The 72,089-nt window shown below is 37.2% G+C and overlaps 1 pseudogene; it reads right to left on the bottom strand.

The window, feature by feature from the left end:
• Positions 1–21,142: 21,142 nt before the first annotated feature.
• Positions 21,143–50,669, bottom strand: LOC101443602 (olfactory receptor 4K15-like; annotated as a pseudogene).
• Between the last annotated feature and the right edge of the window lie 21,420 nt (positions 50,670–72,089).

The raw sequence follows: 72,089 nt of genomic DNA, 5'->3' as shown, positions 1-72,089 counted from the left end.
AGATTCAAATCCCCTAAATATATCTTAAACCCCAACATTAACTGCACCTCCAGCACATTAGCATGAAAGTCTTATGAAGGAAGATCCCATCTGAGTCCAGATTCATCACACATAAACACCATTTCCAAAGAGGGGCCATCTGACCTTGTAGTTAACCCCATCGGCCATGACCATAACTCCCATGGGGCCCTCTCTTTTTGTCATTACATTCCCACTGACGCTAAGAGTGGTCAACCATCCCTAAGCTATCAAAGAACTTTCCTTTTATTCATACAACCTCTATCCATTGTCTGGTCCCAAAGGATTCTAGATCTGGCCCTGCCAGATTTAAATATCGATGCCTTCAATTATATATAATTAAAATTTGTACTTATCAATTTAGTATTTTCTATTTTTTTGTATGCAATTATTAAGGATGATTTTATAGCTCTTCTTATTGATGTACTGGTTTTCAATATGTATGGAGAAATTCAGATTTATGTAAACACTAAAATCTATAATTTCATGTTGGTTAAGCAGAATCATGACCCCAAAATGGATCCATGTTCTGCAAATATAATACCTATGAAGCTTAGGAACTTTGCAGATGTGATGAAGTTAAAAATTGTGAGATGAGGTTTTCTTGATTTATTCATGTAGGCTCAATGTAATAATAATGGTCCATCATGAAGGAAGCTGAGGAATCAGAGACAGTAAAGATAGATGTGAAAATGTAGGTAAAAATTTGGAGAGATGTGAGAAAGTTTCCATGAGGCAAGAAATACAGATATCCTCCAAAAGCTAAAAATGACAAGGAGTACATTCTCTGCTGAATCCTCAGAAAGAACCAATACATTGATTTTAGATTTCTGCAATCCAGATGTGCAAGTGAATAAAGTAATTTTGTATTTAAGTCATTAGCTTTGTGTTTATTTGTATTCAGTAGGAAAGCAATCCACCAGGACATCCAAGATCATTTAAAAACTTTTAATCATTAAGTTAATTGAAGGCCTGAAAAAGGTAGGATTTCTGCTCAAAAAGGACTTGCAATTACTTCTTAAACAACCCAAGATTTTTTTACAAGTCTAGGACTACTTCTGAAATCTTTGTAAACCCTGAGTTAATCTTAGAGTAGTGGGATGCCATTGCTAAATTAGTTTCCTTCAGGCTGAAAATTTTAATTTAATGCCAAAAATTACATTTGACTTCTAGTATCCCCCATTTCCTCTCTTCAGGACATTTATTTTAATTTCTTTTATTACTGCACACTTTGATTTTATATATATATATATATAAATAAATTTTATATATATATATATATATAAATTTTCATGTGTTTGTATGGTTTTAGTTGTTTTTTTTTTTTTTTTTGAGAGGGGTCTTTTAAAGCCATTTTTGTAATTTCCTGTAAGTCTGATGGGAGGGTGGTGCCTAATCATTTGAGACACCACCGCTCCTGTTTTGTTGTGTTTCTCATTATGTGTTCCCTATGTATTTTATTTCATCTGGTTCCCTCATCTTGTTATATAAACTCACTGCACCTGCCCATCAGCTTGCTATATTCCTCATCTGCATTAGGAGATACCAGAAACTGAATCTGGCACCTCCATGTGGTAGATGGGAGCTCAATTGCCTGAGCCACATCTGCTTCCTGCTTGATGGAAATGGCCTGATGGGAAAAATAGGGCCCAGAGTCTGTTTGTGAAAGGCCCAAACTTTAGAAATCACTTTTCTAGCTTTAAGCCATGTAAATAAAACAAATTAGAGCAAAACAGCAAAACTGTAAAAATGTATAGTAGACAGACAATAATAGAGGCTAAGTATTAACAACTTGACATTTAGAAAAATTTTGCGAATATCTATTTTATGTGAACAGGCACCCAGAGTGTTACGTACATAAGTATACAGATGGCCTCAAGAACAATGCATGTCATATAACATGTGCCCAGCAAAATATTATTGTGAAAGACTATGTGTGTAACAGTTGAGACTGAGAAGAGTAACTTTACTCAAAAGTTGTTATTTCTTAAAAATCAAACAGATAAATATTGATAGCACATACAATTTATAATGCTGCATGTTCCTCACTTGTAGGGGAAAAAACATATTGGAAAAGGCTAATAAAATTTGTTTGCATGACCTCAATGGATCTTCTCCTGCCTATATTCTGTCCACCAAGGAGTGTTAGAGTTATACTGAAATAGGTTCCTGCTTTCTCAGATTCACACTACAGATAGTGGACTCAGAAGAAGCATAATGAAAACCTCTGGTTGCCAGACTGCCTGGGCTAACTTTGGTGCTCTGTCATCAAGGCTGTGTGACTTTGGAAAAGTTGTTTCATCTCTTTGTGCTCCAGTCTCCTCCCTGTAAAAATAGTTGTGGTAATTTTACCACTCCTTACAGTTGTTCAGAGTATTAAATATATGTAAAGGATATACAATAGTTCTCTGAAAAATAAGTATGTACTCTTGTGCTTTTTGCCATAATCAAAATACATCCCACAGCAAAGTAAACATTTCTGAGGCTAACTTATACCCACGATAATCACAATTCTAAAAATTCTTCCTCTTTTTCTGTGTTTTCTTAATTTTCTTAATACCTGAACTTTACTATGTTTGGTTTCTGACTTTTTTAGTTTCTTTACCATATGAATGTACAATAATACTTTATATCAGTCGCCTGTCCTACTGCCATATAACTTGAAAGCATCTTGAAGAGATTCTTGAGTCCAAATCCTAAATTAATTGCTGATGAAGGGTCTAAGACTTTTCCATATTATTATTAGGAGAAACTGTAGAGGGTAAGCAGAGAATCCGTTTTCTGCAAAGATCAAAACCTACTCTACACTAGGCAGCAGTTCATTTTAAAAGTGTTTCCTTCTGGGACTACAAGATACCAAAAATCCAGTCAAAACAAAAACCTAGAAAAGAAGATATTCTGCTATTTTCTAACTTCATAAAATGTCTGAGTTCTGTTATCATTTTTTATCTTTCTTAACCTTATTCATATATGGTATAAAAAGAGCAGAATAAATATCTCGTAGAGGAAACTTTAAAAGTAAAGACAACACAAAAATCCTTACTACATTGCTTTTAGTGCAGTGTTAAATAAATTGTAATTAGCTAGTAATTGTGTGTATACTCCCAATTGTTTATTCATTCATTAGTTGATGGACACCTCTGTTGTTTACAATTTTTGGCAATCATGAATAATTCTGCTATGAACATTGGTGTGCAGATGTCTATTCATGTCATTGCTCTCAGTATTTGTAGATATATCCCTAACAATAGTAATACTGGGCCCCATGGCAAGTATATATTTAACTTCCTTAGGAATTGCTAGTCTCCACAGTTGCTGTACCATTCTATGTTCCCACCAAGAGTAAATAAGCATTTTTATCTATCCACATTCTCCAACATTTAATTTTCCAACTTTTTAATAGCACCCAGTGTAATAAGTGTGAAATGATATTTCATTGTAGTTTTGATTTGCGTTTCCCTAATCGCTAGAGAATTGGAACATTTTTTCATGTGCTGCTTCACCAATTACATTTCTTCTTTAAACAATTGTCTTTTCAAGTGTTTTGCCCATTTTTTATTGGAAAATTTATCTGTTTATTGTTGAATTGTATGATTTCTGAATATATCATAGATACTAAACCCTTATCAGATATGTGATTGCCAAATATTTTTCCCATTGAATTGTTTATCTTTTCTCACTTTTGACCAGTCGTTTAAGGTGCAAAAGTGTTTAATTTTGAGGAGGACACATTTATCTACTTTTTCTTTTGTTGCTTGTGCTTTGGGTGTATGGTTTAAGAAACTACTGCCTACCACAAACCCTTTATGATGTTTTCCTACATTTTTTGAGGAGTTTTATGGTTGTCATTTTTATACTTAGGTCCTTGATCCATTTTAAGTTAGATTTAATATAAGGTGTGAGAAAGGGGTCTTTTTTCTTTCTTTTGGATATGGCTATCCAATTCTCCCAGCATCATTTGTTGAATAGACTGTTCTTGCCTAGCTGGGTCAGCTTAATTACTTTGTCAAAAATCACTTGACTGCAGCTATAGAGGGACAATTTCTGAGTTCTTGATATGGTTCCACTGGTGAATCTGTCTGTCCTTATGCCAGTACCAGCCTCTTTTTATGACTGTACATAAGGAATTTTCTTTAAAATCAGGAAGTGAGAGTCCTCCAACTTCTATCATTTTTTTTTTTACTTTTTTTTTTATTGGCAATTTGGGGCACCTTACCCTTCCAAATAAATTTGATTATTGGCTTTTCAATTATTTCAAAAGACACTTTTGAGATATTTTGGGGGATTGTGTTGAATTTGTAAATCAGATTGGACAGAACTGACATCTTAATGACATTCAGTATTCCAATATATAAACACAGAATTTTCTTTCGTTAATTTAAGTCTTCTTCAGTTACTTTTAGTAATGCATCATAGTTTTCTGAACACATCTCTTATGACCTTGGTTAAATTTACTCCTAAGTATTTCATTGTATTAGTCACTATTATAAATGGAATTTTTTCCTGATTTCCTCACCGTTTTACACATCAGTAATGTATAGAAATGCTATTGATTTTTGTATATTAATCTTGTATCCCACCACTTTGCTGAATGATCTATTAGTTCTAGTAGCATTGTTGTGAATTTTTAAAGGAGATTCTAGATATAGGATCATGTCATCAATGAATAGTGAAAGCTTTCCTTTTCCTTTTCCGTTTCTGGAGCCTTTTATTTCTTTATCTAGCCTAAATGCCCTAGCAAGAACCTCTAGCACAAAATCGAATAACAACAGTTACAATCAGCATCCTTGTCTTATTCCTGAGCTCAGAGTGAAAGGTTTCAGACTTTAACCATTGAGTACAATTCTATCTCTAGGGTTTTCATATATGTACTTCCCCATATTGAAAAGATTTCCTTCAGTTTCTATGTTTTGGGGTATTTTTTACCAAGAAATGATGCTGTATGTTGTCAAATACCTTTTCTGCATCAAACAAGAGGGTCATATGATTTTTGTTCTTCAATTTATCATGAATGTTTAGTACATTAATTGATTTTCTTGTGTTGAGCCTCCCTTGCATACATACCACTTGGTCATGGTGTTTATTTCTTTTATTGTGCTTTTAGATTCAGTTTGCAAGTATTTTGTTGAGAATTTATGCATTTATATTCATTAGCACTATTGTACTTTAATTTTCTTCTTTTTTTTTTTTTTCTTTGTAGTATCTTTATCTGGTTTTGGTATTTGGGTGATGTTGGCTTCAAAAAGAGTTTGGTAGCATTCTCTCCAGTTCAAGTTTTTGGAAGAGCTTGAGCAAGATAGGTATTTATTGTATTTGAATGACTGGTAAAATTCACTTGTAAAGCCGTCTGGTCTTGGGCTTTTCATCTTTGGGAGGTTTTTGATGACTGTTTCAATCTCTTTACTTGCAATTGATTTGTTGAGGTCTTCTATTGCTTCTAAAGTCAGTGTAGATGGTTTGTATGTTTCTAGGTATTTGTCCATTTCCTGAAATTGTCTAGTTTTTTACATACAGCTGTTCATAGTATCCTCTTAAGATCTCTTTTACTTCAGCAAAGTCAGTGATAATGTCTCCCACCACATTTCTGATTTTATTTAATTGTGTCTCTCTTTTTTTCATTGTCAGTCTAGCTAAGGGTCTGTCAATTTCTTTGATCTTCTCAAAGAACCAACTTTTTGTTGATTCTTGCTGTTTTGTTGTTGTTATTGTTCTCCATTTCATTTATTTCAGCTCTATCCTTACTATTTCTTTCCTTCAGATTGGTTTGGGATTAGTTTGCTGTTCTTTTTCTAATTCCTCCTTGTGTGCAGTTAGGTCTTCAATTTTAGTTCTTTCTTCTTTTTTAATGTAAGCATGAGAGCTATAAAATTTCCTCTCAACTCTGCCTTTGTACTGTCCCATAGGTTTTGATTTGTTGTGTTCACATTTTCATTCATTTTAAGGTATTTGCCAAATTATCTTGCATTTTTTTCTTTGACCCACTGAATATTTAAGTGTGAGTTGCTTACTCTGAATATATTTATAAATTCCTTCTTTTTCTGACCATTATTGATTTCTAGCTTCATTTTATTTTGATCAGAGAAAGTGTTTTGTACAATTTCAATCTTTTAAAATTTATTGAAGCTTGTCTTTTGACCCAGCATATTGTTTATCTTGGACAAGGTTTCATGAGCACTTGAAAAGAATGTAAATCCTGCTGTTTGGGGGTACAGTGTTCTATAGATGCCTGTTAGGTCTGTTTCATTTATCTTATTATTCAAGTTCACTTTTACTCTATTTATACTCTTCATGATCTATGTAATTCTGATTGTGGTGCACTGAAGTCTCCAACTATTATTGTAGAGACATCTATTTCTTCCTTCAGCTTTGCCAGTGTCTGCCTCATATATCTTGAGGAACTGAGATTAAGTGCTTAAATATTTAGTATAATTATTTCATCTTGCTGAATTGGCCTTTGTATTAAAGTAATGAACTTTTTTATCCCTTATAAAAGTTTTGCATTTCAAATCTATTTTGTATGATGTTAGTATCACTACTCCAGCTCTTTTTTAGTTGCTAATTGTGTGGAATATCTTTTCCCAACCTTTAATTTTAACCTGGTTTTGTCCTTACATGAGATGACCTTCTTGTAGACAACATATGGATAACTCATTTTTTTAATTCATTTTATCAATCTATGTATTTTGTGTGTGCTGTTTTGTTTGTTTTATTTGTTTATTTATTTAAAGATACTTAGATTATACAAATGTCACATAAAAAATATAAGGGATTACCATCTAACCCGCTTCCACACAAATCTATGTCTTTTGACTCAGGAAAAAGGTGGAATACCCATGACTGAGAAAAGAGACCCCACAAAAACCAAGCCCTATGCCTGGTTGCCTCCAGCAGTTTCTGAGGTATGGTAGTCTCTGGAGGGGAATCAAAGACCTTGGCAGAGACTGATAGTCATCTTTGCCACAAAGCAGGAACCCAGAATCAACAATAACTAACTTTGGTGAGAAATCATCTCAGATAGTGCTTGATTTGGACATTTCATGACTTCAGAACTGGAACATTTTACCTGAAATAAATCCCCGTTATAAAGGCTAACACATTTCTGGTACTTTGCGTCAGCAACTTTTGGGTAACTAAGACACTATATAATAAACCATTTTTAACATTTCAGTTTTTATTTTTAAAGAAGCTTTAGATTACATAAATATTACATAAAAAAATGTAGGGGACCAAGGGAGAAGCCAAGATGGTGGCAGAGTAAGGTGCTCCTGGAGTCAGTTCATGCTACAAGGCAATTAGAAATCACCCAGAGCTATCTAAAGCACTTATTTGGGGGCCTCAGAAGACCAGAAGAATATCCTGCAACGTTCTTGAGAGTATGGAATGAAGAGACTGCCTATCTGCAGAGAAGATTCTTGAGTAGAGTACTCCATTCCATGGAGGTCAGTGCGAGTTCAAGCCATCTGGGGAGCTATTCTGTGGCTGGAGTTGGAAGCTCCATTTCCCAAAAACCAGGTGAGGAAGACATGGTGTGGCACTGATTTCAGTTAATGATTAGTAAATTCGGTGGTCTAAAGTATAATCCTAAGAATAGATTAACTTTGAGTCTATCCAGGTGAGAAAGAAGCTGGTAACCACTATTTTGAATCCTCCCCCATCATGAGGGGAAATGGGTTGATTGAAGCTCACAGATCTGGTAGTGACTGCTTTTGTCCACTGAGATTGGATTGCAGGTCTAGCCCAAATCACGCCCCCACTTCTCGCTGGGAGGACCTGCACTACCTTTCTGGGATACTGCAAGCCACGCAGCAGAGGCCGGTGCCCATCCTACTCTAGTGGTGCATAGTGGCTCAGGAGCTATTTTGTGTCTGGAGTTAGAAACTCCATTTCCCCTAAATGGTGGAGAAAGAATGTCCACCAACCTCATCTACTGATTATTGGACTCAGTTGGCTAAAATATAATCCTAGAAACAGCTAGAATTTGAGCCTGTCCAAGTTGGAAAGAGTCTGGTAATCACCATTTTGACTCCACCCTCAGCATGAGAGGAAACCTGGATGACTGAAAATCCAGTGAAGTTAGGGACTTGCATATTTCCACCAAGATCAAACTGTAGCCCTAGCCTACGTTTCAGCCCCACCTCCAGCAGAGAGGAAGTTGGCAAGACCTACACCAGGCTCTCCAGGCTACTGCAGGTGCTCCCTGAGAGTATAAACTGAATAATCAGTCAACTGGGACTCCATGTCTGCACCCCAATAAAATAGGAGAGGTGCTGGGTATCCTTAGCTTTTCTAGGCAATGGCAGGAGCTTTCAGCCAAGAGAAACTGGTTTGTTGACTGCATTCAATTCCATCTCCTCTTCTGCTCCCCCATAGGATAGAAGGGGGGCAGTGTTCCCTCAGCCCCTCAGGGCAACCTCAGGGTCTTTTGGCCTACACAAACCCTACTGTTGGCAACCTGTAACTCTACCTCCATCCTGATAGGATGAGATGGAGAGTGTTTGTCTTGCTTCTCTGGGTAACTGCAGGTGCTTTTGTGCCATGCAGCCTGGACTAGTGGGTACTTGTGGCTCCACCTCAACGCTCAATAGCATAAGAGGGGTCTCATGTCTCCACTGTCTCTCTGGACAATGGCAGGTAATTTTGGCCTACAGAGACTGAACTGCTGTGTGCCTGTGGATCCAATTCTATCCCTTAATAGAATAGGAAGGGGCAGGTGTGTCTTCAGCCTCTCCAGATAATGGCAGGTATTCTTGGTATAAAGGGACTGAACTGTTGGGTGCCCATAGAACCACCTCCATCACCCAATAACATAGGAGAAGCTGGTGCTTCCTCAACCTCTCCAGGCAATAGTGGGCACTTTAAGCCTATAGGGACTGAACTGTTGGGTGTTAATGGATCCATTCCTACCCCCTAAAGGACAGAAGAGACAGTATTCCCTCAAGCTCTCAGGGCTTATCTGGCCCACAGATAACTGTAGGCTTATCTGGCCCACATGGATTAGATCATTGGACACTCTAAGGGTCCATTATAACAACTTGGCAGGGAGGAGGTCTGGTGCTATGTCAGTTTACCTGGGCAACTGTTATCATTTCAGACCCACATGGCATAGATTGCTGCCCACAACTATAGCTTCTTTCCTGCCCAAGGTAGGGGAAGAAAGAGTGTGAAGCTTCATCAGTCTCTCCAGGGAACTACAGATAGTATTGCCTTGACCAACTTGGATTATTATACATGGCTGCAACTTTGTCCTTACACCTGACAAAGGAGAAATATGAGAGAAGCTTCATCAACTACTAAGGCAACATAAGCAGCTTCAGCATCCATAGCTTACAGCACCAACTACATCCTCAACTTCTACTACAGAACAAGCAAGGGAGAAAAGACAAGAAAGCTGTAAACTAAATGGAAAAAAAATGCAACCAGAATAAATATACCTAGCAAGCCAGATGTGAAAACACCAACAAAAACTTAGAGTCCACACTAAGAAACAGGAAGATATGGCCCAGTTAAAGGAACAAGAAAAGCCTGCAGATGTCATAAAGGAGGTGAAACAACTAATCACAGATATTCAAATACATGTCCTTAATTAATTCAATGAGATGGCTAGAGATTAGGGATATTAAGAAGCATCTGGGGGAACACAAAGAAGAATTTTAAAGAATGCATAGAAAAATTGTAGATCTTATGGAAATGAAAGGTGTCATAAATGAAATTAAACTGGACTGGAGACATATAACAGCAGATTTGAGGCAACAGAAGAAAGAATCAGTGACCTCAAAGACACAACCTCTTAAAGTGAACGTACAAAAGAACAGAAGAAGAAAAGAATGGAAAACATTGAAATTGAACAGAGTCTCAGGGAACTAAATGACAGCAAGAGATATGTAAATGTATGTGTCATGGGTATCCCAGAAGAAGAGAAGGAAAAAGGGGCAGAAGGAATATTTGAAGAAATATTGGTGAAAAATTTCTCGAATCAATTGAAGGACATAGATATCCATATCCAAGAAGTGCAACATACTCCCAGCCAAATAAATCTGAATAGACAAATTCTGAGACATACACTAATCAGAATGTCAAATTCCAAAGACAGAAAGAATTCTGAGATCAGCAAGAGAAAAGCAATGCATGATATATAAGGGATATTCAATAAGATTAAATGCTGATTTCTCCTCAGAATCCATGGAGATAAGAAGGGTGTGGTGTGATATGTTTAAGATACTGAAAGAGATAAACTACCAGTCAAGAATTTTTTATCCAGCAAGATTATCTTTCAAAATTGAGGGCAAGATTAGAATATTCACAGATAAATAGAAACTGAGAGAGTTTATAACAAAAAGATTGGCTTTACAGGAAATACTAAAAGGTTAGTGCTACAGACTGAAAAGTAAAGACAGAAGATAAATGCTTGGAAAATAGTCTAGAAATGATTACTGTATCAGTAACAGTAACTAAAAATGTCAAAAATAAAAGGGCAATAAAATGTAAAAATCAAAATAATTGAAATAGATGTCTTTACAGTAACAACATTGAATGTTAATGGATTATACTCCCAATCAAAAGACACAGACTGGCAGAATGGATAAGAAAATATGAGCCATTTATTTGTTCTCTGTCAGACACTCACCTTAGACCAAAGGATACCAATAGATTAAATGTAAATGGTTGGAAAAAGATTTTCTATGCATGCAGTAACAACAACAACAAAAAGCTGGGGTAGCTATACTTATAACAGATGATATCAAATTTAAAAGCAAAATTGTGGGAAGCAGTTGTGGCTCAACTGATAGAGCCTTCACCTACCATTTGAGGGACCAGGGTTTGATACTCAGGGCCTCCTAACCCATGTGGTGAGCTGGCCCATGCACAGTGCTGCTGCACACAAGGAGTGCCTTGCCACGCAGGGGTGTTCCCCATGTAGGGGTGCCCTGTGTGCAAGGAATATGCCCTTCAAGGAGAGCTGCCCATGTGAAAAAAGCACAGCCCACCCAGGAGTGGTGCCACACACACAGAGAGCTGGCACAGCAAGATGGTGCAACAACAAAAATGTGACACAGTTTCCCAGTGTTGCATGACAAGAATGCAAACAGACACAAAAGAACACACAGTGAATGGACACAGAGAGCAGATAAAAGGGGAATAGGGAGAGAAATAAATAAACATAATAAAAAATAAATCTTGAAAAAAGGAAAGCAAATTTGTTATTAGTACCAATGAAGGATATTACATATTAATAAAAGGGATGATTCACCAAGAAGAAATAACAATCATAAATATATATGCACTTTAGAAAAATGTCTCAAGGTACATGAGGCAAACACTGGCAAAACTGAAGGGAGAAATAGACATCTCTACAATAATAGTTGGAGACGTCAATACACCAATCTCAGAATTAGATATTACATGTGGGCAGAGGATCAATAAAGAAACAGAGAATTTGAATAATATGATAAATGTACTAAACACAATAGACATATACCAAACATTGCACACCAAAACAACAAGATATAAATTCTTTTCAAATGCTCATGGATCTTTTTCTAGGATAGACCATATGTTGGGTCAAAAAGCAGATCTCAATAAGTTTTAAAAAAGTGAAATTATACAAAACACTTTCTCTGATCATAATGGAATAAAGTTTGAAATCAACAAGCAGCAGAGAAAAGAAATATTCACATAGGTATGGAGATTAAACAACACACACTTAAATAATCAGCGGGTCAAAAAAGACATTTCAAGAGAAATAAATAAATATCTGATATGAATGGCAATGAGAATACAACAGATCTGAAACTATGGGCTGCAGGGAAGGGAGTGTTGAGAGGAAAGTTTATAGCCTTTAATGCTTCTATGATAAAAGAAGAAAGAGCAAAAATCAAGATCTAACTATACAGCTGGAGGAATTAGAAAAAGAAAATAAACTAATTCCAAAATAAGTAGAAGGAATGAAATAACAAAGATCCAAGCAGAAATAAATGAAATTGGAAACATAAAAATAACAGAGAGAATTTACAAAACCAAAAATTGTACTTTGAAAAGATTAACAAAATCAGCAAACCCTTAGCTAGACTGACTAAGAAAAAAAGAGAAAAGATGCAAATAAATGAAATAAAAAATGAAAACAAGAACATTACTACTGACCCCTCAGAAATAAGAGAGATCATAAGAGAATAACATAAACAACTTTATGCCAAAATATTAGACAATGTAGATAAATTGGAATAATTTCTAGCAATGAACAAAAATCCTACACCGACCCCAGAAGAAATAGAAGATCTCAACAAACCAATCACAAGTAGAGATTGAAACAGTCGTCAAAACATCTCCCCAAAATGAAAAGCCCAGAACCAAATGGTTTCACAGGTGAACTCTACCAAGCGTTCAAAGAAGATTTAATACCAATCTTACACAACCTATTCCAAAAAAAATTATAGAAGTAATGAGAAACTTATGTTGAGTGAAGCAACCCAGGCATTGAAGGACAAATACTACATGACCTCAATGATATGAAATAAGTAAACCAAGCTGCCTCAGAGAACTAGAGACTGGATGATAGGCTTACAGGAAATTGGGGGGTAGAGGAAGGATGTAAGCTGACACTTACATGGGTGAAATCTATGATAAGCTGGAGGTAAGTATTTATACAAGGAAGGGATAAAATGGGGGCATAGTGTTACCTTTGGATGGGGCTTTACGGGCTTGAGGGGGGCTAGGGATGGGAAGATGGGTAATATTGCCCAAGAAATTGGGAGGGTGGGGCAACATAAGAACATAGGAGATGTCAGGTACTTGGTTGATAGTATAATGCTGAGAAAACCTTTTCAAAAATATAATAAGGAAAGTTACCTGTTTAAGATGCTTAAGGGGATAATCTGATGCTGGACAGGCTCCTAAGGACTATGTGAATGCTCATTTTGCCATAGTGGGTTATACCATTGGATAGAGACCCATATAATGAAAGTGAAGATATACCCACATCCTGGGGAGGACTGATGCCATCAAATAGAGGGAACTGTATCTCTCAAGAGAAATGGTGGCTCCCAATGCATTAGCACAGTTGAGCATGTCAAGCCCTCAACTCTGTTGCAAGTATCTCTGAACATGGCCCTTCAAGCAATGAAGATTGACTGTCACTGTGGGCCCTAAGGAGAGGGGGAAAGAGGTATTGAATAGATGGAATAAATGCAATTGTGTGGGCAATAGAAGTGTTTCATAAGAGTATGCAAGGATGGATATAAAACATGTAAAATTACACCAAAAATATATAGGAGCTGATAGGCTAAAATGTAAATCCTAATGTAAAACATAACTAAAAATTTAGAAAATTGTATAATCTAAAATATAAACCACAATGTAAACACAAATGTTACCTTGTTTGAAAGCTATTGTCTCAATATCTGTACATCAGTTCCAGTAAATATAGTATGAACATGTAAAAAGATAATTTCTGTGAAAGGAAACAGGTTTTATGTTGGATATGTGAAAGTACTATATGTTGTATATATGAATTACTGTGATCTAAAACTCTTGTGAAGATAAGCTTAATAATTAGAAAAAAGAAAAGAAAAAGACAGCACGTAGACACTGAGGAAAAGATGGAAGTAGTTGCCTTGCCAATTTGCATACAGGGCAACACTTATTGCAGTGATAGAAGGCAAAACATCAAAAACAAACTTTTGCATTTTTTAATTTTTTGATACCCCAATTTATTTTTACCATAATTTTTTCAAATTAATATGTGTTCTATAGCTAACCTTTAAAGTCATCACTATATTCCATTTTACTATTAAGAGAACCTGGCAATATATTGGGCTTCACATTTCAGGAAGTTTGGGGGATCACAGAGAGGTTCAACAATGGCAGCAGAGGAATACTGGTGTGGGATGGTATTGACAGGGGACACATGGTTGGCAGGGAGTTCTACAGGGCATATACCTAGGGTACATTAAAATGTTTGGATATTTTCATAGTGGATACAATTAAAAACAACAACTGAGGGAGTGCTGAGTTCCTAGCCAGGGTAGCTCTACCACAGTCCCTAAAGGAACAGCAACAATCCCCCAAGTGCAATGGCAATGACCAAAAAAAAAATGAAGATCTAACAATGAGCCCTTGACACTAATGACTATGCTTGTGAGCCTGTACACTTGAAATAAGAACAAGTCCTAGAGCTGCAGGGTGCCTAAGTGTTGCTTCCTGAGAGCCTCTGTGTTGCTCAAATGTGGCTAGTCTTGAAGCCAAACTCAGCATGTAAATGCGTTGCCTTCCCCCCAGCATGGGACATGACTCCCGGAGATGAGCCTCCCTGGCACCGAGGGATTACTACCAAGTACCAGCTGATGATGTAACTAGAAAATGATCTTGAATAAAAGGGTCAACTCGGACCAGCAGAATGTCTCAGTCTACATATAGTACCAGAAGTTAAAAATGCTTTTTGACCTGAATCAAGAGGGAAATGGAAAGGACAAATGAGTTTATATGGCTGTGAATCTCCAAAAAGAGCCAGGAGGTTATCAGAGGGGTTGCCCTATACACATCTCAGCAGAGTCCCAGAGACAGATAAAGTAGATACAACCCTAGGTATTGGTTCTTCTGAGGGCTACGGAGACCCACAGGTTCTATGATATCATGGCAGATGGAGTTCAGTGTCATGTAAGTTGGCCCTTCTTTGGAGTTTGTGTTTCTGTGTGATGGAGCTGGACTCAGATGTGATCTTTTTTCACAAGCCTCTCCAGTTACTTTTACCAGAATTGTAGTTGGTGCTGGGGTTTAATATATACCCAGGGAATGTGCATCTCTGGACCTACCATATGATAGCCAGGCTCTGAGCCTCAACAGACTTCAGCTCCTACACTCTGGTTTGTTGGACTTACCCCACTCAGCTAACATGGAGTTGAAGAAGGTCAACCACCACACCATGGAGCCAGGAGTGCCTACAACTGAAAGTGGGAGAATTGCATCCAGCATCCATGTGGAGTCTGGGCCCCTTTTGATGTGGATGTGGAGTGGACACAACCATTCCAAGGTCCACAGGATGGAGGAATAGAATATGGATTAGATTGGACTTACTGATATTCTATTCATGAACTATTGTGATTAGTAATTGAAGAAAATGTGGCATTGGTGTGGAGAAAGTGGCCATGATAGTTCTGGGTGTGGGGAATGGGAGGAAGAGATGAGATGTGGAGGCATTTTTGGGACTTGGAGTTGTCCTGGGTGATGCTGCAAGGACAGTTACCAGACATTGTATATCCTCCCATGGCCCACTGGATGGAACGTGGAGAGTGTGGGCTATGATGTGGACCATTGACCATGAGGTGCAGCAGTGCTCAGAGATGTAGTCACCAAATGCAATGAATGTCTCATGATGATGGAGGAAGTTGTTGCTATGGGGGGAGGAGGAGGTGAAGGGGGTGGGGAGTATATGGGGACCTAATATTTTTTAAATGTAATATTAAAAAAATAAATAAAGACAAAAAAGTAGAAGTAATGCTAGTAATCTCATTCTATGAAGACAATATCACCCAAAGCCAGATGAAGATATTACAAAAAAAGAAAATTACAGACACATTTCTCTAATGAATACAGATGAAAGAATCATAAATAAAATACTTCCTAATTGAATCCAATAACACATTGAAAACATTCATCATGATCACATGGGTTTATACCAGGCAGGCAAAGGTGGTTCAACACAAGAAAATCAATCAGCCTAATACACCACATTAATAAATCAAAGAAAAATCATCTTATCTTATTGATTGATGCAGAAAAGGCATTTGACAAAATACAGCATCCTTTCTTGATAAAAATGCTGCAAAATATAGGAACTGAAGGACACCTTCTCATCATAATAAAGGTCATATGTGAAAAACACACTGCTAATATTGTACTAAATGGTGAAAAAATGAGTGCTTTCCCAATGAGATCAGGGGCAAGACAAGGATGGCCATTGTTACCACTGTTGTTCGATATAAGGCTAGAGGTTCTACTTAAAGCAATCAGGCAAGAAAAAGAAATAAAAGAGATCTAACTCAGTAATGAAGAAGTAAAGCTATCACTATACATAAAGAATATGATCCTATATCTAGAAAGTCCCCAAAAATGTACAACAAAGCTACTGGAGCTAATAAATGATTTCAGTAGAGTGTCAGGATACGAAATCAATACACAAAAATCAGTGGTGTTTCTATATACTAGTAATGTGCAATCTGAGGAGGAAGTGAGGGAAAAAATTCCATTTACAATAGCAAATAAAAGAATCAAATATTTAAGAATAAACTTAACCAAGGATGTAAAGCACTTGTAGTCAGAAAACTATAATGCATTGCCTAAAGGAAAAAAAAAAAAAAAAAGACCTACAGGATTGGGAAAACATTCCATGCTCATGGATTGGAAGACTAAATATCATTAAGATGTCAATCCTCCCCAAATTGATATATAGATTCAAAACAATCCTAATAAAAATTCCACCTGCACTTTTTAAACAAATGGAAGGCATAACTATCAAATTTATCTCTAAGGGTAAGAGACCCTGAATAGCCAGAAATATCTTTAAAAGGAAAAGTGAAGTTGGAGAAGTCTCACTTCCAGTCTTAAATCATATTACCTACCTACAGTGGTAAAAACATCATGATATTGGCATAAAGATAGACACATAGACCAAAGGAACTGAACTGATAGTTCAGAAACAGACCCTCATCTCTAGGGCCTAGTTATTTTTGACAAGCCTGTCAAACCCACCAAGCTGGGACAAAACAGTCTGTTCAACAAATGGTGCTGGGACAACTGGACAACCAGAGCCAAAAGAAAGATGACCTCTATCTCACACCTTATACAAAAATTAACTCAAAATGGATCAAATACCTAAATATAAATGCAAGTACCATAATGCTCCTAGTGGAAAAGTTAGGGAAGCATTTTCAAGACCTTGTGGTAGATGATGGATTCCTAAACCTTACACCTAAAGCAAGAACAATGAAAGACAACATGGATAAATGTGACCTCCTCAAAATTAAACACTTCTGGGATTCAAAGGACTTCATCAGGAAGGTGAAAAGGCAGCCCACACAATGGAGAAAATATTTGGAAATCACATATCTGATAAGGGTTTGATTTCTATTCTATATAAAAAGACCATGCAACTCAACACTAAAAGATCAAGCAATTCAATTAAAAAATGGGTAGAAAATTTAAATAAACATTTCTCAAAAAGGGAATCCAAATGGGCAAAAAGCACAGGAATCAAATTTTCGTATCACTAGCTATTAGGGAAATGAAAAGCAAAATGACAGTGAGCTATCTACTCACATAGCATAGAATGGCCATTATTTAAAAAAAAAAACCAGAAAATGATAAGTGCTGGAGAGAATATGGAGAAGTAGCAACACTCCTTCATTCTTGGTGGGATTGTAACATGGTGCAGGTTCTGTGGAAGATAGTTTGGTGGTTAATCAGGAAGCTAAATATAGAACTGTCATATGCTCCAGCAAACCCTCTATTAGGAAGTTATCCAGAAGAACTGAAAATTGTGGCATGAACAGATATCTGTAAACTGATGTTCATAGCAGCATTATTCACAATTGCTAAAAATGGAAAGAACACAAATGTTTATCAACCAATGAATGGATAAACAAAATGTGTTATATACATACAATGGAATACTATGCTGCAGTAAGAAGAAATGAAATTGGGACATATGTGATAACATAGATGAATCTTGAAGACATAATACTAAGTGAAGCAAGCCAGACACAAAAGGACAAATATTGCATGATCTCACTAACATGAAATAAATATGAGGAGTAAACACACAGAGTTAAAACCTAGAGTATAGGTTATTAGAAAATAAAAAAAAGGTTGAGAAGAAATACTGATGCTTCAGGTATGTAGAAATTTTAATTAACTTGACTGTAAATGTGTGGAGATGGATAGAGTTGATGGTGACACATTATAATAAGTAAAAACTGGTTAATAAATGGGACTGTAGCAGAAAAGGGTAGTCTGGGGAAGTAAATGTCAATTGAAAGAAAGCTAAAGAACCAGCTAGAGATTGAATAACACAGTGAACCCAGAGATGGATGAGAATTGTGGTTGAGGGTACAAATGCAAGAGTGTCCTTCTGTGAGCTAGATCAGATGTACATCACTATTGCAAGGTAGTGGGAATGTGGAGAAGCATGGGAAAGCTACAACTGGTGTGACCTATAGACTGTGGTTAACACCAATTCTATATTATTCTTTCACCAATGCCAAAGATGTACTGTGTTGATAATGGAGGTTATGGGAAAAGTGTACCAAATGTATGCTATGGACCATGGTTGGTATTAATAGTCAGATGATATTATCTCAAAATCTGTAACAAATATTCCACAACAGTGTGGTATGTTTTGAATGGGTGTTGAATAGGTATTCTACACATGTGTATGATTGTTTTGCAAGTTCACAATTTCTGTAATAAAAAAATATTTTAAAAAATAGGGTGAGTTGGTGGAAGAATACACCGAATGTAAAGTATTATCATTAGAAGTAATATTTTGAGAATGCTCTTACATAGCTTGTAACAAATGTTTCACAACAATCCAAAGTATTGGTGGAGGTGTGATGTATGAGATCCTTGTATGTTGTTATGTATGTTTATTTTTTAAGTTCATAATCTTTACTATACACTTATTATTTGTGTATGTTCATGTATGAATGATATATTTCAGTAAAAATATATTTAAATATATATATATATATGGAACCTGGTAACATGTCTGCAATCCTTGTCTCATATCACATAGTGTTCTCTTGTTTTTTAGTAAACTCTTTACTCTCTTGCCTAAAAAAAAAAAAATATATATATATATATACACACACACACACATATATATATAAATCCAATCTAACCCACCCTTCCCCCTCCCATAGTTTTCCATGTTAACAATATCTGAAAAATCATTTTTTAAAATATAAACAAATATAGCAACAGTTGATTCCTAGGGGAATAGAGAATATTTATGCTAGGATTCAGACATCCATCCTCATGAAAGTGGAGTGATACAGAATTAAAATTCATCTTTAAATTACCCAGATTATTGTATTATTTTACAAAAGACAAAAACATAAATAAACACAACACACAGTATTAAATAAATGTATGCAGTAAGTTATTATCCATGAATAATCTTTATTAAGGAGTCACCTTAAACAGTGACTTCTGAAAGGTATTCATGAATGCAAATGACTTTTTAATGGATAGTCATTGCATTTTGCACTCCTATTGATATTATTGACATCAGTCATGCAATTATCTTCATAATCTCTCAGTCACAGAAGGCAGTTTTAAATGCACACAAATGAGGCATATCATACATTGAATATCATTTAATTCTATTCATATACTATATATATTTTTTCTCTATGGTACAGATATATATATATCTTTAAAATTTTAAAAATTTTAATATATTTCTTATGTATTTTTAAAAGATACATAGATAAAACAAAAATATTATTTTAAAAAATATAGGGGGTTCTCATATACCCCGCCCCATCACCCCATTTTTCTCACATCAACAATTTCTTTCATTAGTGTGGTATATCCCTTGCAATTGATGAATTTGGGAGCATAGGTACACAGCATGAAGTATAGTTTACATTATAGTTTACACTCTCTCCCAGTCCATTCGGTAGGTTATGGCAGGATATATAATGTCCTGCATCTGACCCTGCAATATCATTCAGGACAACTCCAAGTCCCAAAAATGCCCCCATATTACACCTCTTTTTCCCTCTCTCTGCTTTCAGCAACTCCCATGGCCACTGAATCCACATCAGTGATATAATTTCTTCCATTGCCAGAATCACAATAGTTCTAAAGTAGAATAAAAGTAAGTTCACTCTAGTCCATACTTTATTCCTCCATCCTGAGGACTTTGGCATGATGATGCCCAATTCACCTCTTATTGAGAGGAGGCTTTGATCCTACATGTTTGACAGACAGGACTCTCCTGCTTGCAGATGTAGACTCCCTAGATTCCTTGGCATGGTGGTTGTCCATCCTCACATCCTTGTTAGCTGACCTGCATGAGTCCAATTAAATGGAGAGTAGCTGTTACAACTCTGCTGAGGCTCAGGGCCCAGCTGGTGCATGGACAACCCAGAGATTCAAGTCTCCTGGACATACATCAACCCCAGCGCAAACCATAGATTCAATAAAAGAGACAGAAGAGATGTGTAGAGAAGTCACATCCGAGTCCAACTCGGTCATACTTAGGAGAACAATCTCCAAAGTAGGGCCAACTGGCAAGGTACCAAAATCTGTAACCATCTGCCATGACCATAGGACCTGGGTGTCCTGTAGCCAGTTGAGGTGTGAACCATCTTTATTTGAGTGTGAAAATGTTACCACAGTTCCTGAAGTGCATGGATTTGGGGTGTCCATATGACCAAAGGATTCACTCAGCACATGTGTCAAACATGAGCTTTATTTATTTGGGATTTATGGACAAGAGAAGGTGATAGGCAGTGGCAGCCTGAAGAATTAAAGCAGAGCTTGCAGGAAAATGAGGGGCAAGATATAGGGTTTCAAAATAACAACAACATTTCATAACAGATTTTCTGCTAGGGTCACATGAGGCACATAAATGGGATCTGGTGATATTACAGTAGGAAGGAGTTGTACACTCTGGAGAAAGTTATAGTCTTTGATATGGTCTGTACATTGTTCTCCTGTGAGGAGATTTCTTACACTTTAACTTGTGTCCTGAGTTATGCAGGCAGCTATAAACTGTGATTTAAGCTTTATTTAGGGAGAGGCAGCCAGGCCCCAATAACCACTGAACTCCTATAAAAGAGTTTAATTTTTTCCTATTTAAAAGTAAATGGTATTTATCATTGTCTTTAAAAAAAAATGCTTATATCTTAAAATGATTTTAAATAAAGATAAACTTAGAAAACAGAAAAAAAATATGGGGAGAAGAGAATATTGAAATTGCTAGTAAGCATTTTGTAGCTTTGATTGTCATCATTAATCATTCATTCATGAATCCCAATCAATCTATTCCAAAACGATTTGCTTTCATCACAGATATTCCATTTGTAACAGTCTACAGAAAACACTAAAGAGTTTATATTCCTGTAATTTATTTTGTTTTCAGAAAATGCATATTTCTTATGGCTGCAGAAGCTGGATAGGTTTCATATACCTGCTTTTCAGAGCTGCTTTCACCTCTTCGTTCCTTAGAGTATAGATTACTGGGTTTAAAATGGGAGTAAAGATGGTGTAGAACACAGCAAGGACGTTGTTAACTGTGTAACTCTTGAAGGGCCACACATAGATAAAAATGTATGGCCCCAAGTATAATGTGACCACAGTGATGTGGCAGTGAGTGTGGAGTGGGCCCTTTGCCATGCTGGCAGATAAGCATTTCCTCACTGTGTTAAGAATAACAGTGTAGGAGATGACCATGAGAAGGCAGGAAATCATAGAAGGAAAGCCACTGTTCACAATGATAAGCAGGCTGACAAGGTAAGTGTCTCTGCAGGCAAGCTTGGTCACTAGAGGGAGATCACAGAAAAAGCTGTCTACCTGATTAGGACCACAAAAAGGTAAGTTAATAGCAAATGACATCTGGGCTGTAGTATGGATGAGGCCAACACACCAGGAGATGAGGACCAGAATAACACACACGGTGGCTCATGATTGTCATGTAGTGGAGCGGTTTGCATATAGCCACATAATGGTCATAGGCCATGGATACAAGGAGCATTATTTCACCACTAACAAAAAGATGGAGGAAGAACATCTATGCCAAGCAGACTTCAAAAGAAATAGTCTTCTGCTGTACCAGAAAGTTGGCAATCAGTTTGGGGGTAGAGAAAGAAGCAGCACATATATCTGTAAAAGAGAGGTTTGCAAGCAGAATGTACATGGGGGTATGAAGGCGGGAATCTGAGGCCACAGTGAGTATGATGAGAATGTTGCCCAGCAGGATTCCTGTGTATAGTAGTGAAAATATGACAAAAAAGAAAGGTTGGAGATCCTGAATGCTAGAACTCTTTCTAATTATTTCATGTCAGTGAGCTCATATAGCATTTGTCCTTGTTGGCTGGCTTTTTTCACTCAACATGATTTATTAGGTTCATCCATGCTGTCACATGTATTAGAAATACACATGTTTTTCATGGCAGTATAATATTCCATTGTATGTATAAACCATATTTTATCCATTCATCAGTTGATGGACACTTAGGTTGCTTCCATCTTTTTACAATTGTGAATAATGCAACAATGAATTGTGGTGTGCAAAAGAACTGTTTGTGTCCCAGTTTTCAAATATTTTGGATACAAACCAGATATGTTATTGCTGGGACACATGGAATTCCAAACTAACCTACCAGAGGAACTACCAAAATGTCTTCCATATGAGCTACAAAACTTTACATTCACACAATGAATGAGTGTTCCTATTTTTCCTCATTGTCTCCGATACTTATTATACTCTGATTTTTGTTTTTTGTTTTTTGATAGTAGCCATTCTAGTGGGTGGGAAATGGCTTCACATTGTGGTTTTCCTTTGCATTTCCCCGGTAGCTAGCAATGGTATACATCTTTTCATGTGTTCTTTGGTCATTTATTTCTTTGGAGAAATATCTATTCAAGTCTTTTGTACATATTTTAAATTGATTCTTTGTCTTCTTATTATTGAGTTGAATGTTTTATTTATGTACTCTAGATATCAAACAGTTATTGGATAAGAAATGTTCAAATGTTATCTCCCATTGAGTCCATTGTTGTTTTACTTTCAGGATAAAGTCTATTTTTTTCTTTCTTTTTTCACTTGTGCTTTGAGTGTAAAATCTAGAAACCATTGACTAATGCAATTTCCTGAAGATGTTTCCCTATGTTTTCTATAGGAATTTTATAGTTAGTTCTTTGATCTATTTTGAGTTAGTTTTTGTTAATGTTGTGAGGTGTATGTGTTGACATTCTTTTGCACATAGACATCCAAGTTTTCCAGCACCATTCATTGAAAAGACTATTCTTCCTCCATTGATTGGATTTGGCAAACTTCTCAAAAATCAATTGGTCATGAATTTGAGGGTTGATTTCTCAGCTATAATATGTATTTGATTGGTTTATATATGTCCTTATGCTAGTACCTTGCTCTTTTGATAACTATGGCTTATTTAAGATCAGGTGTTTGGTGTGCTCCAATTTCATTCTTCTCATTCAAGATGGCTTTTATTTTTTAAGTCTCTTTATACTTCTGTATAAATTTATTGAATGGCTTTTCCATTTGTGAAAAAGTCAACTATGGCAGGGGAGGAACATTGGTGTGGGGTGTTATTGATGGGGGCCACATGGTTGGGAGGGAGTTCTACAAGGCATATAGGGTACATACAAATTTTTGGATATATGTTGTTACAGTTACAAATGACAACTGAGGGAGTGCTGAGTTCCTAGTCAGGGTAGTTCTATCACCTTCCCCAATGGAACAGCAACAATCCCCTAAGTGCAATGGTGAAGACCAACACTTAAGGATGGTCCAACAGTAAGCTCTTGATACTGATGAATATGCTTATGAGCGTGTGTGCTTGAAATATGAACTAGGCCTAGAGCTGCAGGGTGCCTAAGAGTTATTTCCTGAGAGCCTCCATGTTGCTCAAATGTGTCCACTCTCTAAGCCAAACTCAGCATGTAAATGCATTGCTTTCCCCCAGCATGGGACATGACTCCAGGGGAAGAGCACCCCTGGTGCCAAGGGATTACTACCAATCACTAGCTGGTGATGCAACTAGAAAGAGACCTTGAATAAAAGGGTCAACTCAGTCCAGCAGAATATCTCAGCCTACATGTCAGATCAAGTGTTAAAAAGTGCTTTTTAATCTTGAATAAAAGGGGAAAATGGCAAGGGCAAATGAGTTTATATGGCTAAGAGTCTTCCAAAAAGAGTCTGGAGGTCATCAGAGGGGTCACACTTATGCACACCTCAGCAGGACCCCAGAGAGAGCCAAAGTAGATACAACCCCAGGTACTGGTGCTCCTGAGGGCTACAGAAACCCACAGTTATATGGTCATGGCAAATGGCTCTGGAATTCAGTGCCATGTCAGTTGGTGCTACTTTGTAATATGTGTTCCTGAGTGTGATGGATTTGAACTTAGATGTGACCTTTCTACACATGCCTCTTATGTCACTTTTACTCAACCTATGGTTGTTGCTAGCATACTCAAGAGACTTGAATCCCTGGACTTTCCATGTGCCAGCTGGGCCCTGAGCCTTAGCAGACTTGCAAATCCTACCTTCTGGTTCATTGGACTTACCTAGGTCAGCTAACAGGGAGGTGAAGATGGTCAGCCACCACACCAGGGAACCAAGAGCATCTACAACTGCAGGCAGGAGAATTGCATCCATCATCCATGTGGAATCTAAGCCCCCTCTTGATATAGAGGTGGAGTGGACATCACCATCCCAATGTCCACAGGATGGATGAATAAAATATGGATTAGAGTGGACTTATTGATATTCTACTATGGAACTATTGTGACCAGTATTGGAAGATATTGTAGCATTGATGCGGAGAAAGTGGCCACAGTAGTTGCTGAGGGTAGGGAGAGGGAAGAAGAGATGTGATGTGGGGGCATTTTCAGGACTTGGAGTTGTCCTAAATTATATTGTAAGGACAGATGCTGGACATTATATATCCTGCCATAATCCACTGAATGTACTGGGGGAGAGTGTAAACTATAATGCAAACTATTATCCATGTTGTGCAGCAACGCTCCAAAATGTATTCACCAAATGCAATGAATGTGCCACAAAATAAAAAAAAATAAAATAAAATAAAGGTTATTGGAATTTTGATAGGGATTTCATTGAATCTGTAAATCATTTGGGGTAGAATTGACATCTTAATAATATTTAGTCTTTCAATCCATGAACATGGAATGTCTTTCCATTTATTTAGGTCTTCGATTTCTAATAACAATGTTTTGTTGTTTCTATATAAAAGTCCTTTACATATTTGTTGGATTTATTCCTAGATATTTGATTCTATTAGTTACTATTGTAAATGGAATTTTTTCCTTAATTTCTTCATCTGATTGTTCATTATTAGTATATAGAACACTACAGATTTTGCATGTTGATTTTTACCCCAAAAACTTTGCTGAATTCATTTTATTTATTCCAGTAGATTTGTTGTGGACTTTTCAGGATTTTTTGTACTTAAGATCAAGCCACTTGCAAATAGGAAGAGTTTTATTTCTTCCTTTCCATTTTTTTATTACTTTCTCTTGCCTAATTGCTTTGACTATAACTTTCAGTAAAATTTTGGATGATACTTGTAACAGTGTGCAACCTAACATTCTTACTTTTCTTAGAGGAAAAGCTGTCAGTCTTTCAGTAATGAGTCAGATGTTTCTTGGCTTTTTAAATTATGCCCTTTCACAAGTGGTAGAAATTTTATTCTACTCTTATTTTTCTAAATTTTTAATCATATAAGTGTAATGAAGTTTGTCAAATGCCTCTTCTGCATCAATTAATATGATCATGTTTTTCCCTTTGTTTTGTTATTATGGTGTTTTCACTCATAGATTTTCTTATGTTGAATCACTCTTGCATATATGAGACAAATCCCACTTTGCCATTATGTATGACTCTTTGATGTTCTGTTGGATTTGGTTTGCTAATACATTGTAAAATTTTTTTCAACTTTGCCATTATGTATGACTCTTTGATGTTCTGTTGGATTTGTTTTGATAATACATTGTTAAAATTTTTTCAACTATTAATATATTCATAAGGATTATTCACCTTTAGTTTTCTTTCCTCAAGGAATCTTTATCTAACTTTTGATTGAGGGTATTTTTGGCCTCATAGAATGAGTTACGGAGCATACCCTCCTTTTCAAACCTTTGGAAGATTTTGAGTAGAATAGGTGTTAATTACCTTGCAATGTTTTCTAAAATTCCCCTGTAAAATCATCTTGTTATGTGCTTTTCTGTTTTGGCATTGGTTTTATTACTTATTCTAATCATTTACTAGCTTTTGGTTTGCTGAGATCTTCTATTTCTTCTTAAGTCAATACTTTAGTCTGCTAGGCTGCTGAAAGCAATATACCAGAAATGGGTTGGATTTCAGGATAAGGATTTATCAGCTTTCAAGCTTACAGTTCTGAGGAAAGGGATAAGTCCAAATCAAGGCATCATTGGATGATGCTTTTTTCTCAAAGACTGGGTGCCAATGAATCTGGAATCCTCTGTCACATGGCAAGGCACATGGCAGTGTCCGCTGTTCTCTCCCTTTTCTTCCTGGTTTCCTTGCTTTCAAATTCTCACTTCTCTGGCTTTTTCCCTCTCATCTAAATTGCATTCTCTTATAAAGGATTCCAGTGAGAGGAATAAGATCTGCCTGGAGCCATGCCTTACTGATGCAACCTAATCACAAGGACCTTAATAGTGGTAACCTAATCAAAAGATCCTACTTACTATAGGTTTATACCCACAGGAACGGATTGACATTAAGAATGTGATTTTAGGTGTCCCCATAGCCTTAAACCATTACAGTCACTATTAGAAGCTTGTGTATTTCTAGGATTTTGTCTATTTCATCTGAGTATACAATTTGTTGCATATAATTATTTCCATGGGGTCAGTAGTAATATCTCCTTTTCATTCCTGATTTTAACTATTGTGTCCTCTCTCACTTTTTCTTTGTAACATCAGGCAAAGCATTATGGATTTCATTGATTTTTTTAAAGAATCATTTTCGTTTTGCTCATTTTCTTTGTGGTTGCTTTTATAAAAATTCTCTATCTAAATTATCTCTACTCTATTGGTTATTTACTTGTGCTCATTTTGGGTTTAGTTTGATCTTCTTTTTGCAGATCCTCTAGTTTTAAGGTTAGGTCTCAGATTTAAGATACTTCTTTATTTTAAATGTAAGCATTTCATGCTATAAATTTTCTGCTCACCACTGCCTTTTCTGCATGCCATACGTTTTATTATGCTGTGTTTTCATATTTATGTGCTTCAAGATATTTCCTAATTTCCATTGTAATTTCCTTTTTGTTCCAAAGGTGTTTTAGAATACATTGTTTAATTTCCACATATTTGTGGAATTTCATTTTCCCCGTTATTGACTTCTAGCTTCCTGCCATTAAGATTGTGCAAAATGCACTGTATTGTTTTTAATATTTTTGAATTTATTGAAACTTTTTTTGTGACCCATCTTATGGTTTACCTTGGAGAATGGTCCATGTGCCCTATAGCAGTATATGTATTATGCTGCCTTTGGATGAAATGTTCTATGTTTATCTTTTTGGCCTAGCTGGTTTATATTATCTTTGAAGTTTTCTATTTCCTTACTCATCTTTCTTCTAGAGTTCTAAATATTATTGAAAGTGTTGTATTGATATCTCTCACCATTAATGTAGAACCATCTATTTCTCCCTTCAAATCTGTCAATATTTGTCTCATATATTGGGGTTCTGCTTAGGTACATATATATGAAAATTGTTATATAATTTTGTTGAATTGAATTATTTGCAATATATAGTGACACTCTTTGTCTCTCATAAAAGTTTTGTGTAAAGATTATTTTATGTGATTTTATAATAGCTACCCCAGCTCCACATTGGTTACTACTTTCACAGTATGTTTTTTCCTATCTTTTCATTTTCAACCAATTTATGTTCCTGAATTTAAGGGGAGCCTCTTGTAAACAGCATATACTTGGGTCATGCAGTTTAATCTGTTCTGCCAAACTCTGCCTTTTCACTGGAGAGTTCAATTCATTTACACTAAAATCATAATTGATTGTTCAAGACTTTCTTTTGCAACTTGGCTATTCTAATAAGAGAGTTTTGCTATCTTCATAAGGGAAATATTCATTTGCAGAAAATATATTCTTTCCATAGCTCAGCATTAAAGGAAAGAAGATTTTGAATTTTATTTACATCCCAAGGATTGATATTTTATTAATGAAAAATATTCTTACCATTTAAATTATTTTCCTTTTGCTAAATAGCTATAGGTAATTATTGGATCAAAGTTTAGCTCTCACCATTACTCTAAAGAAAAAAATTGTTTGATGAATAAAACAACAGATAAGATTATTCCCTCTCTGTCACTGACTAAATTGGTGAAATTGGGCAATACTCTTAACAAGACCTCCACTGCTTAGGGTATAAGATGCAGAATTCGGGCAACAGAAACTCTAAATTACTTCCTAATATAAACTTAATTTTTCATTCACTCTGAAGAATTGGAACCCTACTTTATCCAGGCCACTGCGTTAGAAATTGATTATAGAGCAGTTAGCGTTATTACTTGTCACCTGGTGTTCTTTTACTACTGTAATAATCTTTTTTTCATTTATAGAAGAAAATATACTTATATTTCCCTTCATCTCCATCATATCTTTCCTGGATGAAGTAAGGATATTTTATCACTTAAAAATATGACTGGGTTTTAAGCTTATTAAAATCCCTGTATACTAGTGGAAACACAAAGCTATTGAAATAAGATTCTAGGATAAAATCACAGCTGTGTCATTAGGCAGCTTTATGGCATTGAATAGTTTTTTAGAATTTCAGGACTCCTTATTCTAAGTATAAAATGTTCAGAATAATAACACTCTCAAAGAGTCATCAAAATTATATATTAAAATATTTTATAGTTTAGAACTCTTTAATAAACTGTATTAACTACACATAAAACATTCTCAATGGTAATTTATTTAAGGAAAGTATTGTTTTAATAATTATACTGCTAAATCATGGGTCATCTGACTTATATGAGTTTCCCATTGCTGGATGTGCTAAAGTAAAATAACTTTTTCATTTCTTGTTATAATTTAGAGATTTGCTAGGTGACACTCAGGTCCCTCCTACAATAACATCACGTAAAATCATCTCGCATTACTTCTATCTCTTGAATATTTTAATTGGTGCACAATACTAATATAATGTGTAGAAGCCATCAAATACTACCACTTCAATGTAAAAGGCTTTAGAAACTTTCCTTCATTACCTACTCACTTAACCCTGTCTTTCCTCCTTCTTACCTGTAATCACCATAAAGAAGGGGACAGTGATGATGCATTCTGCTTAGAAACATATTGATGAACATCTTTCATTTGCCCAAGATTAAATGGAGAGAGTTGACATATTAATTTTTACACAAAGTCTTAGAAAGAGTTTGAAAGTTTGCTAGTTCTCATGGCTTAATATTTTACCTTGCTGTCGTGTAGGTTTGGTTATTGATTCAAGCCTTACTCCATCTCAATATGTGAAGTTTAATCCAATATCCATTTTGCATGTTCTAGTGGCATCCCACAAGATTTAACATGGCGTATTTTCTTTTATTGTTAAGTTGATGATGATTTCTTTTCCTATTGTGATTTCTTCCTTTACACACAAGGCTTTTGTTTTGTTTTGTTTTGTTTTTAACACTATGACATATATTTGCTAAATATTTGGATATATACTAAATACTTTTACTTTATTGAGCTCTGAATCAATTTTATTGTGATCTGGGAACATGCAATTTATGATTTCAATTATTTGTTAGGAATTTTTTTTTAATCACTGTAGTACCTGTATTGGTAAATGTCCCTATGCTTTACAAAAGGATGTGAATTCCTGAGTGATTGCCCAAGTTTCTTTAACATTTTGATACAATTAATAATGTACTTAATATCATTAAATTCTTACTGGTGTTCTATTGATTTGTTTCCCCTATTGCTCAGATATTTAAAGTCTGCCATGTTTGTACATGTGTCTATCCTGTCAACTTTTACTTTATTTACTTTGAAATTACTTGCATACACATAAGGGGTACTTAAATCTTGCTAAGTAACTGACAATTGCATTTTTAAGAAATATCTAAATAAGCTTTTGTACAGTAATTGCATTTGATTTCTTTTCCAACTTTGTATACTCAACATTGCTGTGTCTTTATGTTTTATATATATGTCTCTTTTTATGTTTTTCTTTAATCTTTATCAGAAAATATTTGCATTTTAATTGGGATATTCAGAAAATTTAAATTTAATGTTGTTACTGAAATAGATGATTTTAAATTACAGTTCTGTTATCTGCCTTTATTTTTCCATCTGTTCTTTATTCTTTTATTCCTCCATTCTGCTAGCTTTTACTTTACCAATTTTCCTTATTTAATTTTCCTTCTTTTAAATACTTATCTGTAACTCCTCTTATTATTCAAATGTTTAATAATATTAAGCAATAAATGTAAATATTATAAATGTTCACTTATAATATGATTTACTACTTTATAAGAAATGAGAATAAAGAATTATTTTAACTCCATTTGCCCACTCATCCTTAATTTAATGTTTTCCAAGAGTTTATTTTTACATTAATTATAAATCATATAACACATTTTATTCTTGTTTTGAACAGCAAAAATATTTTATAGTTATATCCAATATTTACAACTTCTGGTTCTCCTCCACTCTTACTGCAGTTTTTTTTTTTTAATTTTGTCTGGGGTCATTTCATTCATCCTAAAGAACTACCTATTTCATTATTTCTAGTGAAAGATATCTTCAGGCAGCTAATTCTCTCAAACACTTTTTTTCTGCAAACATTTTCATTGCCTTCATTTATGAAGTACATTTTTATGTATATAGCATTCTAAGTTGGCAAATTTTATTTCATCACAATATAGACACCATTTATTTAATGCTGTCTTCAATTACTCTTGTTGTAGAGTTTTCATCCTGTTTATTTCTCCTTTAAAAATAATATGATTTTTTCCCTATGGTTTCTTTAAAATGCTCTCTTTGTCTTTGATATCTTATTCTTTCCTGATTTTTTATCATTCTTAAAAAAAATTTATTGACGAATATCCCTCATGTGTGAACATACACAGGCAATAAGTGTGTAGTAAAGTTGTGCACTTACAAAACAAACATACATAACATCATGCAGGACTCTCATAACTCACCTTACCACCAATACCTTGCATGATTTTGAAACATTTTTAACAAATGTTTAAAGAACATCCTCAAGATATAATTAGTAACCAAAGCATTTTCTCCCAACCCACCCTATCGTTATTTTTATATCGTTTATACATGAACATACATAAGTATATAGTAAAAGTTTGGAATTTACAAGGCAAACATGCATAATGTCATCAAGGGCCCCATATATCAACCCTTCACCAACACTTTGTATTGTCGTGAGACATTTTACAAATTATTAAAGTATATTGTAAAAATCTTATTATTAGCTATAGTCCTTATATTTGCCATATTTTCCCCCAACCCACGTTATTAATATTTTAAAATATATTTTATGATAGAACCTGTAAACTTACAAAACAATAAGGCACATATGCAGAATTCCCAAACAACATCCTTCTATCAATACATCACACCATGTTGGAGCATTTGTTACTGACTATAAGTTAATATCATACAGTTATTTCCAGGTTCATAGTTTATATTTGGCATGCCTTTGCCGTACTCCCCCATTATCAACAGAGTACATCTTTGGAATAGATTTTAAGAATATTACATTACAACTGTTAACCACAGTCCATAAGTCACTCCAATTGTATTTTTCCCATGCTTCTCCATTTTCCCACTACTCTGCAATTGTGATACACATTTACTCTAGCTCACAAAGGACACTCTTGCATCTGTACCATCAAGCACAATTCTCATCCACCTCTGGGTTTACTGTGTTTTTTATTCCCTAGATTATTCTCTAGCTTTCTGTCAATTGGCATTTACATCCCTAGAGTATCATTTTCAGTCACACTCCCATTTATAAATCAACTAATACTCACCATAATTTTTTATCATCAACTCTGTACATTTCCATACTTTTACAGTAAAGCTAATTAAAACTTCTATGTACATTAATCATCAGTAGTCCTTCTCAGTCCTCCTCTTATCTTTTTTAAGGATCCTCCACATACCACTGGTGCTTAAAGATATTTTCCTACATTTTCTTCTAGAAGCTTTATGGTTCCTGTTTTTATATTTAGGTTTTTTATTCATTTTGAGTTAACTTCTGTATAAGGTGAGAGATAGACTCCTCTTTCCTTCTTTTGGTTATGGATATCCAGTTTCTCAGCACCATTTGTTGAATGGACTATTTGGCCTGAACTGAGTAGTTTTGAAATGCTAGTCAAAAATCAGTTGACCATGTATGTGAGGGTCTTTCCTGAACCATCAGTTTAGTTCCATTCACCTATATTTCTGTCTTTATGCCAGTACCATGCTGTTTTTACCACTGTAACTAGGTAATATCATTTTTAAGTCCAGAAATGAAAGTCCTCCAAACTTGCTTTTCGTTTTTAATATGTTTCTGGCTATTCAGGACCACTCTTCCTTCCAAATAAATTTAATAATCATGTTTTCCATTTATTTTTAAAATGCTGGTGGAATTTTTATCAAGATTGCTTTGACTCTACATATCATCTGAGTAGAATTGACACCTTAATGAAATTTAGTCTTCAATTATGTGAGCATGGAATGTGCTGTGAATTATTTAAGACTTTTTTTATTTCTTTTAACAGTGAGTTGTAGTTTTCTGAATAAAAGTGCCTTACATCATTGGTTAAGATTATTCCTAAATATTTGGGTTTGATCTGTCATATTTTATTTTATCCACACTTTTAACACTTTTAGTTATTTTTATGGATAAAATCTTTGTTTCTAGACTCTCTTCCAGGTCTCTCTGTCTTTAGTTTTCAGGTTATAGCACACCTTTTGATATTTCCTGTAAAGCTGGTCTCTTGGATGCAATCTCTCAGCTTCTGTTTATCTGTGAATTTACTAAACTCACCCTCATTTTTGAAAGACATTCTTGCTGGATAAAAGATTCTTGGCTAAAAGCTTTCCTTTTGCAGTATCTTAAATATATCACATACTGTCTCATTGCCCCAATGCTTTCTGGTAAGAAATCAGCACTTAATCTTATTGGGTATCCTTTATATGTTATGCATTGCCTTTCTCTTGCCGCTTTCAGAATTCTCTTTGTCTTTGGCATTTGGCATTCTGTTTAGTATATGCCTCAGAGTTGTTCTATTCAGATTTTTGCTGATGGGAATACTTTGTGGATGTGGATATCTGTGTCCTCAATATGGTTTGGAAATTTTCTGCCATTATTTCTTAAATATTCCTTTTCCCTTTTCCTTTCTCTTCTCCTTCTGGGACACCCATAACACATGTGTTTTAATGTCTCTTGCCTTCATTTAGTTCCCTGAGAATATATTCAATTTTTCCATTCTTTTCTGCATCTGTTCTTTTGTATGTTCATTTTCAGAGGCCATTTTTTCAAGCTCACCAATCTTTTCTTCTGCCTTCTCAAATCTGCTATTATATGATTTCAGTTTACTTTTAATTTCATTTATTGTGCCTTTCATTCCTATAAGACCTGCTCTTTTTCTATGTATGCTTTCAAATTCTTCTTTGTGCTTATCCAATATCTTCCTATTATCCTTAATCTCTTTAGCCATCCCATTGAAATTACTGATTTGCTTGTACATCTATGATTAATTGTCTCAACTCCTTTATATTATCTGGAGGCTTGTCTTATTCCTTTAACTGGACCATAATTTCCTATTTCTTGATGTGGGTTGTAATTTTTTGTTGGTTTCCTGACATCTGCTTACTAGAGTATTTATTTTGGGTGCAGTTTTTCTCTTTAGTTTAGGGCTTCCTTCCCTTTCTCCCTTGCAAGATGTGTAGTAGGAACCAAAGACGTAGTTGGTGTTGTAAGCTGTAGAGGTTCAATCTGCCCTCATTGCCCATAGGACCAATGAAGCTTCTCCCAGCTTTCTTCTTTTTCAGGGATAGGGACAGAGCCACAGCTGTGGTAAATAATTGGAAGTTCTGCAGGCTTAAAGTATAGTTACCCAGAGAGACTGATGAAGCTTCATGCACCTCTCTCCCCTGCCTGGGGCTGGGATGGAGCTGCAGGTGTGGGCAACAATCTATGTGATGCAGGTACAAGATGACTGCAGTTGCCCTGGTAGACTTCTCATTATTCAGTCTGTACCAGCCAAATGTACCTGCAGTTACCTGTATAGGTGCAGGGCTTGCCAGCTTCCTCCCTGCTATATGTGGGGCTAAAGCCAAGGCTAGGGCTGCAGGCCAATCTGGGTGAAAGAAACCGGTCTCTACCATTACTGTGATTTTCTGACAGCCCAGCTTCCCTCATACTGGGTAAAAACGCCAGAAACAGTTTTTTTTCACATGGCAAGGCCAGAAATATACCTGGACTGGCCTACTTCATGGGTATATCAGCTCTCCAATGTAATTTCATAAACTAGTCCACAGGGACCTTAAACATCATTGCCTCCCACAAACATCACATTGGTTTGTTATATTGCTGATATTGTTTATTGGAACTAGAGAGCAAGAAGTAGTAAATACTCTAGACTTTTTGGTAAGGTATTTCCCTGTCAGAGGATGGGAGATAAATCCAACAAAAATACAGTGGCCTTCCACTTCAGTGAAATTTCTAGGTGTAGCAGGGGTTAGATATGTTGAGATGTCCATTTTAAGAAGAATGATAAACTATTGTATCTGGCCCTTCCTATGACCAGAAAAAGAGCCACTCACTAAACAATAAAGTTGAACATGTACAGCAGCACTCCATCATAAAATATATGAATTAGGGCACAAACACCTCCTGAAACCACAAGAAAGTTACAGGAGTGAGGGACGAAACGGGGTCCCTGTTAAGGGACAAGCGGGGTCCCTGTTGCGGGACGAGAGGGGTCCCTGGCGTGGGGAAGAAAGCCTCGTATGGCCGCTGAGGCTTCCCTCGGGGGCTCCGAAGGCGTGGAGGGTGCACGACCCAGGAAGAAGTCGCAGAGACAGGCTGATGGCACAAGTCTGGTCTATTGCGGAAGGGGATGCGGATTTATAGGATTGGGGAGTGGTGTGGCGGGTTCTGATTGGCTAGGGCAAATGCTGTTTCCATATAAGGCAATGTTCTGGCATTGGACTAGTGATTGGCCAGTAGAGTATGTGCTAACTCTTGATAGGCTGAAGCTGTTGCTGGGCAAACAGCGTACTAAGAGATTAGGTTTAAGGGAGGGGGAGGGGAAATGAGAGCTGGCCTAGGCAGGTGATAGGAAGGGGTAGGGTGGTGCCGGCTAGCCGTTAGCAGCAAAGGCCTAGTCAGGCGTGGTCACCTTGTCTAGGCCCAGTGGGCAGAGGTGGTGTCACCCTTGCCGCACTGTTTGCCACTGAGGCAAGCCGGGTGCCCCTCCTCCCACATCTCCCCCTTTGTTTTTAATATGCTGGGGCTCTCGACGTTGGGCGGGGAGGACGCAGAGGGGAACAGGGCTAACATGAAAAGCAGGAGAGAGCGTAGATTTTTAGGTTTCTTGTTTGAAGCCAAGGTGCGGACAGCAAGTTGTACTAGCTGTCCAAGGAGGAGGGTGTCATGAACTGGACGAGAACAGGGGAGGAGGCAGAAGTGAAGGCAGGGGTGGAGGTGCTCAGGCACACGCTCCTGAGAGTTTTATTGGTGCCTCTTGATCATAGCGGGTCGGTATAAGCCCCCGACATGGAAGGAGAAAGCCATCCAGCGATTCTCCCAGATCGCCGTGGATCGTATGAGGTCGCCAAGGTTCAGGAGCAGCAATGCAGAGCGAAAAGATAGGGGTGAGAAGAGAGGAGGGGGGGGCCACCAGGTTATGGAGTGAGGCGGCGGAGGTTCTCGGGGCCCTTACCCTCGGAGCGGTGCAGTGGTGGGGTTGCTTTGGCCCCACGTTGGGCGCCAGTTGAGGGACGAAACGGGGTCCCTGTTAAGGGATGAGTGGGGTCCCATTGTGGGACGAGCGGGGTCCCTGTTAAGGGACGAGTGGGGTCCCGTTGTGGGACGAGCAGGGTTCCTGTTAAGGGATGAGTGGGGTCCCATTGTGGGACAAGCGGGGTCCCTATTAAGGGATGAGTGGGGTCCTGTTGTGGGACGAGAGGGGTCCCTGACGTGGGGAAGAAAGCCTCGTACGGCCGCTGAGGCTTCCCTCGGGGGCTCCGAAGGCGTGGAGGGCGCACGACCCAGGAAGAAGTCGCAGAGACAGGCTGATGGCACAAGTCTGGTCTATTGCGGAAGGGGATGCAGATTTATAGGATTGGGGAGTGGTGTGGTGGGTTCTGATTGGCTAGGGCAAATGCTGTTTCCATATAAGGCAATGTTCTGGCATTGGGCTAGTGATTGGCCAGTAGAGTATGTGCTAACTCTTGATAGGCTGAAGCTGTTGCTGGGCAAACAGTGTACTAAGAGATTAGGTTTAAGGGAGGGGGGAGGGGAAGTGAGAGCTGGGCTAGGCAGGAGATAGGAAGGGGGAGGGTGGTGCTGGCTAGCCATTAGCAGCAAAGGCCTAGTCAAGCGTGGTCACCTTGTCTAGGCCCAGTGGGCAGAGGCAGTGTCACCTCTTGCCGCACTGTTTGCCACTGAGGCAAGCCGGGTGCCCCTCCTCCCACACAGGAGGAAGTGGCCTAAATATCCATGGCTCCCTCTCCTGCCACATTGCCTTCTCTTTCACAACCAATAGGAATGGTCTGTTTGGGAATTCCTTACAATTAGTTCACAGAAGAAGAGAAAGCTTGGGACTGGTTTTTAGATTGTTCTGTATGATTTTTAGTTACCACCCAAAAGTGGGCAGCCCCAGAACCAGATCCCCTACTGGGATGTCCCTGAAGGACAAAAGTGGGAGAAAAATCCTTCAACAAGCAGAACTATTAAGGATTTCATCTGGTTGTTCATTTTCCTTGGAGGAGAAATGCCCAAAGGTACATTTGTGTACTGATTCAAGGGTTATTACTAATGGTTTTATAATCAAGGACTTGGAAGGAGCATGTTGGGACAATTGGTGGCATGGATTTTTGGGTAACATATGTGGATAGACCCTTCTGAGTGGGCAAAAAACATGAAGATATTTGTGTTCCATGTGAATGCTCATGAGAGGGTGAAATCAGCAGAAGAAAACTTTAATGATCAAGTGGATAATGACCCATTCTATGGATAAAAATATATACCTGAAGCAGATATCATTGTTTTCTTCTTTATCTTATCCCCTTATTACATGACATACCTTATATTAGCCTCATATCATAGTATTTAAGTTATAGGATATAAATTTAAGACTGAATATTATCTGAGGACTTGGACCATAGTCTTGAAAGATTTAGTCCATTTATGGTTGTACACAGGATGGCTGATTATTAAGTGAAAAAGGACTATTCATTTACATTTGCAGATTACTTATGGTTTAAGGTGATGTGTATGGCTGCCAAGTTGACATGAGTTAACTGATGGTTGGGTTCATGTGTCAACCAGACCAGGGGATGGTGTGTAATTTTTTTTTTTGGTCAAGCAAGCACTGACCTGGTTGTTACTCTGAGGACTTTTTTGGACATAAGTCAGTTAGTTGGTTAAATCTATGGATGATAACATCTGCAATCAACTGAGATTGCCTTCAACAATAAGAGAAGTCTCATCCAATCAGCTGAAGTCTTTAAAAGGAGAAGTGATGATTTCAGCAGTCAGAAAAGAAAATTTCTGTGTCTACTTTAGCCAGCCAACTCCTGGTGAATTCATCAAGAACCTTCACTGGACTTCCCAGCTAGCAGCCAGCCCTTCAGATTTTGGATTTGTGCATTGTCACATCTCATGATATTTGCAGATATCTCCTGTCAGTTCTGTTTCCCTAGAGAACCCTGAATAAAAAAAGGATAAGAGTCCTGACTTGATGATTGTCTGATCTATACAAGCTTGAATAGGTGTTGTTAAGGTTTTGTAGTAATATAGAGGAATTCTAATACTGGCTATCATCTCATTAGCTAGACTACAAAAATAAAACAACAAAAACATCCTTGTCATTTAGTACTGTTAATGACACAAAATTTTATTCTTAATACTTTATGAAGTAAATTATTTAAGTTGTTCTATTATAAACTTTGGGTTAGAAAAATTTCTTAAAATATCTTTCCATACAAAAATTATAAATGACTTTTTTGTGTTTTCTTTACTCTTCATACATGTTTTAAAGTAGAGTCTTTAATCCATCTAGATTATATCTATTATAGTGGTATGTATAATCAGGTTTTAATACACTCACACTTTTTATTAGTATTTCACCCTGACCTCCTTATTTGAATGCAATAAAACATTTATAAAAATTCAACCCCCCCCAATGTGTATAATTCTGTACTATATACTGTCCAATGGACTTATTATTTAAAGGTAATCTATCATACTTTTAATCAATTTAGTTTTAAATACACTTTTGGTATATGTTAGGTGAAATCCTAATGGTCTTATCCTACATTTTTAAAAATTTTACTTAATTTTAAAATCCATTATTTAAAACAAGATTTTAAAAATATATTTGCCAAATTTCAGCCTGTTTAGCAAATCATCTCCAACCTTAAAAGAATTGTGTTTAAGTTGCCTTGAATTTCTATATTGGCTTAGGCAAAATTTTTTATTGTTAACAACTAATCAGGAATAATATATGACTCAATTTTTTTCAGATTTCTTTTACATACATCAGTAAATATTTATTATTTTTTTCATGGTCCTTACACATATCTTCCAAAAATATTCCTGTTTTTTTTTTTTTTATTTCTGTGGTTATTTAAAATTGAATCACTTCCTGCATTATTTAAAAATGTTTTTAACATTTAGTATGGCAGTTTGGAATTATGTATCCCAGAAAAACATGTTCTTAAACTCAGTCTATTCCTGTGTATATGAACACTTGTAAATATGACCTTTTGAAGAGGTTGCATAAGATAAACCTGAAGAGGTGCCTTAATCCTATTTCTGAATTCAATATAGAAAAGGTAACACAGATATGAAAAGTCAAAAAGAGAGAAGACAGAAGCTGAAAGTCAATTGAAACCGGAAGAGAAGAAGCCAGGAGAGGCCATTCATTTTCAACACCATTTGACAGAGAAGTGAAAACAAAGGTCACCACCAGCTAGCCCTAGAAGACCAGTCATTCCAGCATGGCCCTAATGATTTGGACTTCATCTAACCTTAAAACCTTTAGTCAATAAATTCCCATTCTTTATGCCAATCCTATGCTTTGTGTTTGTCTTAGCAATGAGGAAACTAAACACCTTTAAAAGGAAGATATTATGTTTTCCCTATTTTGGATCAAACAAATTTATTGAATTATATTTTAGTCAAAACTCTTGGTAGATTCCTATCCTCTCCCACAGCTCCTTTTGCCAACTGAAGCCTTGTTCTGCCCTTTTCATGGGCTATTTCCCTTGACAGACTTCTTGGTTTTCTTTCCAAGTCAAACAAGTGTGGGTCTCTCTGGAAGGGCTACAGCCCAAGCTCATCTGGGGTGGCACCTACTTGGCTCCAGCCTGGTGTTGCCTACTTTTCTGCCCCCTCACACCCTCTTACTCACTTCTTCACACACCCAAACATTCCAGAGATGGGGTGAGTCCTAAACTCCCTGAATCCCCAATATAGGGCTCCATATATTCTGGAACTGGGATCCTGCCTTGCCCCCAAGCTGGGGGCAGGGAACCAGTGGGCTTTACCCCTGCTTCTCAAAGCTGGGGCTGCTGCCCCACTCAGGGATCTCCCTCAATGCCTCCTTCCTCATCTAAAGGACAACAAAACGGTGAAAAGTTCTTGTTGTGGGAGTAATTCATTCCCTCTCCACATGCCTTCCTTCTCACACTGAGTTTCCCTTCCCTTGTCTGCTGACCTAGTGTGAGCAGAGCTCCTTGAGAAGCACAGCTTGGATCAAGCTCTTGCCTGTATTACTTTTAGAGCCTTCTGAGAAGAGGGAGGGGACCAGGGTGTTCTTTCCTGAAGCTCTCTTTCCCTACTCTCACACTCAATCACCAGGGAACCTTTTTTGCTTCCTGGCTGGAAACCTGCTGTCCTGAATGTTCAGGCAAGGTAAGGCAAGCTTGGTCCCTTTGCCTGCTCTGGCCCCAAAGTCTCCTGTGTTCTGTGTTAAGTGGACTACTCTCTGCACCTCAGGGGAAGCAGCTTCATAGTCTTCCATAGCCTCTGCTCCCCAGCCCAGTGCTGTCTGGACTAGGAGCTGTGCAAAGCCAGCACAATCTCTAGTGTTAGGGTTAAGGTAAGGAGCCATATTTGTCTATGAATGCAATTGCATGTAAAAGAAGGGAACAGGGCATATACAGGTATCGCTGGGGTTATGAACAGGTGGGTAAATGTGAGTGTTTGTGGAGCCCTTTTCTCCTGCTATTAGCTTAAAAACCCATTTTGAGCGGGGCAGTTCTGGGGAGTTGAATTTCCTTATTTTTCCTTGGGTGAAAATTTCCTCCTTTCATTATGTTCCCTAATAGAGGAAGCACACACACACACACACACAAATTAGTAAACAATCATTAATTCCTCTCTTCCTTTTTAATATCTTTAATTTAATTTGCTTCCTTTGTCTCATTTCATAAGTCTTGAGAAGAACTGTGATGGTGATATATTAATAGGCTTTCCCCAGGTTAGTTGTCATCATAATAAACTGCTTATATCAATGGCTTTCAACAAAACAGGTTTTTCTAGATTGTATTAATGGCCGGCCTTTATTTAACTCTACATTTCTTCTTAATGCTGAGACCCAGGATAATGAATAAAGAGAGTATTCTTTTTACATGGAAGAAGAAAAACAGTTGTAGTGGAAAAATAATTGCTCTTAAAGTCTTTCTTACAATAAGAGGGAAATATTTAATTTTTTTTACATTTCATTGCCCAGCCTAAGTTACAGGAACTAGTCTAATATCTGGAAGACATGGAAATATAAGCCTTTTATCTGAAAGACCTATAGTCACCTGGGACAAAAACACTATTTACAATAGCGACTATCTTTGGTTGTTCTTGACATCAGTTAGAAAGCTTACTGTTTTACTATTAAAGTATTATAAACCTAAGTATTTCTTAAAGAAAAGTCTTTTATAAGTTAGGAAATTTCATTTTATATTGGTTTTATTATGTTTTTCTTTAAGATTGTGAGTTCAATTTGATCTAATGTCATTTTTGCAAAAAGTAGGATGGTCTTTTGTTTTTTCTTCTGATATGGGCTGTGTGTGGTCTCTGTGTGTGTTCAAGCTTATCTGATCTCTAGAAGATCCCGGGGCCCCAAGAAACTGAAGTCTCATCTAACAAATCTAACAAAGATTTCTTTGTTTTTGGTGCCAAAACCTCTCCTGGCTCCACCCCGTGTGTCTCTTGTATAAAAGTAACCTGAAGGCCTTACACTGGGCTCAGTTTTTTGGACAGAAGTCCTCCAGGCACAGCTGTTTGTAACAAATCTTCCTTCTCAGAGAATTCCCATGTCCTAGCCTTCAATACATGATCACCAAATTCTCTTTGCTACCACTACATTTCTAGGGGCTCATCCAGGATCACTGCAAAGGTCAGAAATGGCAACTGTTAGTTACCCCTCTTGGACACATCCAAGGAAGCTGGGAGGGCTTAGGTGAACCCCAGGCCAAGGCTCCCCTGGACCCCTTTAGTCCAGAAAGAGGTTGTGGACTCCACCAGAGCCCTCCCAAAAGAAACCAGAGGCACTGAAGGAATTAAAGGGAGACCCTGAGAATGAAACAGAAAAGCTCTATATACCAGATGGGTATGTCCCCTGGGTGTGAAGCAGGCTAGCAAGATAGGGAATCAATAATGATGAATCTGGAACCTGGCAAGAAGTCCACATGGACATCAGTAACCCCAAGAAGTCTTCTGGAAGATCCTCCCCATGACTCCACCACTCAGAAGACTTCCTCCAGAAGGGCTTTATCATTGGGCCTGCCTGGAAGATTGAGAGGAGAAATAGCAATCAAAGTGGTGACATTAGCACAGGGGTGGGATAACTTGCATTTAAAAAGTGATACCAGGCCTGAATTAACTCTCTCATTCTCTCTTGCCTCTGGACCAAGACTTCAGCTGCCTTCTTCCCTGCTTGGATCACCACACAAGTAAAACCTGGGCATTTGTAACCTATAATGGGGAATTGTAGCCTGTAAATCATCTCTCTTTATCACTTTTCTGTCCCTTCCTCTCTACCTTGGACCACTGCTCTGTCATTTTCTCCCATTTCTTTTCCCTCCCTACCTGAATAAATTACTGGCCTAACTCACCCAGTGTGCTCTTGAAATTCATTTCTGCAGCATTGCCAAGAACCTAAATGAAATCTGGTAACAGGGGCATAGTGCAGAAAACACCTAACTGTAAATGTTAGAAGAGGAGCCCGATAAACTCCTAACAGGATCCTAGTACTCCCAGAAAGTTGGGGGAAGCCATCTTCTCTAGGTCTGAAAAGGAAAAAAAAAAAGCAGATGGCTGTGTGCATGTGACTGAGTAGACTGTGGGGCAAAAGCAGAGTCCTATGCCACAGTTCTGTGGCAGCCTCATCTGGTCAAGGGCAGAGAATGCATCCTCTGGGGCTCTTCATCCTAGTTGGGGGTTTATAACAACCTGCTGTTTGGTTTTAGTTAACTGCAAATTAAAGGTTTGGTGGCAGTGAGAGAGTTTTCATGGGTTAAAGTCCTACTCCCTTGTTGGTATCCCAGTACTTCCCATTGATGCATCCTGAAGAATTGATCTAGATTTGGAAGATCTTGGTTACAGAAAGATGGATTGGTTTTTGTAATAAAGCTTGGTCTGAATATGAATTGAGCAATGGATAAGTTTGTCCAGAAATGGTCTTTAAATTTTAATGCTGGATTGCAATTGAGCTTGTTGTGTAGACAGCAAGGGTAGGCAAAGAGTCCTGTTAAGGATCCCCCTCATAAGATTGCTCCCATAGCTTATGTGTCTGAAAACATGATACTTCCCCAAAGGTTGTGAATTAATACTATGTGAGTCCCCTTAGCTTCAGTTGAAACCAGCTTAAAAAAAGCAACAGCTAAATCTGAGGCCTAGAAACCTCATATTGTGTCTCCTTAAAGAAATGAGAAAATAAACCTTGAACTTCCATTAGGGTAAACTTGATTGTGCCTATAAAATGTGTGAATAGTAATTAAAAGAAAAATAGCTCATATGTCATAAATTAAAATCAAAGAGTTCCTAGAAATGCTAAAGTTATAGAATTTTCTCTTCTGTTTTAATCTGTGCTTAACTCTGTGTTCAACTATAAAATCTGCATTTAACTTCGTCAGTTTGCTTATGCCTAGGAAATCAGATTAGGAGTTCACCTTTTAAAAATTGAATAACAGTGAAGGTAACCTAAAAATAAATCTTTAAATGTCAGTACTCTCTTGCTAGTGAATTTAATGCATAAATCACAAGTGAAATTTATTTAATTGCTGAAAAAAAGAGAAACTGCACAGTTGTTACTAATAAAATTTTTTAATTGCTTAGTTAATAAATAAAAGTGCCTAAATTGATTTTTAAATGGAAACTTTCTAGAAACTAAGAGTTAAAATCACTGTATTAATGCTTTTATATATAAAACAGTGAAAAATAATAACTGAATTTTTTACAATGGAATAAATATAACCTAGATTTCATCTGTTGTAATGGCAATCTTAAACTAATTTACCTTTGTTTATGTCTACTTCAAAGCCTAGCTTGTGCTTGCTATAGTAATGGTAATGATAACTGAAACTTACCTTTATTATAGTTATTTTATAATTAGCCTTGCTTAACCATTAAACTTCAGCTATTGTGATGGTAATTATAAACTGTGTTTGCCTTTGGATATGGTTACTGCAAGTCTGGCCCCACCCTTTTTTCTGTTTAAGGTTATTTCTTGACAACTTCTACCCCTATGGCTCAGGAAAAGCAAATTTGAAACATTCCTGTCTCCTGTTCTACTAATATTAATAACCCTGCTTTCTATCATGGCTCCAAGTATAGACCAAATTTCTGTATTTTGGAATTTTTGACCCTTGAATTTGGACATCCACTCACCCAGTCCAGCAACCACTGGAATCCTGTTATCTCCAAGGACTAGGAAGTAAATGAAGTCTTCTGCCTTGAGTGTCAGGGTTCCTAAAAGTAGAAATTCATGAGAGAAACCAGTTCCCCTGAGGCTTTAATAGCCTCAGTGAATATACATATAATTGGTCTTGCTCATCCAGAGTTTCCTGAAGTCAAGGTAAAATATAAAGTTCTGAAGCAAAGGAAAATTGTGTTAGAAAACTGAGGACATTTTGGTTATAAGCTATTAATTAAAAAAAAAACAAAATTCTTGTGCAAAACTGCATGGTCATAGTGCAAATTAAAAACAACCTTCTGAGAAATCTTTCAAATATTGTTTTAAAGTTAAACTTGTTTTGTAACAGAATGAAAGTTTTAAGTAACTAAGTTATGTTTCCATGTCAAACTATTCATGTCTGCCTATTTGCTCAATGTATATCTTTATACATCAGGATGACAATATCAAATTAACAAATAATTCTTACAACAGCTCTATTCAAATTGTTAAAAACTGAATATGCAGCTATATATGTGATAAATATTCCTAGAACAGAATATTTAGGCTAAAATAGAAAAGTCATACAAATAACTAAATATAGCAACTATTAAAAAAGGGAAAAGAATTTTCCTAAGCTCTTTAACCTACCCAACCCCCAGGGCCTTCTCTTTGCAAGAGCTCTGAGGGAGGGATAGCTATAACAGATTGAAACTCTTCTAAGAAAATGGAATTAAAAATCAGTTTGTATTAAAAAGGGGCTTAACCCCCCATAAAGAAATGAAAAAAATATATTCTTTGTATAAACTACAGCAGTTTCAATTTATTTAGATTAGGTGTTATCTCTTTAGTTTCTAAAATACCAAGGTAATAAATTAACATTGTATGTATTAAATCTTTAAAATGGTAAAAGTTGTAAGTTCACATTTAATGAAATTAAGCTAAAAAAGAAAGAAAATATAGCTCTGCCCTCTTCTAAATGGATAAAGCAAATTCCATTGGTTGCTAATAGTAATCTAAGGTAAATTAACCAGTCTATGTGGTTGTGGTTAACATTGAACATGTTAAAAGTCCCAGTCAATTCCATTTTCTGAGTAGTTAATGAACATGTCTGTAAGATTGAAAATGGCCATCTTGCCTGAGAGCAGTAGGCCAACAGTCCTTTTAATTGAAAAAGTCACCAAATTAGTATGGGGCAACCTCTCATAGTCTTTACCCCACACCAAGTGAAGGATGTGCTTGAGGCCAGGGGCCACAAATGGCTTACAGGTCACCAGTTAATTAATACCAGGCTCAATTACTAAAATCCCCTGAGGTGCAGATAAGGGTGTGTCAGACTCTCAAACCAGCCACCCTACTACCAGTAAAGGGCCCAAAATCAGATCCTGAGGGACCTCTTCAACACTCCTGCCTTGAGACTCTTAACCAAAACTACCCAAGCAGGCCAAATTTAAAGGATGAGCCTCTTGTGAGCTCAAACACTAAGTGGTTCACAGATGGAGGCAGTTTTATTAAGGAAGGAATTAAAAAGGCAGACTATGCAATGGTTTCTCAATTTGAAATCATAGAGGCCAAAGCTCTTCCCCCTGGAACTTCAGCCCAGAAAGCAGAAATTTGCCCTTACCCAAAATTTAAAGTTAATAGGTGGGAAACAGGTTAATATTTGCACAGACTCTAAGTATGCTTTCCTTGTCCTTCATGCTCACTACTGTGTGATGAGAACAAGGCTTGCTTAGTAACAGTGGATCATCTGTTAAGCACTGGCAAGAAACCCTAGATTTTCTAGAAGCCATAATGTTACCTTAAGAAATAGTAGTTATGCATTGTCCAGGGCATCAGAAGACAGACACTGCTATAGCAAAGGGAAATGCTAGAGCTGATGCAGCTGCTAAAGTGGCAGCACAAACCCAGGTTTTCCTCCTACCTATTATACCAGCACCTGTACCAGTACTTAAAGTTTCACAGTACACCCAGGATGAATAAACCAGGCTAGTCTGGATTCACCCTACAAACTGATGGGTGACTTGTTAAGGATACTCAAGTCTACCTGCCAGGAGCAGTGCAGTGAAAAATCCTTCATGGATTTCACCAAGCCACTCATCTGGGGAAAAATACCCTAACCAGCCTAGACAAATGGATTTTCAAAAAACAAAACCTGGTAAAAACAGTCAAAGAAATTACTAGAAATTACTCAATTAAAGCCAAAAATGTAAAAAATTTTACTCTGTCATTCTTTCACTCCCACAGCTATTAAAGTTAAAGAAATATCCAGGTTGGTGTACTAATTCTGAATGAAGCCAGCTGCCCAAGAAAGTGCCAATTCACCAGAAACACCTCATGGAATGTATGAATGTCGGTCATTGGACAGCCTGAAATATCTCTTCAAGAAATAAAGCTAAGTAGGGCCTACACCAAAAAGAGCTGTTCCCTCTAACTCTAATCCAAATGCCTATTGCTAGGAAAAAGGCAAACCAAACCTTGTCTGTTTTCATCTCCTTTTAACTTAACTAAAAGGGCAATGCATCTTCCTATTCTTCTCTCCTACCATAAGAATTAGATTTAGCAATTTATACTTAACCCCATTTTCTATTACAATTTCTCTCTAGAGTTAACTGGCAGCATAAAATAACTCAACAAAAGATACTCTTTCCCACCAACTTTGGGAAAATACAGCCTATGCAGACACCTAAACTTTTCTACTTCTGTGATCCAGTATCCTCTTAGTGGGACCATATGTTCTCAACATTCTAATTAAGTTAATTTCTTCCAGAATCAACATCTTATTAGCCATATGGTAACATCATCCAGCTTTGCCCAGAATGCCAGATCCATCTTCTTCCAACTTAGAATATCAGGGAGGGTTTTACAGCTTGTCAGGTAAGAACTACTGCCATTAACTAGCAGGAATTAGCTACAGAAGAAAGATCATCTCCCTTCAGCACCCCTTTAAGATTAAAGGTGTAAATTCTCTAAGGGGGAAATAAAGCAGGCTAGTAAGATAAAAGTCAATAGATGTATCTGAAACCCGGTAAGGAGTCCATGCAAACATTAATGGCCCCCAAGATGTCTGCTGAAAAACCCTCCCCAAGATTCTGCCACTCAGAAGGAAACTTCCTCCTGAGGCCAGAAGGTGCCCCAAATGTTCCCCAAGAACTTTATCATTAAACTCTCCTGCGAAATTAATGGGAGAAATAAGCAATTAAAACAGTAAGCAGCTGGAACTTCTCCCATGCTCTCATTACATTTCCCTGCTTCCTCCCCTTAATAATAGCTAGGGTACATGATTTAATAAATAATGTTGTAAAAACACAGACAGCTACCCACTGCATGACTCCAAAAATAGTGATGCCAAAGCTTAACAAGTAAAGTAGGCATCAAAGAGGGGAATGATATGGGCTGTGTGTGTGGGCTTGGTGTGTGTTCAAGTTTATCTGATCTCTGGAAGATCCCTGGATCCCAAGAAACTGAAACCTGATCTAACAAAGAAAGTCTTTTGGTGCCAAAACCTCTCCTAGCCCCATTCCATGTGTCTCTGGTATAAAACTAACCTAAAGGTCCTACTCTGGGCTCAGTTTTTTGGACAGAAGTCCTCCAGGCCCAGTTTGTCATAATAAATCTTCCTTCGCAGAGATTTCCTGCATCCTAGCCTTCAATATGTGATCACCAACTTCTCTCTGCTGGGACTACATTTATAGTTAATGTACATAATGTTATATTCAATATATTCTATATTATAGTATATGCATCAATATATCCTAGCATATGTAAATATAACATGAATATAGTTATTTTTAATAAATTGAATGAATGCAGTTTAATCATATTATGTATTTTGGCAATATTCTATTATAGAATATGGGTTAATATAATCATTGGAATGCTTGTAAACTATCCATCACACATAGTGTTAAGAATTATTAAATTATTGTCTAAAATGTTATCTACTTGTATAATATTATATTACGGAGCCAATAAAAATATCTTGTGAAAGTACCTACTCTGCATTATAAATTTAACAAATATCATTCATACTTTAAGATCTTTGCTTATAAACAATTTGTCTCTCAATGTGGCATTGGTGAGATTGGGTGTGGGGCATATAAGTGGAGCTGAGATGATGAAAAGATTTTAAAATGAATAAAGAGGAAACTTTAGTATGTTACATATACTGGTTCTTAATCTCTAATTTTGCATATATCCCTAGAGATATTGCTCCAACCTTGAACCTAAGTCTCATTGCTGGAGACACAACTTTCCCTTTATCCTAGAGTGGAGATTACTTTTGATCACAACTAAAATATCAAACTTATGTCTAACCAAGTCAATTTATTTGCATCTATTTCTCTTCATTATCTCAAATTTTAAAAAATGTTGAATTGGAGTAGGTATTATGTAAAAATCTGAAACAAAGTCTAGGATGCTAACTAAAGAGCAGAATCAGAAACATGCAAAGTCACAAGATCCACTGTACCACACTTTCTAGAATGCCCCTCCCTAAGGTGGGCTTTGCAAAATGGACAAGGGCTCAAATTTCAGCTGGACATTTGGTTCTGTCTGCATCATGAAAGACCATTTCCTTCCTCACTGTCAAGTTGCCTGTTATCATTAGTACCTATAAAAAAAGGTTAGATGAAACTATGGGCAGGAAAAACCAGTTTGTGGAGATATTGTAACTGCTGATTAAAGGGGACTTATTATTATAATTGATGTTAACAGTTTGTTAACAGGGATATATGGGATTGCTGTAACTAGATGCCTTCATTGCTCCTCACAACCAGTTTGTTTAGCTTATTTCCATTTCTTTACTTGTTATCTTATGTTAACTGAGTGATTTACAACTCTGTTGTAACCTTTTACCAAGTCCTTACCCAGGCTAGCTTTTGTCAGCTTTCAACGTTTTCTTAGCCCTTTCTTTGTACACTCTGTATTAACCATAAACAAAACATTACCTATCAATATTTGTTAATGTCACTATCTCTACTCCTTTGTTTAATCCCATAAAAACCCTATGCTCTTTAGACTCAAGGAGACTGATCTGAACTTTTTCTTCCTGTCTCCTTACTCAACTGCTCTGAATAAGACTCTTTCTTTTTTCAAAATGTCATGGCATTGATTTCTTTGCACATCAGGCAGTTGGACCTTTCTTGTTACCATAGAAAGCTTTTCTCAATATGTATGAATGATTGTTAAGCCTATGGTGTTGTTGCCTCTAATAGCCTCCTCAGCATTTCATTTGTGTTCACACACTAGTTGGTGACACATTATTACATTTGGTTTTTCAAAGATCTCAGACAAGTATTCATTTTCTGATGTGGAAGATGACATTTAGCCATATAGATTTTTATGATGCTGTAGCAGTTTGATATAATATGAATTCCAAAAAGAAATATTGGGTTATGTTTGTAATCTGATCTGTACCTGGATATGATTGAGTTATGATTAGGATGTAGCGTGGCACCCCCTAATGGCATGGCAAAAACAGAGTTGAGGGCTTTTAATGTTGGAGTTTGATGCTGAAGCCTTAAACTGGAGCCCCAGGAAGTGAGCTCATAGAGGAACAAGAAGCCAGGTCCAGGAAGAGAGGAACCCTGAGCCCAGGAATAAGTAAGCCCTGGGAAGAAAGGAACCCTGAATCCAGAGAGAAGCAAGACCCTGGAAGGAAGAAACCCAGGAAGCCTGCACCCTCACAGCTGTCAGCAGCCATCTTGCTCCAACATATGAAAATACTTTGGTGAGGGAAATAACTTATGCTTTATGGGATGGTAACTATAGGCTCCTACCCCAAATAAATACCCTTTATAAAAACCAACCAATTTCTGGTATTTTGCATCAGCACCCCTGTGACTAACCAATACAGATGTCCACCATAATTCTTCAGGTTAAGGTAAAGTTCACATCTTCAAGCTTCACTATTATCCTCTTCCCAACCCCACTGTAGATTTATTTTCTACCTATTAATTGTGAATTGCAAAAGCAATGCTTTTGCATTAGTGATAGTCATGGTTTTATTTGAAAACTCATGAAACTGTTATTTCCAAAATTTACCACTACTCTTAAAGAGGCTTGCCAGCTCTTTATTTTTTTAATCCCTAGCACAAACAAGAGGGTTACAACTGTACATCAGAGCACAATTACAGAAAATGAATGTGGGCATTCATTTCACTTCCTTCAGTGTAATTTCCAATAATAACTTGCATATTCCATAATTCATTCTGCTAATTTTTCAGGATAGGTGTCAAGTAAATTTATTTATACTTTGATTCCAAAGATTGATGGATAGGCTATCTTAGCATAACTGAATGACAAATCTTTTAAAATGCTAATATTTGAATTTAATATCTATGAGACTTTTGTATGAACTGTAATCTTGGCTGAAGAAAAAGATATCATAATGAAGCAGGCTAGTAAGTTAAGGAATCAATAGATGGATTTGGAACCTGGCTGAGAGCCCATGTAGACATCAATAAGCCCAAGATGACTGCTGAAGGACCCTCCTCAATTTCTGCCATTCAGTACAAAAGTTCCTCCAGAAGTCAGGAGAAGCCCTGGGTATTCCCCAAGGACTTTATCATTGGACCCTCATGGGAGATTGATGGGTGGGGTAATCAATCAAAACAGCAAACAGCTGTATTTCCTCCCCTGCCATTAGCAAATGGGTGGTATAATTTATGGTTCAAAAAGCAGATGCAAGGTCTGAATTCACTCTCTCACCTTTGGATCACTGTTCCTGCCATTGCACGCAGCTCTCGCTGTTTTTCCTCTGCCATGGTGGCCACGCAAGTAAAACCTGGGTATTTATAATCTATAATGGGGAATTGTAGTCTGTAAATCAGACTTCTTTATCAATTTTCAGCCCCATTCTTCTCTACCAGGACCCATGATCAATTATTTTCTCCCATTTCTTGTCCCTCCTTATCTTAATAAATTACAGGGCTAACTCACCCAATGTGCTCTTGAAATTCATTTCTGCAGCATAGTCAAGGACCTAGGCAAAATCTGGTAACAATAAGTTAGGAATTAAGTTTGATATGAAGGATGAAGTTATTTTATAATTTGTTTCCTTAGTTTTCTAGATAAATATATCAAAAATTTCCCCCACATTTTGCATTTAGAAACACTGACCAATACTAGCATACACTTCTAGCATGTTCTTTGTATTTTCATTTTTGACTTGTAGTACTTCTTTGGATACTATGGATGAATTCCTTGATTTGTTATACTTATTGGTATCTGCTTCCCCATCATTTATAGTCTCTTGTTTTCCAACATTTTCTTTTAATATAATTAAGTTTATATTAATTTAATATTTGTTTTTTTGTGTTCCTTGTTTAAAACATTTGTCAAGTGGAAATACTAATATTATCCCATATGTTTTCTATGATCATTTTCCATTTATTCTATAAATTTTCAGTTTGTACTTTTCACTTTATGGTCCTTAATTCAATCTTGGAATATAAAAGATGAGGATCATTTATATATACAGGTAGTTTTTTAAAAACTATTTTCCCGGGGAGAAAAATTAACAAAGGATTTTATATACCATTTTTAGAAAATGAAAACAATTATACAAATATGTCCAATAATTATTAAGTTAATGATATATATGGTTCATATCTATATTTAATGAGTTACAGCAGGGGAACAATCAGGAGATAATAGTTTGAGGGAAGCAGATGTGGCTCAAGTGATAGAGCTTCTGCCTACCATATGGGTGGACCTGGGTTTGATCCCTGAGGCCCCCTGGTGAAAAAGAAGAGAAAGCATGCCTATGTGGCAAGCCAGTGCCCATGCAAGTGCCCATGTGGTGAGCCTGTGCCCATGTTAGTGCCCATATGGTGAGCACAAATAACCCTCATTGTGAGCCAGTGACCACATGAGTGCCTGTGTGGTAAGCCAGTGCCCACACATGTGAGTCATGCAGCAAGATGATGATGTATCAAAAGAGATCCAAGGGGAGAGTCAAGGAGAAGCACAGCAGAGACCAGGAACTGAGGTGGTGCAATTGAAAGGGAAGCTCTCTCCACATCAGAGGTACCCAGGATTGAATCCTGGTGAATCCTAGAGGACAGAAATGGAGAAGAGAAGACAACATAGACAGCCAAATCAGTAGGGCTGGAGGAGGGGAATGGGGGGAAATTAAATAAATAAATAAATAAATATTTTTTAAAAAGTTAGAAAAGTGGGGGAGGAAGGAAGAGAATAACTGGATGGAAAAGGAATAGACAAGAGACAGATTGTCTGAAGTCTTAAGAACATATGTTTATAGTTGAATGAAATATAGAAAGAATAACAAAATACTTACACACACATACTTAAAGAAACTAAACATAACAAAGGGATCTATCAAGGCATTAAATATTTAGAGACTGAGCCACACCATACAGAGATATGTAAAACAATTGGGGGATACATGAAGAGAGAAAATCTAAAGTGAACTGAAAAGACAATAGAAAATTTGGGGGTTGGTTGATATAACAGTCTGCCATTCACTCCTTCTAAGGCTTCAGTCTGGGTTATTTGGAGTGATTGCATGGAATTTTGATGAAATGGCTAGTTTAGATAAATTCTTCCTATTGATGAAATAGTTGCATTTCAAATTTCAAAATGTGTACTTTAAGGAAGCATTGCTTAAAAATAAAGGCATATATTTCCATAAATTTAAAACATTTGAATACATTTTAACTCATGACCAAGATTTAAGAATATAGATTAATTTACTTCAAATATAGATTGCAAGTCCCTGTGCTTTGCAAAACAAAATACAAACAATATAAAACAAAAACAAAATAGCTTATTTTATTTATTTAATGGTTTATTTTTTATAACTCTAGTCAATTTATGATGGATGGATGCTGAATTTATAAAGCACATGTGATAATTTTCCTAAAAGTCATTTTTTGTTTTCCAAAATCATACCGTTGTTTTCAAATATTTTCAAATAATAATATTTAGGGAATATAGCAACAATGTAGTGTACCAATGGAAAATGTAAACAAGTCAAGCCCTATAAAAAGCTCTTGGGAGATTTTCTTTAGAATAGTGGTTCTCAAACTTTTTTGTCTCAGGTCCCCTTAATTATCTTAAAAATTATCAAGGACCCTAAAGTGCTTTAATATATTTGAGTAACAGCTGTTATTATTTACCATTTTGAAATTAAAACTAAGTAAAATGCCCATTTACACATTATTTTTAAATTATCAATAATAAACTAATTATATGCTAATACAAATTACTTATTTTTTTTTTAAATAGCTTTTCTGGCTAAATAAAAAAATAGTGAGAAGGGTTTTATTTGTCTACATTTTTGCATGTTTCTTTAATATTCAACAAAGAAAAGACAATTGGATTCTTGTATCTTCATCTATAGTCAGTCTATTGCAATATCACACCTCATATAAACTGGAAAACTTCAATTGGCTATTGTGAAAAAAATGACAGGGAAGAAAACTTATAATACCTTCATAATATGATGGAAATAGTTAGTTGAATCCTCAAAGCCTAGAAAATTCTCAATAACCTCTGGGGTACTGAGACAAGACTTTGAGAACTACTTTTCAAAAGTATTGGCTTTGCTTATGCATCATTTTCCTCACAATATCCACCTAAGATTGGAGGACCCAGCCTCCATGCCAATCACACTGTGTTGAAGAGTCTTACTGAATTTCCATATTTATATAATTTATAATATAATTTTTAATTTTTAACATGTACTTATATTACATAAATGTTATATAAATAATGTAGGGGATTCCCATATGCCCTGATCCCTAACCCTCCAACATTCTCCCACATTAATATCATCCTTAATTAGTGTGGTATATTTTTTACAATTGATGAACACATTTTGGAACATTGCCACTAAGAATGGAGTATAGTTTAAATTGTAATTTATACTCCCTCCCACACATGTTTGCAAGTTATTACAAGATAAATAATGGCCTATATATGTCATTGTAATATAATTCAGATACAATTCCTAAGTCCTGAAAATGCCCCCAAATTACACCTATTTTCCCTGTCCCCCAGAACCTGCATGACCAGTGCCTCCACATCAATGATAGAAGTTCCTCCATTGCAAGAATAAAAATGTCTATAATAGAATAACAGTAAGTCTACTCCACTCCATCATTAATTTTCCAATTCTGAGGATTCTAGAATGGTGATGCCAACTCCACATCTAACTGAGAGGGGACTTAGGTCCCACAGGGCAGATGGATGAAACTATCTTGCATGCAGTTGCAGATTCTCTCTATTCCCTGAGATGGTTATTGCCATCATCATCTCTTTGTTGTTTGTCCTATGTGACTTGAATGAACTATAGAGTAGGTGTTGCAAATCTGTGAGAGTCAGGGCCCTTTATATGGCCTGGTTCATTTACAGGCCAACGATTTAAGTCATTTGGACATATATCTATTAACTCCATTACTAAATATAAGTTCAGCTAGAAGGGGCAGAAGAACCATGTGTGGGGAAACCACAATTGAGTACAATTCTGTCATACTGGGGAGCATAAATTCCAAAGTAGAGCCCACTGACAGAGCACCAAACTTCTGAGCTTTTAACCCTGCCTATAGTTTCTGGATGTCTGCAGTGCCCTCAGAGGCAACTATTTAATCAATATTTACTTTGGCAGTCAATGGGATATTATCTTATCAATATCATCAATATCAAGGGTCCATCAATGATCCATCCTCCTTCAATAGTCAGTGCAAGGGTACTCAGGAGATCCTTACCGTCTCATTAGAGAATGTGCCAGAGCTCCCCAGGAAGGGAATTCAATATTCTTAGGGTTATTGTGTGAAACCCTCCCCCCAGTGACAGTGCCCTTTGAACATTTGAACACATTTCCACACTATATAGTTATGCCCAGGTGAACCTCCTCCTATGCAACCCCATCTCTGACATTGCACCAATGGCCCTACTCTGCCACAGCTCCAACCCATTTGTGTTCCAAAACTTCAAAATTGTAGCTATCAAAATAACTGAATACAATGAATAGGAAAATGATTTAACAATGATTGTTTTAAAATTAATGAATTAAATAAAAAACATCTTTTAAAGTTTGAATAATAAAAAACAAAAATATATAACACTAAAAATTTTGAACATTATGTCTTTCATCACTGAAAGATATCTTGTCTTGTATGTATAGTGGCATTTTCTTCCACTTATTATACCAATGTCTTACTTTTTTTTTTCATTATTTTTCAAAGAAGCTTTAGGTTACAGAAAAGTCATAAAAGAATGTAGATGATTCTCATATACCCAACATTATCCCCCTTTATCCCATTCCCCTATTAAAAATATTTCATGTGTGGATGATACATTAGTTACAATTGATATACAAATATTGAAACATTGCTACTAACCATGGTCAATGATTCACATTAGGGTTTACATTTTGGATCGTACTTTTTTTTTTAATTTTGATAAAGTTTAACATGTTCTGTATGCATCATTTCAAGATCATATAGAACAATTCCATCACCCAAAAGTGCACCCATGTTCCATCTATTCTATTGCACCCTCCCTCTCCACTGGGGACTCATGATAATCACCAAGATTAATTCATTGGAGGACAATATTCCCAGTTACTTGCAATAACATTGAGGGCTTGACATACTGGCCTGTTCTCCCCTATTAGTCAATGCCCATGTGCTCAGGAGACAACTACCTCTATGAGATCTTTACAGGACTTCCCAGGATGGGAGCACAACACCATCCCGCTCTTATGTAGTCTTCACCTCCTGATACAACAGACTAAGATAAGAAGAATGCTACACACTGTCCCAGGTACAACATGTCTTGCATGTCCTCCACATCCAACACCTTAAACCAGTAGCCCTCCCCTGCCATATTTGCCAAAAGAATATTCTCAATGTTGTATTTTCAACCACATACCTGCAAATACCCATTGTTCACCTGCTGCCTCTCCTAAGACTCCCCCAAGTTCCATGGACAGACAAATCCACCCTTCACCCCTACCCCCTCAAAGACCAGCAACGCCCAGCCCAATAGCATCACTGCACCACTATTATACATGTTAACTGCATAATTAACCCTTCCACCTTATAATAGATTTTGCCCATATGGGCATTGACTCGCAACCATCTCCCTTTTTGTCTCCTGTAACCTAGCTTCCAGACTCTAGCTCTCTGAGTCTTCTCAACTTCCTTAATCCATATCAGTGAGGTCATATTTGTCTTTCAGTGTCTGGTTTGTTTCACCCAACATAAGGTCTTCAAGATGCATCCGTGTTATCCCATGTGTTCATACTGCATCCCTTCTTACAGCTAAGTAAAATTCCATTGTATTTTTTGTACCACAATTTGTTTATCATTCAACTGTTGACAGACATTGGGGTTATTACCAACTTTTGGCAATAGTGAATAATGCTGCTGTGAGCATTGCTGTGCATTTATGTATTCTTGTCCCTGCTTTCTTTCCTTCTGGGTATATACCCAGCAGTAGGATTTCTGGATCATATGGAAGTTCAATAATTAGCTTCCCGAGTACCTGCCAAACCATCCTTCAAAATGGTTGCATGTTTCTATATTCCCGCCAGCAGTAGATAAGGGTTCCCATTCCTCCATATCTTCTCCAACACTTGCAGTCCTGCTTTTTTTTTAAAGCCATCAGTCTAATGAGTGTAAGATGATATCTCATTATAGTTTTGATTTGCATTTCCCTAATAGCTAATGATGTTCAGCATCTTTCCATGTGCCTTTTAGTCATTTGCATTTCTTCTCTGGAGAAGTGTCTATTCAAATCACTTGCCCATTTTTAAAATAGATTGTCTTTTATTTTCAAGGTGTAGAATTTTTTTATAAATGCTTGATATTAGGTCCCTATCAGACATACAGTTCACAAATACTTTCTCTAATTAAATAGGCTGCCTTTTCACTTTCTTTGACATACTCCTTTGAGGTGCAAAAGTTTTTAATTGTGAGGAGGTCCCATTTATCTATTTTTCCTGTTGTTGTTCAGGCTTTGGGTGTAAAGTTCATGAAAATATTTCCTAATAAAAGATCCTGTATATATTTCCCTATATTATCTTCCAAGATCATCATGGCCCTGGTGCTTATGTTTAGATATTTGACCCATCTTGAGTTAATCCAGTCCTCCAATCACCATTTTTTGAAGAGGTCATTCTTTCCCAGTTGATTGGGCTTGGTGGTCTTGTCAAAAATGAGATGACTGTATATGTGGGGATCTGTATCAGAATTCTCAATTCAGTTCCATTGGTTAATATATCTATCCTTGTGTCAACACTACACAGTTTTGACCACTTTAGACTTGTAGCAGGTTTTCAAGTCATGTAGTGTGATTCCTCCAACTTCATTTTCCTTTTTCAGTGTGCCTTTGGTGATTCAATGTCCCTTACCCTACCAAATAAACTTCATAGTTAACTTTTCCCATTCAGTAAAAATGGTTTGGTGATTTTTTTTTTGATTTATTGAAATATATCACTCACACATAAACATACAAAAACAATGTTTATATAGTTGTGAACTTACAAACCAAATGTATATAACATCAAACATATATAACATCTCACCATACCACCAATAACTTGCATTTTAAAAAACATTTAAAAATAATGATTAAAGAGCATGGTTAAAATATTACTACTAAAGAAAGCAGTTTTCCCTAACCAATCCAATTGTTATTCTCTTTATATCATATATATATATACAAACATACATAAACAATTAAGTGTATAGTAAAAGTTGTGAACTTACAAAGCAAACATGCATAACATCACACAGTGGTCCCATACATCAACCCTCTACCAACAACTTGTATTTTCATTAGACATTTGTTACAAACTATGAAAGAACACCGTCAAAACCTTACTACTAATCATAGTCCTTATCTTACATTTGTTCTTCCCCAACCTACTGTATTATTATTTTTAAATATATTTTTATGACAGAAGTTGTAAACTTATAAAACAATCATGCACATATGCAGAATTCCAAAACAGCACCCCTCCATCAACACACCACAATGTGGTGTGTCATTTGCTACAGATAAAATAATATCATCTGATTGTTACCATGTCCATAATGTACATTTGGCTCACATTTTCCATACTGCCTCAATATCAACACAGTACTTGTTTTGCATAGATGCAAGAATATTATATTATTACTACTAACCACAGTTCATGGGTCACTCCAGCTGTATTTTTCCCATGCTTCTCCACATTCCCATCACTGTTCAGTAGTGATAGACATTTGTTCTAGCTAACAAAGGACACTCTTGCATCAGTACCATCAACCACAATTCTCACTCACATCTTGGTTTACTGTGCTATCCAATTCCTAGATTATTCTCATGTGTTCTGTCAGTTGGCATTTACATAACTATACTAACATTTTTAGTCATATCCCCATTTATAAACTAGCTGTTACTCACTGTGTGTTACCATCCACACTATACACTTCCAGAATTTTACAGTAAAGCTAATTAAGTCTTCTAAGTACATTGAATATCAGTAGTCCACTCAGTCCTTCTCTTATCCCCTTTAAGAATCCGCCAAATACCATCAGGTCTTGAAGATATTTTCCAATAATTTCTTCTAGAAGTTTCATGGTTCTTGCTTTTATTTTTAGTTTTTTGATCCATTTTGTGTTAATTTTTGCATAAGTTGTGAGATAGTGGTCTTCTTTCCTTCTTTCAGCTATGGATGTCCAATTTTTCAGCACCATTTGTTGAATGGATTGTTCTGCCTGAGCTGTGTGAGTTTGACAGACCAGTGAAAAATCACTTGACCATATCTGTGAAGGTCCATTTCTGAAGAAAAAATTTGGTTCCATTGGTCTATTATGTCTGTTTTTACCACTATCGGTAGGTATTATGATTTAAAGTCTGGAGATGAGGGTTCACTTTTCCTTTTTATGATGTTTCTGGCTATTCAGGACTCCTCATCCTTCCAAATAAATTTAATGATCATGTTTTCAATTTTTTTCTTTAATACTGGTGTTATTTTTATTGGGATTGCATTATATCTGTGTATCAATTTGAGTAGAATTGACATCTAATGATATTTAGTCTTCCAATCCATGAGCACAGAATATTCTTCCAGTTATTTAGGCCTTTTTTGGTTTGTTTTAACATTGAGTTGCAGTTTTCTGAATACAAGTGCTTTACATCATTGGTTAAGTTTATTCCTGACTATTTGAGTTTTATCTCTCATATTTTATTTTCACCATTCTTTTGATACTTTTTGTTACTTTTATTGATATAATCTGCATTTCTCTTCCAGGCATCTCTCTCTTGTCTTGTCTTTTCAGACTCTAGTACACCCTTTAGTATTTCCTGAAATTCTGGTCTCTCACTTAGAAATTCTCTCAGTTTCTGTTTATCTGTGAATATTCTAATTTTGCCCTCATTTTTCAAAGACAGTCTTGCTGGATATGATTCTTGGCCCAATGGATAGGACATCTGCCTACCACATAGGAGGTCTGTGGTTCAAACCCCGGGCCTCCTTGACCCATGTGGAGCTGGCCCATGTGCAGTGCTGATGTATTCAAGGAGTGCCCTGCCAGGCAGGGGTTTCCCCCACATAGGGGAGCCCCATTCACAAGGAGCGCACCCTGTAAGGAGAGCAGCCCAGTGCAAAAGAAAATGCAGCCTGCCCAAGAATGGCACTGCACACACGGAGAGCTGACACAAGATGATGAAAAAAAAAAAAAAGAAACATAGATTCCTGGTGCTGCTGATAAGGGTAGAAGTGGTCACAGAAGAACACATAGCCAATGGACACAAAGAGCAGACAACTGGGGGGGAGGGGAGAAGGGGAGAGAAACAAATAAAAAATAAATCTTTGAAAAAGTTGCTTTAAAAAAAGATTCTTGGCTGGAAGTTTTTCTCTTTTAGTATCTTAAATATATCATACCACTGTCTTCTTGTCTCCATGGTTTGTGGTGAGAAAGCAGCACTTAATCTTATCAGATATCCCTTGTACATTATTCATTACTTTCCTCTTGCTGATCTGAGAATTCTCTTTGTCTTTGTCATTTGACATTCTGATGAGTATGTGTCTTAGAGTTGGTCTATTTGGATTTTTTTGGATGGGAGTACAATGTGAGTCTTGGACATGGATATCTATGTCCTTCAATAGAATTGGGAAATTTTCTACCATTATTTCTTTAAATGTTCCTTCTGCCCCTTTCCCTTCTTTGCTCCTTCTGGGACATCCATGACATGTATGTTTGCACATCTTTTGCTGTCATTTAGTTTCTGGAGCCCTTGTTCAATTTTTTCCATTCCTCAGCTGTTCTTTTGTATGTTCACTTTCACAGGCCATTTCTTCAAGCTCAGCAATCCTTTCTTCTGCCTTTTCAAGTCTGCTATTATATGATTCCAATTTTTTTTTTACATTTCATTGATTGCACCTTTCATTCCCATAAGATCTACTATATTTCTATGTATGCTTTCAAATTCTTTTTGCTCACCCAATGTCTTCTTAATATCCTTAATCTCTTTAGCCATCTCATTGAAATTATTAAGGAGATTTGTCTGAACATCTATAATTAGTTGTCTCAACTCCTTTATGTCATCTGGAGGCTTATCTTTTTCCTTTAACTGGGACATAGCTTCCTGTTTCTTGGTGTGGATTGTAACTTTTGGTTGGTGTCTTCACATCTGGCTTTCTAGAGTATTTTTCTGGGTGCAGTTTTTCTCTTTAGTTTAGGGCTTCCTATTGTTTCTCCCTTGGTGGTTGTGCAGTAAGAGTCAGACCTGTAATTGGTGCCATAAGTGTGGAGGCTCAATTGCCCTCATTGCACCAGGGAACAATGAAGATTCTTCCAACTTTCTCCTTTGCGAGGGGTAGGGACAGAGTTACAGCTATGTGGAATAATCCATGAGCAGGCATAGACTGTAGTTGTCCAGAGAGACTTATGAAGCTTCATATCCCTTTCTCCCCTGCCTGGGGCATGGATGGAGCTCTAAGTGTGGGCAGCAATCTATGCAGTATGGGTCCAAGTTTACCTCAGTTGCCCCAATAGGCTTCTGATTTTCAGTCTATGGCAGCCAAGGTTACCTACAGTTACCTATATAGGCTGGTGCAGGGCTCCTCAGCCTCCTCCCCACCAGAGGTGGGACTGAAGCTTAGGCAGGCTGCAGGCTGATCATGAAAGAAACTCGTTCCTGCCAACACTGAGAGTTTCAGTCAGCCTGGCTTCACCTCAGGCTGGGGGTAGAGTCAGAATGGTGGCTACTGGCCTCTTTCTGACTTGGGCTGGTTCACTCACCTCTGTTCCCAAGGTCATCTCTTAGCCACCCAAGTCTACCAATCCATAGCCAAAATCGGCAGCCAACTGTCTCCTCCTCCCCTGTTTCTGGGATATGGAGCTTCCAATTCCTGTCACAGAATAGCTACTGGGGTGGCTTGTTCCACCAGAGTAGGATAATCACTGGCCTCTGTGGCTTGGCCAGTCATTTCCTGAAGAGGCTGGCACAGGTTCCTGCAGCTTCCTCCCTGCCAGAAGTGGCACTGGGACCTAGGCTACAGCTGCAATCTGACCTGGATGGTGCCGTCACCCCTCGGGCTGAAGTGTGGTTTGCTGGCCTGGCGGGGGAGCGGCTGCGGCAGGCCAAGCCGCTGCCCCCATAATAGGGTGGCCAGTCGGACTCACTGCCACCCCTGAAGGGAGCTCGGCATGGGCGCAGAGTGCCCTCGGGTCTCCCCTTCTCGGCAGCCATGCTTCCGCGGCTGCCCCTCCTCTGGGATGGTGCCATTCGATGCCTGTGGGGCGGCACCCTTCTTCTTCTTTCTCCCTGCGCAGGCGCAGGGCGGAAAATTCCAGTCTGCCCTTTTCCCCTCCCCCGACAGCAGCAACAGTCAGGCGTGGGCGGAAAAATCCAATCTGCCCTCTTCCCTTCCCCCGACAGCAGCAACAGCCAGGCATGGGCGGGAAACTCAAGTCTGCCCTCCACCCCAGCAACAGCAGCCACCAATCCCTAAACCCTGCCCCTTCCCCCAGCAACAGCAACAGCCAATCCTTAATCACCACCCCTCCACCGTCCAGTACTGCCCACTGACCTTTCTCCAGCAACTAATCAGAACAGGGCGTGGCTTCGACCAATCAGCCTTCCCCAGCCCCTATAAAACTGTTGCCTCTCCCTCAATAAAGTGGACTTGCGTGTTTACCTTGTCTCCGCGGTAGTTCTTCTGCCATGCGCCCTCCAGTCCTGAGAGCCCCCGACAAGGGCCTGGCCTCCCTTGTCCCCAGTTCGTCGCCTGCTTCTCCGGGCGACCCCGTCAGCCGAACCGTGCAACCCCTTGTGAGACCGACCCCTCGTCTGCTGCCGGACCGACCCCTCGTCCCAAGTGGGACCGACCCCTCGTCCCAAGCGGGACCGACCCCTCATCCAGAGCTGGACCGACCCCTCGTCCGCAGCCAGACCCCACCTCTACCGACCAAGCAAGCCGCCGCAGGATGGGAAGAAGCCGGTTCCTACCAGCACTGGGATCCTCAGTCTGCCCCGCTTCCCCTTGTGCCAGGTGCAGAGATACAATGGTGGCTCCCAGCCTCTTTCTGACTTGGACAGGCTCAAATTTTAGCTGTTCTCAGGATCATACTGTAGCCCACTGAATGTCCTCATCAGTAGCTGAAATTGGTGCCCAACCGTATCTTCCTCCCCTGTTTTGGGGAAGTGAAGCTTTCAATTCTAGCTGTGGAACAGCTCCTGAGGCATCTTGTGCCTCCAGTGGAGGATGGACACCAGCCTCCAGGGCATGGAACCTCTACTTCTGAGCCTTCTTTGCAGATGGGCAGTCTCCTCTGTCCACTCCTTGAAAGACATTGCAGGATGCTCTTCTGGTCTCCTGGAGCCCCCAAACAGGTGCTTCAGCTAGCTCCAGAGAGCCCTGGGTGTTTGATAACTGCCATGTAGCAGGAGATGACTCTAGGAGTTTCTTACTCTGCCACCATCTTGCTGGTTGCCTGCTTTGGCAATTTTTACTGGGTTAGTGTTAAATCTGTAAATAAGTTTGGGTAGGAGAGACATCTTAATGGTGTTTAATCTTCCTATCCATCGACAGGGAGTAGCCTTCCATTAATTTAAGTCTTCTTTGATATTCTTTAACAGTGTTGTGTAGTTTTCTGCATAGAAGTCATTTATATCTTTAGTTGAATTTATTCCTAGATATTTGATTCTTTTAGTTGTCAATGTAATTGGGATGTTTTTTCTTGATTTCCTCCCCAGTTTGTTCATTTTTGATGTGCAGAAATGGTACTGATTTTTGCACATTGATCTTACAACCTGTCATTTTCATGAACTCATTTATAAACTCTAGAAGCTTTGTTGTAGATTTCTCAGGACTTTTTATGTGTAGGATCATGTCATTTGCATATGGTGGAATTTTTACTTCTTACTTTCCAATTTGGATGCCTTTTATATCCTTTTCTTCTGTAAGTATTTGAGCAAGTATTTCTAACAATGTGAGAACAAGAGCAGTCTAAGTGGGTTCCTTGTCTTGTACAAGAACTGATAAAGAAATCTTTAGGATTTCATCATTGAATATAGCATTACTTGTGGGGTTTTCATATACACCCTTTATCAATTTGAAGAAGTTTCCTTCTATTCCTATCTTTGAAGTGTTCTTATTAGGAAAGTGTGCTGTATTTTAATGAGTGCCTTTTTTCTGCATCTATAGAAATGATCATTTGATTTTTTTCTTTCAATCTGTTTATGTGGTGTTTTACATTGATTGAGTTTCTGGTATGAACCATCCTTGCATACCAGGGATGAAATCCAGTTGGTCATGGCATATAATTCATTTGATGTGCTGTTGAATATGATTAGCAAGTATTTTGTTGAGGTTTATAGCATCTAGGTTCATTAGAGAGATTGGTCTATAGTTTTCCTTTCTTGTGACATCTTTATTTGGCATTGGTGTTTGACATCATAGAATAAGTTAGGTATTTCTTGGAAGAGTTTAAGCAAGATTGATGTTAGTTCTTTCCATAATGTTTGTTAGAATTCATCTGTGAAACCATCTGTTCCTGGGCTCTTTTTTGTTGGGAAGTTTTTGATGACCAATTATATCTCCTTCTTGTGATTGGTATGTTAAGTTCATCGATTTCTTCTTCTATCAATGTAGACTGATTGTGTATTTCTAGGAATTTATCCATTTCTTCTAAATTGTACATCTTGTTGGCATCAAATTTTTGAAAATATTCTCTTATATTACTCTTTATTTCTGTGGGGTCAGTGGTGATGTCCCTTCTTTTGTTTCTTATTTTATGTAATTTCACCTTCTCTTTTTTCTTTCTTCATTAGTCTAAGTGTTTTTCAAATTTATTAATCGTCTTGAAGAACCAGCTTTTGTTTTTGTTTGTTTTTTCTAGAGCTCTCTTATTTTCAAATTCATTTTGTTCTACTATTATCTTTTTTCTTTCCTTCTTTCTACTTCCTTTGGGTTTAGTTTTTTGTTTTTTTCTAATTCCTCCAGGTGTGAAGTTAGGTCTTTGATTTTAGGTCTTTCTTCTTTTTTAATATAGGCATGTTTGGCTATGAATTTCCCTATCTATATAGCTTTTACTGCATCCCATAAGTTTTGATACATTTTGTCATCATATTCATTCATTTCAAGGTAGTTACTCATTTCTTTTGTAATTTTCTCCTTGACAGTCTGATTGTCTAAAATTGTGTTGTCTAAATCCTTATCTTTGTGACAAGTCTGGTTCTCTGCACCTTACTGACTTCCAGTTTTATTCCATTGTGATCAGAGAAATTACCTTGTATTATTTCAATCTTTCTGAATTTATTGATTGTTGTTCTGTGGTCTAGCATTGGTTTATCCTGGAAAATGATCCACATGCACTTTAGAAGAATGTATGTCCTGCTGCATTTGGGTGTAAAGTTTTGTGTATATCTATTTGGTTGAGATTCTCTAATATATTATTCATTGTTTTTGTTTCTTTATTGATTGTGTCAAGATGTTCTCTCTGTGGTGATAACTGTGCACTAGTCAGTCAAAGGGATGCTGAAGCAAAATATGAGAAATCTGTTGGTTTTTTAAAAGGGTATTTATTTGGTATAGAAGCTTACTGTTACAAGGCCATAAAACAAAAGTTACTTTCCTCACCAAAGTCTGTTGCCACATGTTGGAACTAGGCGGCTGCAGACTTCTGCAAGACTTCAGGCTTCCTGGGTTCCTTTCTTCCCAGGGATCATTTCTCTTCAGGCTCAGTTGCTCTGTTCTTTCTAGAAAGTCAGTTGTAGACTATCAGGTGAATAGCCCATCTCTCTCCCCAGAGCCTCTGCCATGTCTAATGGAGACTTCTCTCCTTCCTCATGTATCTGCTTCTCTATGTGTTCACTTCCCAGGCTCCAGGATCAAAACTCCAACCTCCATTCTTTGCAGTGTGTTTCCTCTGTGAGTCCCTGCCCACCTAGGGGACAGAAACTCAATGTCCTACTGATATGGTCCAGTCAAATCCTTCACTATAATTTAATGAAGTAAAAGTGAAACCTCAGAATACAATACAAGCTAATACACAAACAGGCCAGTTTACAGACATAATCAAGTATCTCTTTTTGGAATTCATAAATAATATCAAACTGCTACAAATGGTGTATTAAAGTCTCCCACTATAATTGTAGAGGCATCTATTTCTCCATTTATTTTTTCCAATATTTGCCTCATGTATTTTGAAGTGCCCTGGTTAGGTGCATAAATATTTATAATCATTCTTTCTTCTTGATATATTATCCCTTTTATTAATATATACTGTTGTTTTTTCCAGCAAGATGGCATTGGCTTTGGTGTGCAGTCTCCATCTCTCTCAAAGAAAATGGCTAAGAATGTGCAAAATCCTACCCATGTGATCTGTTTTGGGAACCAACCCTCAGAGCAGAAGGCTGCAGGGCATCAATCTGGAGGGAACCAGGAAAGGGAAAACCATGAGTTTCTCACTTCTGTGGCTGGAAACAGTGAGCAACTAATCCCCACCATCAAGGCAAACGCTCCATGAACTGCCTTACTCCAACCAGCCACTAAGTGGGAGGGACCATTCTCTCATAGGAAGAGGGTTCTGGTGAAGGATGGAGAGGGGTGTCCTATCTGTGGGTTTGGTTACCTGGGTACCCTTTGAGATCCAGGGAGCAGAGCAGCCAGAAGTGGCCCCAGGAAGAGAGGAGTGGGTAGCCTGTTGCAACAAGCCACCCTGGGAGAGAGGAACTTGGGCGAGGAGAGGGAAGAGACAGGCAATTGAGTAGTCTGGCACTGAAAACTATATAAACTCCAACTCCCATAAGGAAGGCAGGCAGTAGAAAACCTCAATAAGCTTTCGAGGGCCTATTTCCTTCTTCTGAGAGGATGAGAAGTCTAGAAGTTGGTCAAGAGTGGTTTCTTTGTGGTGAGTTTGGACACCACAGACCCCTTGGAAACTATGAGGGGATTTTGACATGACCAGGAGGGGGCGGGGCAATCAACTCACATAGGCCGTCATGCCCAGCTGCAATGGGAGAGAAAGCAATTAGAAAAGACAACCACAAAGATTCTAACCTGCCCAAAGAAAAGTGGGTGAATAGTTTTCTGAAAGGCTACATGACCAAAGGAGAATGTTTACCTGAGTGGAGGAGTCCTGCCTTGAATATATGTGGTCCTTGGTTTGATACCTGGATCTTTTTAGAGAAGTGATCCATTACATTACCAGACATTCAGCTGATTCTTTAGTACAGGGAACAAATAGACATTCTTTTTGTATTAGCTTTTCTTGGATCTCTCTTTTTTTTTTTAAGTTTCTTTTTTAAAAAATGTGATTTAGTGTACCTGCTAAAACCCAGTTCAAAACCTGCGGAGAGCAGGCTGCAGGGTAATTGCTTGATGAACACTGGCAGCCTGAGAAGCTGAGGGCTATTAAATAGCCCTATTAAATATAAATATTATATTTATATTAAATATAAAATAGTGAGGGCTATTTTTCCACGGTTTTTGTTGGTTTGCTTGCTTGTTTTTGTTCCCTTTTTTTCATTTTTTAACCTTTCTCCCTGCCCCCCATTTTTTAAAATAGGTGCTGCCATCTTGTTTCTTCTGTATTGTCTTTCTCCTTTCTTTGTTTCCATTTTTTGTTTACTAATTTTCTTACTATGCTATTTCTTTTCCTCCTTTCATCTTTCTCTCTTATGTTTTCTGTTGTTCTTATATGTGATTCCTTTTTGTTTCCTCTTCAATTTTCCTTAACTTTACTTCTCTCTCCTTTTTTCATCCTTTTACTTGCTTTTCTTACCTATTTCTATGTGTCTTCCTCTTTTCCTCTCCTCTCATTATTCTGTCCTTTTAATTCATTCTACCTATTTTTCTCTATTAGGTTTTGAGTCTCATTTTCATACTTTGCTTTTTTATTCTTATTCTTCTGCACTTCTTACTCAAGTTAATTATTCATTTTCTTAAGTCTTATTAGGCTTCTCTTCTATCTTTCATTATTATTATTCCTGTCATCCTATTTCACTACTTATTCTTTTTCTCTGGCCATATAAGTTTTAAAGGGAGCATAGAAAACAATAAGGAAATAGTATAAAAGGAATGAAGTGTCAAAGTGAAAATTTACCCAACACACAAAAACAACAACAAAATAAAATCCTAGTTTACAAAGAGAAGTTAATCAACTGAATAAACACACCAAGATGAACAGATGCCTATACACCAACTAAAAAATTACAAGTCATACTAAGAAACAGGAAAGCACGGCTCAGTCCAATGAGCCAATTAAAAACAGGAGGAGATACAGAACATGGAAAAACTCATCAGAGATATCAAAACAAATATCATGAATCAACTCAATGAACTGAAGGAAGAGATTAAGGATACTAAGAAGACACTGGGAGAACACAATGAAGAAATTGTAACATGCATAAAAAGGTAATGATATGATGGTGATGAATGGCACAATACAAGAAAAAACAAAGGCAAAGCACATAACAGCATATTTGAACATGCAGAAGAAATAATTAATGATATGGTAGACAGTGAAGCTGGAATTGAATAGATAGATAAAAAGAGAAAAATGCCAGCAGGGACTCAGGAATTTGAATGACAACACAAAATGCACAAATATACATATTATTGGCATCACAGAGGGAGAAGAGAAGGAAAAGAGAAAGATGGTGTGTTGGAGGAAATAATGGCTCTAAATATCCCAACCCTATCAAAGAACATGGATATACATGTCCAGGAAGTATAGTGCACCACAAACTATATAAATCCTAACAGGCCTACTCCAAGATATATATTTGTCAAATTGTCCAATGTTCAAGACAGAGAGAATACTGAAAGCAGCAAGAGAAAAGAGACTGTCACATATGTGGGAAGCTCAATAAGATAAAGATAAAGTGCTGATTTCTTAACTGAAACCATGGCAGTGAGAAGGCAGTGGCATGACATAGTCAAGGTGCTAAAAGAAAAAACTTCCCGCCAAGAATTCTCTATCCAGCAAAGTTGGCATTCAAAAATGAGGGAGAGTTCAAAATATTCACAGAAAAGCAGAAATTAAAAGAGTATGTCAATAAGAAACCTGCCCTTCAAGAAATACTAAAGGAATTCTGCAAGTTGAAAGGAAAAAAAACGGGAGAGTTGGAGAAGAGTCTAAGAACAACTAAAAAGATAAGAAAAATAAAAACAACATATGGCATACATAAACCTAAAGAAAATATGGCTGTTGTAGGTAATTCCTTGACAGTGATAAGATTAAATGCTAATGAATTAAACTTACCAGTCAAGAGAAACAAATTGGCAGAATGGATAAGGAAATATCACCCATCTATATGCTGTCTACAAGAAACCCACATTAGACCCAGGAATACAAGGGGGCTGAAAGTGAATGGTTGGAAAACAATTGTACAAGCAAGCAATAACCAAGAAAGGGTGGGAGTAGCTATACTAATATTGGATAAAATAGACTTTAAATACAAAACTACTGCAAGAGACAAAAAATGGATACTATGTATTAATAAAAGGAGTAATCTGTCAAGAAGAAAGAACAATCAAACATTTATGCATCTAACCAGGGTGCCTCAAAATAAATGATTCTGACACTAGAAAAATTATGTAGAGAAATAGATGCATCTAAAGTTATAGTGGGGTACTTTAATATTCCATTATCACCATTAGTCAGAACATCTTGACAGAGAATCAATAAAGAAACAAAGAATTTGAATAATACATTAGAGGACCTGGAACTAATAGATACATACAGAACATTACATTCAAGTACAGTGGAATATACATTCTTCTCAAGTGCAAATGGATCATCCTCTAGGATAGACCATACTAGGCTACAAAACAACTCTCAAGGAACTCAGAAAGATTGAAATTATATGCAGTGATTTCTCTGACCACAGTGGAATGAAGCTGGAAGTCAATAAGGGTCAGAGAACCAGAATAGGCAAAAATAAACAGAAAGTGAACAACACAATCTTGGACAAAATGTGGGTCAAGGAGGAAATCACAAAAGAAAGCAGTAACTACCTGGAAACAAAGGAAAGTGACAACACAATGTATCAAAATGTATTGGCTGCAGCAAAAGCTGTACTGAGAGGAAATTTCATAGCTATAAATGACTATATTAATGAAGAAGAAAGAACTGAAATCAAAGACATAACTGCACACCTGGAGGAATTAGGAAAAGAACAACAAACTAACCCCAAAGGAAGTAGAAAGAAAAACATAAAACATCAGAGTAGAACTAAATGGAATTGAAAATGAGAAAGCACTGGAAAAATAAACAAAAACAAAAGCTAGTTCTTGGAGAAAATTAATAAAATTGACAAACCCTTAACTAGACTAACAAAGGGAAAAATGTTAACACATATAGTAAGAAATGAGGAAGGGAATATCTCCACTGACCCCATAGAAATAAAAAGTATCATAAGAGGGAATTTCTGTACACCAACAATGAACAATCTGAGGAGAAAATCGATGAAAAAAATCTAATTAATAAAAAAATAAACAATAGCAACTGAAAGAATCAAATACATAGGAAAAAAATAACTAAATATGTAAATGACTTATATGCAGTAAACTACAAAACAAGATTAAAAGAAATCAAAGAAGACAATTATATGGAAGAATATTCCCTTTCATAGATAAGAACACTAAACATCATTAAGATGTCTATCTTACCCAAACTAATCTACAGATGTAAAGCATTCCCAATAAAAAAATCAACACAACATTTTTTAATGAACTAGGAAAACTAACTTTGAAATTTATCTGAAAGGGCAAGAAGCCCTGAATACCCAAAGACATTGAAAAAGAAAAAAAAATTAATGCAATCATTCTACCTGACTTTAAAACATACTACAAGGCTACAGTGGTCAAAACTGCATGGTATTTGCACATGGACAGACATACAGAACAATGGAACTGAATTGAGAGTTCTGATATAGATCCTAGCATATACAGTTAACTGATATTTGACAAGGCCACTGAACTGGGTGGAAATGACCTCTTCAAAAAATGGTGCTTGGAAAACTGGATATCCATAACCAAAATAATAAGAGAGGAGTACTATCTCACAATGTATACAAAAATTAACTCAAGATGCATCAAAGATCTAAATGTAAGAGGCTAGTCATAAAGACACTGGAAGATAATGTAGGGAAGCATATGCAGGATCTTGCAATAGTAAATGGTTTCATGAACCAAAGTATGTGCAGTGAATGAAAAAATTGATAAGTGGGCCTCCACAAAATTAAAAACTTTTGCACCTCAGAGGAGTTTGTCAAGAAAGTGAAATGGCAGCCAACACAAAGTGAAAAAATATTTGTTAACCATATATCTGATAGGGGCCTAATAGCCAGCATATATAAAGAATTTCTACACCTTGAAAATAAAAAGACAAACAACCTATTTTAAAAATGGACAAGTGATTTGAATAGATACTTCTCCAAAGGACAAATACAAATGTCTAAAAAGCACATGTAAAGATCTTCAACATCACTAGCTATTAGGGGATTGCAAATGAAAACTACAATGAGATATCATTTTTCACCCATTAGACTGGAAGCTATTAATAAAACAGAGGACTACAAGTGTTGGAGAGGATGTGGAGAAATGAGAAATCTCATTCGCTGCTGGTGGAAATATAAAATCATGCAACTATTGTGGATGAAATATGGTGGTTCCTCAGATGAGTGAAAATAGAACTGCCATATGATCCAGCAATTCCACTGTTGAGTATATATCCAGAAAAACTGAAAGCAAGAACATGAACAGATAAATGCACACCAATGTTCAAAGTGGCATTATTCACTATTGCCAAAACTTGGAAAGAACCCAAATTTCCACCAACAAATGAATGGGTAACCAAACTGTGATATATGCATGCAATGGAATATTACTCCGCTGTAAGAAGGAATACAATTTTAACACATCGGACAACACAGATGAATCTTGAGGAGCTCATGTTGAGTGAAGCAAGCCAGGCCCTGAGGGCCAAATATTGCATGGCCTCACTGATATGAATTAAGGAAATTGAGCTGACTCAGAATTAGAGTCTGCAAGATTGGTTTTCAGGAAATAGAAAAGGAGAAGGCTGTGAGCCAATGCCCACATGGGCAAAATCTGTGATAAGGTGAAAGTGTGTAGTTAGGCAGTGGAGGGACATGGTGGAGGTGGAATAATACTATTGGGTTCCCAAATGTAGGTATTTCAGGGGTGTAGGGTGAGGAGGGAGACTGGACTTTCCATGGAACTGGGTGGAGGGTAGGGGGAGGATGCGGGTGAACACTTTGGATTGGTGGGTACATGGTTGGAACTGTTGGGAATGATTTTTTGGCAATAAGGCAAGGTCGGGTTACTGGTTTAGGGAGTTGGATGTGGGGAGCATTTGGGACAGGGCTCATTAAGGGCAGCCTTCTAGGAAGTGTGTGTTATATCAGTGGGTGGAGACCCACAAAATGAGTGGGAATATGCTGGACTCCCATTCTGGGGATGCCCATTGTATTCTCAAATAGAGGGGTGGATCTCTCTTGAGAGTATGGGCAGGGTCTACTAGGGGAGGACAGATCAGTGTGTCAAGTCCTCAGTGTTATTGCAAATAACTATGAATCTGGTCTGAAAAGAGTGAAATCTGGTAAATACTGTGGGTCCCAGGGTGAGGAGGAGGGAGGAATAGAATAGATGCAACAGGTGGCATTTTGAGGGCAATGGAAATGTTCTACAT

Source organism: Dasypus novemcinctus, chromosome 3 (genome assembly GCF_030445035.2).
Source record: "Dasypus novemcinctus isolate mDasNov1 chromosome 3, mDasNov1.1.hap2, whole genome shotgun sequence".
Taxonomy (NCBI): Eukaryota; Metazoa; Chordata; class Mammalia; order Cingulata; family Dasypodidae; genus Dasypus; species Dasypus novemcinctus.
The sequence above is the reverse complement of the archived record's forward strand: the minus strand, read 5'-3'. Positions and strand labels throughout refer to the sequence as shown.